Source organism: Nicotiana attenuata, unplaced genomic scaffold, assembly GCF_001879085.1.
Source record: "Nicotiana attenuata strain UT unplaced genomic scaffold, NIATTr2, whole genome shotgun sequence".
Lineage (NCBI taxonomy): Eukaryota > Viridiplantae > Streptophyta > Magnoliopsida > Solanales > Solanaceae > Nicotiana > Nicotiana attenuata.
The window spans coordinates 131,276-198,548 of record NW_017671581.1 but is presented as its reverse complement, the minus strand read 5'-3'; the positions used below and the strand labels follow the sequence as shown (position 1 = coordinate 198,548).

Genomic DNA, 67,273 nt, shown 5'->3' with positions numbered 1-67,273 from the left:
CCCTAATTGACTTTCTCAAGATCAATTGGGTATGATCATTTGTGCAAGCAATTGAGGTTCAAGTCGGGTATTACGATCTCTCGGTTTAACCCTTTAATTGGGGCTATCAATTCTCTTGAGTACGCCCCAATTCCTTGTTGGACTAATTCTAGAGACTTAGGCTCTCTTTCTCAAGAAGAGCCAAAATCAACAAAGCATAAACTAGTGTTTGCAACCACTAATTCAACAATAAAACCATAAATTAGTCCAAATATCAAACACCCATAGACATTCAAACCTTAAAACACAAGACCCATCAATTACCCACACTAGGGTTGAGCCACAACCCTAGCTGATGGGTCTAGCTACTCATGATAATAGAGAAAAACAAAGAAATAGATGAAGATAAACCCATAAAATTAAATTACTAATTAAAACATGAAGAATCAATGGTAAAACTATTGTAAAATTACTCCAAATGGCAAGAAAAGCCTATTCACGAGCGCAGCTCTGTTCTAGAATCTAACTTATGACCTAAAATGGGAAAAGAAACTATTTATACTAGACCTAAAATCTTGGACAAAAATACCCTTGCGGGGCCAGTGCGGACCGCACAAAATCGAGTGCGGCCGCACTAAGGCTTTCAGCTACAATTCTTGCTCTATGATCTTGGCCACCGCGGACCGCACAAAATGTACCGCGGCCGCGATGGCTCCTGTTGCTGTCCGCACAAAATGGAACGCGGACCGCATTGGCCCCTCCAATTTGATACTCTCGAAAGTTGAGCTCTGTGAACCGCACAGAATCGAGTGCGGACGCAGTGAAGTCAATGCGGACCGCACAGAATTGAGTGCAGCCGCGTTGCTTTTCTGTTTGAGATTGGTACTCTCTGAACTTCTCCTTTGCGGACCGCACAAAATGGTGTGCGGCCGCACTGGCCCTATTTGACTGAGCTTGGTCTTGTCTTGGTACTTGTGCAAGTTTCACTCCTTTTTAAGCTGGTTTTTGACACCTTGTCACCTTGATGATCAAACCTGCAATCAAGCACGACTTGTGAGCCTTTAGGACTATTTTGTACACATTTCTAATCAAAACTTACGGAAGAAGGAGTGTAAAATGCATCATAATCCCTAGTTATCAACTGCTAGTAGGTAACTCAACACTAAGAAAGAATCATTTACCTTTAGAAAAAGAAAGCTACTCAAAAGAAAGGATAAAGTTAACTATAGCTATCAAATAATTTTGTCGACGTAGATCCCAATAGCTTTACCAACTGTTTTAGATTCCTCGGCTACCTATCAAGGCCATAAACAATATTAGGTTAATATTAGCAGAATAAAAACTAAAAATATCAAAATTTAAACAAACACAAACTTAATTGAACAGAAAAGTAACAAAACTTGACACAAAAATAAAAGAAAAAAGAAATAAAACTATTAGCATAAATCGACAGCTAAACCAGTGAAACCGACGGCCGAATCAATAAAATTGACCGCCAAACGGTGAAATTGATGGCTTAAGTAGTGAATCGACAGCTAAAATCAGTGATGTAAACTGATCTTCGTCCAATACACACACATGCACGCCTAATATCAATCAAATCAATGGCTAAATCAGCAAAATCGAAATCTAAATCAGTGAAATTCACGACTAAAATCAGTGATTTAAACTGATATCCATCCAATACACACACATGCACGCCTTAAATCAGTGAAATCAACGGCATTTTGAAAGGAATTACATGAACGACTTGAAACCGGAGACGTATTGAAGCAAGTATTTATCAGAAAAGGGCTATTTATAGACGAATTCGAACACATTACCTTAAACGAGTTAAAATCTTATCTCCTTACATAAAAGCTAAAGGATTTGGGAGAATCATTAAAGGATATGACCTTAAACGATTTGGGGGAATCAGTATTTTTGAGAGAGAAAGAGAGAGAATGTGTATATATATATATATATAGAGAGAGAGAGAGAGAGAGAAGACCGTCTGTTTAGGGCTTTAGGAGTTCTTAATGTTTAGACTCTATTTTGCCTTGTTTAGACTCTATTCAAAACTAAAATAAAGTTTTTTAATATTAAATATTAGGGGAGGAGTTCTAAATATGTAGAGGAAAAAGAATTATTAAAAATTGGTCTAATTAGTGGCAGTTTTGAACCCTCTAATTTTTTTTAAAAAAAAACATTTTAACATATGCACTATTGGCGTCTGGAACGCCACCGTATAATGATATATATTGCGGCGGTTTTGATGAACCGCCGTTATCTAACCGCCGCAATAATTCCGGTTTTTTGTAGTGGGATTACGATCATCGTTTTTACTTACAGTTTAAGTATAGAATCCTGATCTGTTGAAGTAATAAAGAACTATGTGTTCTCTCTCGATCACTGAAAGCAGCTTCCATATAAGAAGCTAAACCAAATTAGGGTACATTGCCTTTATCTCTTTATCTTCACATCATTAACAAAGAATACATGATTCAAACTCTGACGTTGTGGTTTGAATTGTATGCTAAGATTTTGAACCTAGTGTAATAGTAGCAATTGCACCGACTAGCCATTTTCAGCTCAGTAATTAAAAAGTAGTCACTATCACATGTAAAATTTGAAACTCAACTATAATGAATATTTTTCAATGAACCTTTTGTGAATCTTATCTGTTTTAATAGCATAATTTTAGCTTATTAGTTCCTTGAATGCATGGCGTGGTGATTTTAAGGCCTAGAACACTATAGAATAGCTGAAACGAAATTAATTTTGGGCAGGTTGCTCATTTGATTGGTCGGTTAAAAATAATTAAATCTGCTAGTCAAATATATATTACACACACACACTAATATACAACATAACATATTTTATCGGTTATTATTTTTAGGAGCGGCTAAACTGTACAGTTTTTCCATATTTTCTATCTATCCAATTAAACAAATTTAAGATGTTGGGTCAATCAAGGCCCCAAGCGGGAGTTACATGGACTAACCAAAAAGGAAAGTAATGTTTCTTCTGAGTCCATATTAGATTTCCTATTGGACCGAATAAGGACCTTTTGAAGAAGATCAGATATGTTTTTTTTCTATTACCTTATGAGTGACCTCGTAATTTCTCTCTGTCTTTGACAAGAAGTTTTGACAACAAAACCCAAAAAAATCCTTTGCTTGTTTGATTTTACAAATGGAAGAAAATTCGGCCTCAAGCTGATTGTCTTAGCTGATCCAGAGATGCCTATGGACCAAATATCTCGATCTTGAACAAGAATTAAGAGAAAACTACCCTCTATAGCCCCTCAAAATTTTAATAGCCCATATTTTTACCCACTTACACAAAATGGCCTTTCGGTCCAATTTATTTGCAACTAGTAGCCATTATCTAGTTCCAATGCATTTGTCTTCCCAAGACAACATTTAGTCCTAGCCTTTTTATCTTTCTTTCATTCTATCCAATGCACACCTTTTTATCTTTGTTTCATTTTATCCAATGCACAGATTTTTCTTCTCATTACCACTTTCATTCCTATCCTCTTTCTTTCTCACATCTATCTTTCTCTGTCTTCGTCTTCCTTTTATCTTTCTTTGGTTATTTTTTTTTATTTTCCTTCCCTTCTCTATCTCCCATTCAGAATCTATATTTTTCTCTTTATTTTTTACTTCACATTGGAAAAATTTGTTTGAGTACCTAGAAAAATCACAAATTTTTTAATTCAATTCTTAGAAAGATTTACTCAATTACGATGCATGATACAAGAGTGACATCAAAAGTTGTGGGTTTTCTAGTCAAGCTTCTTCTACTTATTCTTCTTCGGTCATAATAGTATTTTGTGAGTGAAGAACTTTAACTGTGAGTATCGACGTTGGGTCTAGATTTAATGGGGTAGTTGGATGATACACATTGTATAACTTTTGATGTAAGTGTATATTGTATTTTTCAGTATATATTATAAAAATTATATATAAATTATTATAATGTATAAAAATTGTATATATACTATCACATTGTATAAATTTTGTATATAAAGCGTATCCTCTATATTTTAGTGTATCACTAATGTATCATTAGTGTATATTTATTGTATAGTGACAGTCTGTTTTGTATATATTTTGTATAGTGACAATATATTGTATATAAATTATATAGTGACAATCTATTTTGTATATTTTTGTATAGTGACAGTCTATTTAATATATTTTTTGTATAATGACCGTCTGTTTTTGTATATATTTTGTATAGTGATCTAATATGACCTATTGTTAATATCTAGGTTTACTTGACAATCAGTTAGCTAAAGGTATTCACTATATCTTTTACTTGACAAACAATAGGTCATATTAAATCATTTTCAGTATATTTTGTATCATTTGAAGCCCAAACTTCGTCTCCACACCCCCAAAACCCTCTTTAACAGATTCATGAAGGTCCAAGAGCAAAGCTACCCAGAATTCTAACTGGAGTTTATTTTGCAAATAAGCTGTATGAACACTCAGATATACCATTTTTTTTATTCACCTTTCATGAGACATATGACAGAAGTAAAAAAGTAGCTAAATGGAGATCATAATGTGATAGTGATGTGGATTCCAAACTTTACGGTCTGGTAAAGTAGAAATCACTTCAGACCAAGAAAAAAAAGAGTAGAAAGAACTATGCCTCTGTTTTCATTTGTGTGTAACATTAGCCTCTGTCCCTTAGGGTAAATCTGGTAAATTTGAAACCATAAATTAGCTTCGCCATTGCTTAAAAATGACACGGATAACCTATGAGGCAAAATCTTATAAGTGAAGCCAAATCTCTTGCCAAGTCTAAGTCTTTCTTCCGTCAATTTCTTAAAATTCGGAACAAAATTCTTCATTGCATCATCTCCAGGGCAAAATACCGCCGTCAACATTGTCTTCAAATGCTCACCAGGAAGTTAGGGTTTTGAGGAGGTGGTGGTTATGGTGTTGGGAGAAGATGAACGGATGGTGACAGCGGCAGAGAGAGTGGAGGAGGATGCCATAGAGATGGGGAAGAGTGGTAGTGGTCTTGGGCTAGCTTTTTAATTAGTTTTAGGCTATAAAATGCATATTACAATTTCGTGGCTAGTGGCTGATATTAATTTTTAACGGCTGGCCATAAATGAAGTTTGCTCAAGAATTAACTTAAATAGTCGTTCATCTAATATCTTAAATTAAAATATTCAGCTGATGTACGATTTATGTTTAACCCATATAATATGTACATAATCATATATAATTAGTGCGTAAATATGTATAGATGTTATAAAAACTAAACAGTGACTTGATCGGCTATTTGTATTAAAAAATCCAATTTTGAAGAAAAGCCCAAATACATGATGGACAAAAACTAAATTTCTGTAGTTGGGCTGCTGTCAGCCCAGGCAATGGTGCAATGCCAAGGCCTCGCTCAACAGACTACTTTCTGAGCTGAATTCTAGTCTTGTTATATTTTCTTTTGGGAAACTTACAAAAATGTCCCAAATAAATCTCAACTTACCAACCTCTAGCCATTAGTCATAAACTTACCAAAACTAGCCAACAAAAATTGAAACACCAAATAATAAGGTTCTTTCTTTCAAAGAATCACATGCAAAAATCACCTTCCATATTTTTAAGCGTGATTAGCAACATTAGATACAAGACGGAAAGGAAATTTCATGGACGGGGTAGCAAATAAGGTGATGAAATACAAAAATATATACAATATACCAAAAAACTAAACAAAAAAGGAACTTTTTCAGTGGGTATAGTTGAAATTCATTGAAAATATATAGATAAATCAATATACAAAATTTGAGGAAGATTGAAGGTGATTTGGACTGGTTTTGTATCAAAATTCGTAATTAAATCGAGTTCAAAAAAGTCTTCTGCGACACATGTATCAAACATGTATCACGCATGTATCTCACACACAGGTATACATGGATATACATGTGATACACAATTGATACAAATATGATACATATGTGATACACAAATGATACACAATGTGATACACATATCATTTTTTTTTTATTTTCAGTTTTTACGTCGAATTTTCAATTCAAACCACCTCAAAACTTCACCAAATCATCCCAAAATTGAGATTCAAGCTCCTTAAGTTGTGCCCAATCTATTATAATAACACCCACTCAAAACAAAGCAAAAATTTGATATTTTTTTGCTTCAAATAGCTACTTGGCTAATTTGGCTAATATTAGTAATATTTTATCAATTGGCCAATTTTTGTAATGAGCTACTTATAAATGGACATAGCTGGTAATTTCCCTTTTTGACTTAAACATTTATATTATCAGATTATTTAATTTCTTGATTTTGTACGTTTATACGCCCTCACGGAATAAACTTTGGTATCTAGAGGGTGTTATTGATGAGAAATTTAGTTTAATTGTGATATATGGTGTAGTTTGATGTATGCTCACAACAGAATTTAATGCAAGGATAAAAAGACGGACGTTCGTGCTGCAATAATCGTAAATTTAATGATTGCTACAAGTTCAAGTTCTAAGAATTTTGAACAAGAATTAAAAATAGTTACTCCAAAATGTAGTATCATGTGTTGATTCGTCATTAGTTAAGAAGTCATTCATTGAACTCAAAAATCCAGACAGATAACTATAAGAGAATAATCGGCTAAACAAGCTTTATAAGATCCAACCTAAGATAAGAATTAATCGTTGAACATAACTTGACTCCATTAAAGAAATATTCTGATTATTTTAATACAATATTTATTGAATGAAATAATGAGATAAAACCTAATCTGCTGATGGTTTACAATATCGATAAAATGTCTGATTTTGATCTTTTTGTTAGTGAAGGGATAAAAAATGCAACCCATTAAAAGTAGTCACAAAGTTACAAATAGATTATATGTGAATGCTGAAAAAGTTACTAAACATTTGGCGAAAACCATAATTAACAATGCTACTAGCTACAATGCTTATAGGAAATTTTCAAGGGCAATATCAGCTATGTTCATTTATAAGTAACTTATTATAAAATTACAAATTCATAAAATAATATAAATATTAGTTAAATATTATTAATATTAGCCAATTAGCTATTTGTAGCCAAAAAAAGTCAAATTTTTATTTTCTTTTGAGTGGGTGTTATTAGAATAAATTGGATGCATCTTAAGGAGCTTGAATCTAACTTTTGGGATGATTTTGTGGAGTTTTGAGGTGGTTTAAATTGAAAATTCGAAGTAGAAGATGAACGTGAAAAAAATAATGTGTATCACATATGTATCATATTTGTATCAAATATGTATCACATGTATATCAATGTATATTTGTGTGTGAGATACATGCGTGATATATGTGTCGCGGAAGAATTTTTTGAACTCGATTTTAACTGCGAATTTTGATTTCAAATCAGTCCAAATCACCTCCAATCTTTCTCAAATTTTATATATTGACTCATCTATGTGTTTTCGATGAATCTCAACCATGCCCATTGAAAAAGATCCTTTTTTTTGCTTAGATTTTTGGAATCTTATATATATATATATATATATATATATATATATTCGTCTTGCATCTAATGTTGTTAATCACGCTTAAAAATATGGAATGAGGTCTTTGTGTATAATTCTTGGAGAGAAAGAACCTTATTTATTTGAGTTTTTAATTTTTATATGTTCTTGTAGTTTTGATAAGTTTATAATTAATAGTTAGAGGTTGGTAAGTTGGGACTTATATGGGACATTTCTGTAAGTCCCCAATGTTTAATATTTGGAAGTGGTATTAGAGACATTGGATAGTGGGTCATTTGGTCGGCACTCTTTATGTTTTGTAATGCATATTAAGTATTTATAATAGGAAATTTTATATGCTATAGCTAAACAATGCACCCTATTTATTATAAACTAAAATACTTTAAATATATTATTATTTATAGCACTTTGTATATTTTATAGCAATGTACAAATATATACAACTTATCCCTCAACTTTTCCATCAATCCTCTCTCTTCTCCCTCAATTCTCTCTCCCTTTTCACTCTCTCTTTGACAAGGCCGCCGTCTTCTCCGGCGACTCACCGCCACAGCCAGATCTGTTCAGATTTCTGGCGACTCTGCTTCAGATTTTCAAAAGCTCAATCTGTAGCCATGGCCAGATCTGTTCTCCTACTCCCTCTTAGCTTCCACCATCGGGAGTGTACCATCTCCATCACACCTCCGGCACTTCGGAGAAAATAGATCCGAAATTTTCCGCCACAGATGAATTTACATCTAGCTCTGGTAGCTCAGTAAAGGGAATAGATCCGAAACTTTTCGATATTGATCCATGGCTAATGAGTACAGATACAAATACAATGATACAAATATTCTTCTTTGCTATTGAGTCACATACAATGATACAAATACATTGTATTCTATACAAATACACTCGAATACATTGTATTTTGTACAAAATATTATTTTTCACCTGTATTTATGTATTCCGAAGGTTATTTTTGGTGGTAGATCCCTGTGTTTCTTGAATTTTTTGTTGTTTGAATACAGCCGAATACAATATAAAATAGTTAAGAATGAATATGGGTTAATTAAATACAGTGTATACATCTGAATTAAATACAACGGTATACAAATTTTCTTGATTTTTTGTTGTTTGAATACAACTGAATTCAACAAACAACAACAACAACCCAGTTGAGTCTCACTTAGTGGGGTTTGGGGAGGGTAGAGTGTACGCAGACCTTACCCCTACCCCGGAGGGATAGAGAGACTGTTTCGGGGAGACCCTCAGCTCAGATACAATAGATTTGTAACAACAATAGAAACCAGAAAAATGGTATCAGCATCGTAAAAGACATCAAATAAATAGAAATCCAATAAAATAGAAAAGTCTAGCAGTCCAAGACAAAACACTATCAAGCTAGCCGGCACAACAAGGAGAAACGCTCGGCTACCGCCTAACCTACACCCTTAATGCTCGACCTCCACCTTCCTATCAAGGGCCATGTCCTCGAAAATTTGAAGCTACGCCATGTCCTGCCTGATCACCTCGCCCGAATACTTCTTAGGCCGCCCTCTACCTCTTCTCGTACATGCTAGAGCCATCCGCTCACACCTTCTCCTCTTCCGCACATGCCCGAACCATCTAAATCTCGCTTCCCGCATCTTGTCATCCAAGGGAGCCACGCCCACCCTCTCCCGAATATCCTCATTCCTAATCTTATCTATCCTAGTGTGTCTGCACATCCATCTTAACATCCTTATTTCTGCCACTTTCATCTTCTGGATATATGAAATCTTGAATGGCCAACACTCAGCCCATACAACATGGACGGTCTAACCACTGGTCTATAGAACTTACCTTTAAGTTTTGGTGGCACATTCATGTCACACAGGACTCCAGACGCTAACCTCTATTTCATCAACCCCACCCCAATACGGTGCGTGACTTCCCGTCAATCTCCCTGGATAATTTACCCTAGGTACTTGAAACTCTCTCTCTCCTAGGGATGACTTGTGAGTCAAGCCTCACTCCACGCCCGCTTCTCCCGACACGTCACTGAACTTACACTCCAAATATTCCACCTTGGTCCTACTCAACTTGATAACCTTTAGACTTCTAGGCTTGCCTCCATACCTCCAGTCTCTCGTTAATGCCGCCTCGCGTCTCATCAATCAAAATTATATTATCTGCGAACAGCATACACCATGGCACCTCCCCTTGAATATGGTGTGTCAGTTCGTTCATCGCCACGGCAAATAAGAACGAACTGAGCGCAGATCCTTGGTGTAACTTCATAACCACCGGAAAAGGCTCTGAGTCACCTCCCACAGTCCTAACCCGAGTCTTAGCTCCATCAATAATATCTTTTATCGCCTTAATATAAGCTATCGGCGCACTTTTTACCTCCAGGCATCTCCAAAGAACGTCCCTAGGGACCTTGTCATACGCCTTCTCTAGGTCAATAAACATCATGTGCAAATCCCTTTTCCTTTCTCTGTACTGTTCCACCGACCTCTTGATAAGGTGCATAGCTTCCGTAGTAGAACGATCCGGCATGAACCCGAACTAGTTCTCTGATATAGACACCGCCCTCCTTACCCTCCCTTCCACCACCCTCACCCAAACTTTCATGGTATGACTCAGTAACTTGATATCCCTATAGTTGTTACAATTCTGGATATCATCGTACTCCACCTTCACTCATCTAGCATCCTCTTTGTCCTGAAAATAACATTAAACAGCCCAGTCAGCCACTTCAAGCCTACTCTACCCACATACCTCCAAAATTCTATTGGGATCTCATCCGGTCAAGTCGCTTTGCCCCGACTCATCTTACGCATCGCTCCCACGACCTCCACAACCTTAACACGCCTGCAGTACCTAAAGTCTTGGAGACTCTCGGAGTGCCCCAATTCCCCTAACACGATGTTTCTGTCCCCCTCTTCATTTAGAAGCTTATGAAAGTACGACTGCCATCTTTGCTTAATCTGGGCCTTTTCTATCAATACACGACCTTCATCGTCTTTGATGCACCTAACTTGATCCAGGTCACGAGCCTTCCTCTCTCTCGCTCTGGCTAGCCGAAATAACTTCTTGTCCCTACCTTTGGCCCCCGGTTCCTCATACAGCCGACCAAACGCAGCAGGCTTAGCCTCCGTGACCGCTAATTTCGCCTCCCTCCTAACTTCCTTATATCTTTCTCTGTTCGCTCTCCTCTGCTCCTCGTCGGTGCTCTCCACTAACTTAAGGTTTGCCACTTTCTTTGCTTCCACTTTACCTCGGACCACATCATTCCACCACCAGTCATCTCGGTGCCCGCTAGAGTAGCCCTTCGATACCCCTAACTCCTTTCTCGCCACCTCCCTTATACAATCCGTCGCCGCCGCCCACATAACGTTAGCATCCCCACCACTCTTCCAGGCTCCCATAGCTGTTAACTGCCCCTCCAACTCATGCTGTCCTTAGTCAAAACTCCCCACTTGATCCTCGGTTGACCCCATACAAACCACTTCTTCCTCTTTATCAAGATACCGACGTCCATCACCAGGAGCCTATGTTATGTCGCGAGGTTCTCACTCGGGATCACCTTACAATCCTCGCACAACCCTTTATCACACCTCCCGAGGAGGAGATAATCAATCTGAGTCTTAGCCACCATACTCTAATCAAATGCTCCTCCCTCTTCGGAAAAATAGAGTTCACAATCACCAACTCAAAAGCTCTAGCGAAATCCCTCCTCCGTTCCTATCCCCAAAGCCGAAGCCATCGTGCACCTCGCCATAGTCACCAGCAGACGACCCAATATGACCATTGAAATCCCCTCCTATAAATAATTTCTCCGTAAGCAGAGTACCCCACACCACCTCATCCAACGCCTCCCAGAAAGCGGCTTTTAACCTCTTCGTCCAAACTTGCTAATGACATTCAGAGTGATCCCTCCAACTGCTAACTTAATCGCCATCAATCTGTCATCCACCCGCTTAACCTCTATCACTGACTCTCTGAGCTCCCTATCCACCAAAATACCCACTCCGTTCTTGCCCTTCACGCCTTCGGAGTACCACTTTAATACAACTGAATTCAATATAGTGAAATTGAATACAATGTAAAATATATTAGAACAAATACATCCAAATCAAATAAAGTGTGTACAAGAATTGATACACGCTGATTTATTGCGCTTTCCGTTATTAAATAGTTGTAATCCCTATTTTTTAGGCGTTACGTCACATTTATAAATGTAGATGTAATACATATTTTTAGGCGAATTAACTCATTGTATTTATAAATACAGTCGCGCGAATACATCAAATACAAGACGGTAGCAACTAAATTGTAGCTTCGACTAGTAAATATGGAGATTGTAGCTATAGCAAGTTAATAACTACTTAACTATAGTGGTTTCTAAAAATTCCTCTTTGTAATATTAACTCCCTATTACCACAAAAAAAAAAAAAAAAAGTCATACTCCATATACTCAATTACCATCGGAAAGAGATTCCAATAAATAGTTGACATTGATAGTAAGGCTCTTTATACAAATAGCCTGGCTTAATTCATTATTTACCTCTTTTAGCTGGTATACATAAATTATGCATGGCTATACACATTATGATACATATATTAATATTATATATCTCGTGGTTATTTATTTTTAAGTGGTTGAATGAGCGGCTACTTACAGGGTGAATGATTCATATTTAAGACTAAGGTAGAGAAAAGTTTGGTCGTTTAATAGTAAACTAAACATAATATCTTAAAAAAGATAATATACTTCATTCCAATCTGATTAGTCGGCTCAAATGTGATTCAAACGTTGTTTAATTACATTTTTAATAATAACCAATTATAACTATAGAACTATGCACCTTCGCCTTGATGATTTGATCAAAGTAGCATTGATAATTTATATTGTAATGAAAAACAATCAATTACTCGTTATGATGCGATTTGCCAAAGGTAGACGTTAAGATGATCACATAATCTAAGTATCCAAGTAAGAACAAAAAGCCATAATATTGAGCTCACTAGTCTTTGACACTTCAATGTTGATATTTTCCTCTTAAAAGTGTAATGCCTGTTTATTGAAATTTGTTATCCAGCTAAGAATTTAATTTTTTTCAAGCTCTTAAATTTAATTTCAAATAATATTCTTTTTACATTCAAGTACATATTCAACTAATATTATCAAATCCGAATTCGAACCTTAAAAAACTAGAAAACTCTTATATTAAAGAGACTTCCTTCAATATATAAGATAAGACGAGACACACGATGTAATCTGAATTAATCAAGTCAACATGTATTAAATTCTATATTGATCATGAAAAAACCTCATATTATTAAGTGCCTACTGAAATTCCGTATACTAATAAATAAAGAAACTCATTAAGTATTAATTACTTTCAATGACGTGGCTAAAGTCGGCCAACCCTAGTTCTAATTATGAGCTGCTTCTGGAACCTTCTACAGGTTTCTACACTCGTCGGTTCTTGTAGCTCTTTTCCGGACTAGTTTCTTCTCTTTCCCTTTCTCTTTCTAACAATTTCTGTTTCTTCTTAAAAAAAAACCACAATCTCACCTCATTGACCATTTAAAGATCCGTTTTTGTTCAGTATTTATTGAAGGAAAAAATCAAATAGGTCAAAGTGAAGAAAAGAAAAGTAGAGGAGATGGGGGTGGATTATTACAAAGTATTGGGTGTAGATAAGAACGCCACAGATGACGATTTGAAGAAAGCTTATAGAAAACTTGCTATGAAATGGCATCCTGATAAGAACCCCAATAACAAGAAAGCCGCTGAAGCTAAGTTCAAACAGATCTCTGAAGCCTATGATGTATGTTAATGTTTTCCCTTAAATCTTTGCATTTGACTTAAAAAGTTTCAACCTTTTTTACTTTAATAGTTTAATGGGTTCTCAATCTTTGATTCGTTTGTTGCTAGATTAAAGGTTCTAGTATTGCTAAAAGTTTAATTTTTTTAGAAAGGCACTGCAAATTAGAATCTTTTATAGGTGTTTGAGTTTCAATCTTTTTCCTTTATGGTTTAGTAGGTTCTTAATCTTTGATTCATATTTGCTAAATTAAAACTCCTAGAACTTTTAGTATTCATAATCTAGCAAAAAGTTGTAATTTTTTTAGGGAGGTAAACAAAAACTCGGCTAATTTGAATATTGTTTAGTTGTAAGGTGCTAGAAGAGAAGTTTGAAAAATCACTAGTGAAAGTAAACCGTTTTCCCCAAATAGGAAGTAGCCCGAAACAAATTGTTAAACCTTTTCGTCAGTTGAACCCCCTTTCCCACTACACTTGAAGTTTCTCTTATGTTTCGGGTTTCATCATTCTATAGATATTCAAAAAGGAAATTATTTTTACCCTGTTTACACATTATAATTTTTCAACAAAGCAGATTCAATTGAATTCCTTTCCAATAGGTGCCTGTGTGCCTGCTTTTCTTTTGCAGTAAGTATCTAGGACAGCGAATTTGTTCCGAATAATTAATCATTGGAGATTCTCTTTGATTGGTGTTGTTAGATGTTATTCGGTTGAGTGTTAAATTGATGACTTATGTTCTTCTGCATTAATGTTACTAGGTGCTTAGCGACTCCCAGAAAAGAGCTGTGTATGACCAGTATGGTGAAGACGGGTTGAAGGGTGGGGTGCCACCGCCAGGAGCAGGTGGGCCGGGTGGTGGTTCCCCCTTCTTCTCTACTGGGGAAGGCCCCCAGTCATTCAGATTTAATACTAGAAGTGCTGATGACATATTTGCTGAATTTTTCGGCTTTTCAAGTCCATTTGGAGGTGCTGGAGGTAGGGGACCAAGGTTTGGTGGTATGTTTGGCGATGATATGTTTGCATCCTTTGGTGAAGGAGGAGGCGGTGGTGGCGCATCAATGTATCAATCAGCTCCAAGGAAAGAGGCTCCCATACAGCAGAACTTGCCTTGTAATCTTGAGGATCTTTACAAGGGTACCACCAAGAAGATGAAAATTTCTAGAGAAGTTGCTGATGCGAGTGGGTAAGTAATGGTTCCATACAATCTGTTTGGCTGGTCTATGTTTATCAATCTTGCTGTTGAGCTTCAGCTTTCTACTTGCGATATTAAATGTGTAGTTAATAGTGGTGTTCCGTGTTCATACAGTCTGATTATCGTTTTGCTGTGTGTTTGCCCATCAACTTTTGAACTTATATTGTCTGCTTGTTATGTACTATTGGTTTTGCGATCATCTCGCAAAACGGTAGGATCTTATCCATTCTAGGTTTTAATGTCAATTACCTGGAATATAGTGAAAACGATAGTTATTACTCAATTAGCTGCAATACTAACGTCTCAGAAGCCTCCATCCCACTTAGTTCAGCTCACATAAAGAACTATCCTGTTGTATAATAGAAAGCCCTCTGCTAGGCAAATACTCTGAACGAGGATATCTGTCAAATGCCTGGATTTTATTCATCTAAATTTGGGATCTGGTTAGTGATCATTGCTAGTAGTTCCATTTACATTAGGATACACCAACTTATGGTTGATGTGACTTGGTAACCTGGAGTTTCTGGCTATCCATGTTTGGAAACTAAATAAACCACATCGCGTTGCAATGTGACCTTGTTATCTTTGAAGAGTTCTTGATCTCATCATCCTAATAAGAGAACCTTCTTTCTTATATATTGATCTCTGCTCTAGAGTCGTAGGAAGGTGATTCGGAGGTAGCTCTTTTGTTTCTCTTCTGCTGAGAAGCACTTGCTATCCCTCAATCTTTTAAATCTGGTTTTCTATAAATCTAAACTTACAATGTAAAATAACTTCTGCCCTTTGCGATTTTTTCTTCAAGTACTTCATTGGCCTGCGGTAACGATAGTTGTGTGATAGAAACTAGTGATAAAATAGTTGTGCAGTGCCTTTTACCTTTCCACTTCTTCAACTTGAAGTTGTTTGAGAAATAACCAAGGATATTGGATGGTGAAACTGTAATTTTTTATGTCATTTGGCAGTTTGTTACCACAAGGGGCTAAAATTTCCTAAATCCTAGTTAATAGCGTATTGTATCGGTTACCTATTTATGGTCAAGCTGATTAACTGTCTGTTATACCATCTTGTAACTATTTAGCTTGTTAAATCCTGCATAATTCAAAAAACAAAACAAAAAAGAAAAAGAGGTGAAAATTTTACATAATTTTGTCAAATTCTCCTAAATGACCTATGAAGCCTACTTTTTACCGTTCCTTAAGCCGAGGGTGGTTGCGTACACACTACCCTCCCCAGACCCCACGTATGGGATTAAGTTGGGTTTTTGTTGTTGTTGACCTATGAAGCCTACCTGTAGTGAATTTGCATTATAGGTGGAATAGGGACCTTCAAACTCCTTATGGAGCAGTAGTACAATATGAAGCTTCTGTAATTCCTTGTGAAAAAAGTGCAAGTCTAGCAACTCCAATTCTTGAGATTTTTAATGCGTCATCAAGTTCATGGATTTTCATGAGTACACTAGCTATTTGTAGTATCAGGATCTAGTTCTCAATTATTTTCCGTCGGGCCTTTTTAAGATTTTTTTTGCCAGACGTGTTAGATTATTTATATTGTGTTTAGTGGGTATCCATTTGCCTGCTGAACTTCTTTTGTGTACTTTTGTTGCTGTGCAGCAAGAGAATGCAGGTGGAGGAGATTCTAACAATCAATATTAAACCTGGTTGGAAAAAAGGTACAAAAATCACCTTCCAAGAAAAAGGGAACGAGCAGCCTGGTGTTATACCAGCTGATCTTGTCTTCATAATAGATGAGAAACCTCATAGAATTTTCTCACGCGACGGCAACGACTTGATTGTCACACAAAAGATCTCTCTGGTTGAAGCATTGACTGGTTGTATAGTCCAACTCACTACTCTAGATGGAAGGAACCTAACCATTCCCGTCAACAATGTTATTCAACCAAATTATGAACATGTTGTCCCGGGCGAAGGTATGCCGCTTCCAAAAGACCCGACAAAGAAAGGAAATCTGAGAATCAAATTTGACATCAAGTTCCCTGTTCGTCTGACTACGACCCAGAAAGCTGGGATCAAGGAGCTATTGGGTTCTTGAGCTTTATGCAAGCTTAGTGCTGGTTTGTTGTGATGTGTACATATTTTCATAGAACCATTTTAAAGTTATGGAATGGGGTGTTGGTTTTAGGCTTATAGGAAAGATGCCACCTTAGCGAAGTAGATTTTTGCGAAATATTTTGCTTTGTATCTTAAGGGTGTTGTTCAGTGGTACCATTCAACAATAGCAACGCCATTTTTGTTCGTCGAATAAGATTAAAAATTTGCATGGCAGATTTACTAGTGTCATCTTGCTTGTCCGTTCTGAAATAATAGCTAGTAAAGAAATATGGTGTTGTGGTAAAAGGACTCATAGAATTTGCGCCTTACCTGCTTCTCTCTCTCTCTCTCTTAGCTTCTGTGAAAATTTAGTTGGTATTTATTGTATGCTATAGTAGGCTACGTTTTGAGGGGATCTTATGTCACACACTTGCCGAATCGAACAGAATAAAGTTCCTTCTTTTGAGGTTGTGAGAAGCATCTAATAACTGTATTTTGGGAGAATCGTTTGTTGAATGTGTAGCCGACGGCTACACACTCAACAACCCATGATTTAGTAGTGGTTAGAGTAGAGCATGTCTGCAAGGACCTAATTGTGCTTATAATGTGCCTCCTGAAGTTGAGGTCTATAGTTTGAGTATGTACTGGTTTATGGAAACAGTTAACTCAAAGGACATCCATTGTAGAATTCTATAGTAGTAGTGTTTAGTTATTTAAATGGGGCTATTCTTGGGGTTTCCTGTAACTGTGGATGAAGGTGGGAATTTTTCAAATAGACTGTTGGTTTTTGATCTAAGTGATGAGAAACCAAGTGAAATCTAGTTCATGTTTGTCCTTTGGACTTGTCTGTGGATCGGATTTCTGTGATTTGGCACGAAAAGGGTCGCCATTCTGATGAATCGTGTGATACGTGTGTTGTTTGGGTTATGAACGAGTATGGTAAATTGGAGTCCTGGACGGAGAAATTTGTTGTGGTTTTGAAGAGTGGGATTTCACATGCTATTGGGTTCAGGGGAAATGAGGAATTTCTGGTAGAGAGGTGGGTTGGAGATCTTCTATCATATGATCCTGAGAGCAAGGAATTTAAGGATCTTGGTATCCATGGTAGGAAAGATTCCTTCTTCTTGAGCAAAGTATGTTGAGAGTCTAGTGTTGCTTGACGCAAGCAGTGCCAGTGGGGCTACAGCTGATGCCTCTGAGGAAACTGGAGTTTTAGAATAATCATGCAATGAGATGGGGAGCTGTTGCGAAGCTGTTATTCGAGTGCCATTCTCGCAACAGCTAGTCTTTGTGATTAGCCTTATATTCTGGTCTCATTGTGTTTGGCTTGCTATAAAGCTCAAATCCTGGTGATACTATTTTGAAAACTTATGCAGTATAGTTTGTTAGGGATTTAATCATTTATATATCGACTTATAGTAGCATTATAGTATGACTATGGCATCCTTGCCTTGTTAACCTATCTTGTACTGAACTTGTAATCAGTTCCATTTGCAATTCTGAAACTGTTTAATATTTTGCTCCATTTTCTGGTTTTTTAGATAGGAGTATTATTTTTGTTGTGAAGTTACTTTTGTTTTACCATATATATAAGAGTAGCTTTTCCTTGGCTTCTCAGACATAACATTTAGACCAGCACTATCTCACTTAATCTAGCTTCTAGCCATTTAATCTCAGTTCCTAGATTGCTTTCCTTTCTTGTGCTTGATCAGGTTGCCACTCGGGTACTGCTAGAATGAATGTGTAGTTTTTGTTGCACTTAAGTGCAATGTTTATGAATTATTATGACATTGATACTGCAATTGAAATTGCTTTATCCTGTTTGTGCTGAAAAATGCATGCTGTTCTTTAGTTAGTATGCGTCCTGTTACTGTCCCCGAGTTTACTTCCTTGATGGATTTGGCACTTGTTTGAAGCGGGATTAGAATTTCTAGTCTGAATGGAAAGATCATTTATCATCAGTTTGAGTTTTTATTGCAAGAGGTAGGCATACCATACTAGTTCAAAGTTCAAACTCACTGGTCCAGCTGCAAGCAATTCAACCACCATTTTGGTATTGAAGTATTGGTTTTCAACCGAGATGCACTCCAGTGATCCAAACTGCACTTGATGGTAGCTTTATGATGATTTCTCAAATTAATAATGAAAAGGTTTAACTGGATTATTTCATCATCCACCAGAACACATACATTTTGCACCCTTTATATATCATTTCATCATCTGTTTAACCAGAATTGCATCTGCAGTTGGCAGTGGTAGCATTTTGGTAACATTTAGGTCCAGAGTGAAAGTCATATTGATACTTAACATTGGAAAGGCATAGTATGTAGAAAAGAACAGCATTGTTCAAGCGAGAGTTTCACTGCCCGGCCACACTTTGGAACGTGCACGTTCAAAAAATTGACCCCCTAGTTCTCCTTCCCAGCATCGTATATTATTTGGTCAGATCAGTAGCTTCAACGAAAATGAACTGCAAATGAGACAAACATATGGACGGCATTGCCACATTACATTACACGCGATGTGATACATATGTTGGTGTAAGAGGAACTACTGTACTATTTTCAAGTTACATGCTGACTATTAACAGTTAGAATAGAACTAGTGATGCTTTCACAACAACATTGTGGATACTTTACGAGCGCGTTCCTGTAGCTCCCAACAAACAGCGCTGATCGAAGACCTGCATTGAATTATCCATGGACCTTCCTCTCTTTCGCGCTCATTAGGAGAAATGAAACCAAAATGCCTGTGGGTTTAACTTAGCTAGTGACTATTGTAGTGTTCATGAACTATTCTCAATCACTATACTCAGATGATGATTCTGAATCTTTATTTGGGTTTTCAACAAGTTCTGCATCCATAAATCTATTCCCTTCTTCCTCAGACTCGGCATCAAAGTATCTTTGGACATTTTCGTCAGCCAATCCCTCTTCCTCATCCTCTTCATCACGGTCATCCTCATAATCATCAACATCATCTCCATCGGCAGGTTCAATATAATGTTCCCCAACACTGTATTTAACAATGTTTGATGCATGATCAGTTTTATCCCTTAAAACACCATAGTTATCAGCAATTAAATCTTCATAATCATCAGCAGTTGCTTGACCATTATCATCTTCAGATCCTGATGTTCCAGGATCGCTGTCATTATCAGGTGCCTCAAATTGAGCTGCTGCTGTTTCTTCATCTTCTTTCCATTTTTGCTGAATGGGGATGGTCACTTTTTCTATAGCAGCATTTTCAACGTTCTTGACTGGCTTTTGCCTATTACGAACAGAGCGACGACCTCTTTTACGTCGTGCTTTGCCACGGTCTCGACTTTGCCAGGCTGGGAGGTGGTCAAATCTGCCACTGTTCTTTGTAGAAGTTCTTTGAGCAGATTCAGATTTGGATGCACTAAGTTTCCTCTGAGATCTGCCTCCACCGACACGACTATGAGCTCCTCCTCTTACATGATTACGACCCTGTCCTGAATTAACATGTCTGCCTCCCACCTTAACTGAGAAATCTGGTTCTAGATTTTCATATTCAAGAGGAGCTTCAGCAGATATAATTCCCGCAACTCTCTTCATATCAGCATAATTTGTTTTAAGCGTCTGAGGCATATAGGGAAAGATTCAACGTGTAAATGAAATCAACAGGCAGAAGCTTAAAAAATTAAGAGATGCAATGCTCTAAAGCAGAAAAGGAACCATCAGCTCATTGATTTGAAGCATGCAAGCTAGGAGTCCTAAATTGTTATTTAGTGCCAAAACAAAGTGGGTCCTTTAAAAAGCGGAATCAGATGCTAAAGCAAACCTTTTAAAAGAAATTTGGAAGCCAAAACCAGTAAAGCATTGACCATAATTAGGATACATTTGGTGTTATTTTGAAACATTATCATGTAATTCAAATGAGGGGAAGTCCTCCACATAGCCAAACCTTTTAAAAGAAATTTGGAAGCCAAAACCAGTAAAGCATTGACCATAATTAGGATACATTTGGTGTTATTTTGAAACATTATCATGTAATTCAAATGAGGGGAATGTTTCATCAACTGTATTCTGGCGTTAGGTTGAAATTTAAGTGTGAGAAATGATGGAGGCGTGCACGAGAAATGAAATCCTTATAAAAAATTACACATGCATTTAAGTGCAAACATCCCTGAAATCTGATAAGCAGCTAACTTTTAGGTCAGAACAACAGAAAGAGATGCTTACAATGGAATTTGCAGATTCTCTCTCTTTTAGAGAATCAGCTTTCTGTTGCTGCGTATAACAGAGGGAGGAATCAAGTTCCATAAGCCTTAGTGCAACAGCAGCTGTCGTGTGAGGAACCCAAGGTAACACCGCCATCCTGTCCAGATTGGAGTTGCTAACAGCACCCAACAACTCAGTTGTAGTTTCATAATCTAACATTAAATACTCCCTTTTGATTGCACCTTCCAACAACGTCAGAATCTAAGAGATACAAACAGGAAAAGGTGGTTAACAACATTGCATTCAGATTTAGAGAATACGGTAAATGTGCTAGAAGAACCCAACGATAGAAAGGAAAAGACAACTAAGGTCACATAGGGTGTGCTTTTCATTGTTGATGCTTAAGCAGTGAGTCCCAGTAATTATTATGTCTTTGTAAGTATTCTCTCTTTTTTGATGAAGAGATCTCTGCATATTTTGGTAAGTTACAATTCAAGTTGATAAGAATGATCAGCAAGTCCTATGTGTCAAAAACAGAAATTATCGACAAATAGAGGACCTGAAGTAGGTCACCAGCTGCTGAAGCAATATGCAACTTCAAACCCCAGGATCTTCGATATACCTCTGACCAAACAGGCTCAAGAGCTTCAGGAGGAATGCAGGCCTATAAAGCATATCACCTTCCGTTAAATCAAAAGCGCATACTGATGAAGTCACAAGTAATATGTTTGTTCAGAAGTCAATATGGGAGAGCGCAACCAGATCTGATAGTAGAAAAGAGTATGTTACCTCCATCGAAGCTAACTGTGCTCTTAGCAATCTAATTCGAAGAGGAGGTGCTGAGTCTGAGATAAGAGGCCGAAATAGATCCTCCAATTTGTCTTTGCATTGAGCTACATGCTCCATAAAACATGAAGTCTTTGCTAGACTGAATGTCGTATGACAACAATGACAGTGGTTATCTTCCAAGAAGTACGTGTCATGGCAATTATTACAAATACTGATCAACTTTTCACATCTAATCTTTCCATACTTCCTTGCACATAAAAACTGGGTATTAACACAATCTTCCCACATCCACTTCTCTAGATGTGCATATCTACTCAAGGCATCAGAATTCTCCATTTTGTTCCTTCCAATCCCAATAAGAAAGGAAGTTGAAGGTTCTGGTGTTTCGCAGTTTGAGATGCAGATTGTGCTTTTAGGGCTACCAGTTTTTGAACAACAATCATTGCTAGGTACTGTTTCAGAAGTATCCGCTTTGACGGGATTTGCAACTTTAGCTTCAGTGCACAAATACCTCCTAGAAGTTTCCTTGAAAGTTGCTTCAATATTTTGAAGCATTGAATGCAAATGAGATTCTCTAATTCCACGTACATCCAAAGAAGCCATTAAAGCATTGAAATCCTACACGTAGAAGAAATAGATTTTCATAAATAAATATTTAAGAGCCTTGATCATGAGCCTATAGTATGTTTGGGAGCACAAACAAATGAACGTGGAGACCAATATGTTAATTCATTAGCTTAAGAAATATAACCTAACAAATTTAGAAAAGGGACACATAATCCAAAAAATCCAACTGTGAAATACAAGGGAGGAATGGAATAGTGGTAAGGACCCTCCACCACAAACATAAGGGATTGTGGTCCAAACCACCAGAAGAGCGATGAGTGAAAAGGCCACTGTTGGCTCCTGGACAGAGGCTTTTGGGATTATTTTACCATATAAACACGGCAAAAAGCAGTATGTCTATTGATAATCAACAATTCCACATAAATCTAGATGAGGTATTGAGATAAAATTAGCCCCCCAAAATAAATAACGGTAACCAATGCGCCCACAAAAGCTGCTGATACAGAAGGTAATATTGTACTACCTTTTCAGAATCAATTAGTCTCCATCTACCATCACGTAGCTCAACAAAAATCCTGCCAGAGCCTGGATCATTTCGAGAGGGTGATGTGATAAACTGCCAGTACCGGTTACGTCTGCGATCTTGACCAAGGGGCAGAGACCGATAAACAAATGTCTCTTCCGCCCTATGGCCGATATAAGCTTTCAGCTGGGAACGCGACTTTTCAGCAACATATGCAAAATGCTGGAACTGCGAGTTATCCTGGTCTCCATAAATCTCTTGCATTGGGCAAGCCTTTTCTACAGCAACATTACTAGAATTATTGGATTCATCTGGCAATTTATGCATGGCTTCCTGCTGAAGTGAACGTATGGCTGCTACCTCATTGTGGCCATCAACAGCAAGAAGAGGACTTTGCCTGGCCTCCCTGGAAGTAACTGAGCAAAACTGTTCAGCATTGTTGCTAACAGATGGATATTGGACCTTCAGTAAAAACTCCTCTTTGAAACGACGTTTATCGAGCTGCGCCTCAGCCCAAATCTGCTTCTTCAATGCAGATGCAGCTTCCAGTCGCTCCTGAAAAGATTTCACACTAAGTTCACTAATAGGAAAATTGACAAGGAAAGCATCCAACACACCATTATCAACAAACCTCTAATACAAGGCGAATAGAATTCCCCTCATTTGCAACACCAATCAAGGCAACAAGGGCATCAAGGCGCTCTTCAACGGTTAAATCAGAATACTCCCCTTCTGTAAGCCCTTGAACCCATTTCTGACCAGCGTTGCTTTCATCAATCACTGCATCTTCTTGATTGAGATTACTTGAATCAGCACCAATTGCGGCTGATTGACTACCAGAAGTTCCTATGGGTTTTAACTCTCCGAAACTTTCTGAATGCATTATTCCGGTTGAATTCTGCAGACTAACATCTCCTGGTGTTTGTGTCAAGTCAAAACGTAAAATTTCTGATACATCTTCAGTAGAATTCGTTCCATCAGTTCTGTCGGTTTTATGGGATTGAGGAGTCTCCACGAATTTTAACTCGGAGACTAAATCATCAACCTCAGGATCATCAGCAGCATCACTTTCAGATTCATCATCCCTTTCAACCTCTTTCTCCACATCCTCTGCTTCTTCTCCATTCACACACTCATTTTTAAACACTCGAATTTTTTCCCTAGCAGCAGAAAGAATGGCATCAGCATCAGCAGGATCTTTCCTGTAAGGATCACGTAAACAATATGTTGAAGGAGCTGTTCTCTCGAAAAGCTTTGTATCTCTCGATAATGCAGCAGAAATAGATGCTTCAGGTGTCTTGCTGGTTGTCAGATCCCGAAGACCAGATTTCTTCAACCAAAAAAAGAAAAATATAGTCAGCTAAAAGAGCAGCAGGAAACAGCATCACATGATCAACAGATGATCTATATCTTTCAACAGCTTCCAGATAATAAGGATCACCAAAAATACCTGAATCTTTTCAGCAACTTCGAGGATATTAAGACCCTTACTTCCCTCGAGGGAAAGAATATGAAACGCTGCAAATTTGACTGTCCCAGGTGTCAATCGATGCCTAGATCTCCGCGGATTAGAAAAACCCCTCTCTTGCAATTTGGCAACTGCTTTCTCAGCTGCAACTCCACTCCGTAAATTGGAAATGATATCTGCTCCATCATTACCCTGTAGTTGCAACCAAATTGGAGGTGACATGATAAAAGAACCCACATTAACTAAAAAAGGAATGGTACCACATTACTTATGAGCTAATAAGTTAGATTCAATCCAGTCTTAATCTTTAGAGACAAAACAAACTGGGCATCTGAAGTACCTAATATACTCCCATCTGCCTAAGCCTTGACAGGCATAGTTACCCCCGTACCTGTATTGGCGGGGGGTAGCAGGTACCTGATGGAATAGTCGAGGCGTGCACAAGCTGGCCCAAACACCACTCTTCTTAAAGAGAAAAAGAGTACCTAGTATACTAGTGTATTAAATGCTTTTCTTCCATGATCAATAGTAGTAAGATAAATAGGAAAAATCTCTTGCAAAACACTAAATTAACCAAAAACATACATATATATATATATATATATATATTTTTTTTTTTTATTGGTTGGGGGGGGGGGGGGGGCTTAGCGCAGTGGTTATAAGTTGATGTGTGACCAGGTCACGGGTTCAAGCCGCGAAAACAGGCTCTCGCAGAAATGCAAGGTAAGGCTAGTGTTGTCAAAGGCGCGCTTAAGCCCTAAAGCGAGGCTCAAAGCATGTTGAGCGCTTTAGTGTCTCATCAAGGCTCTAAGGCATACTTTTCCTTGCCAATGAGTGTAATCATGAAAACGCGACACTAAACAATTGATATTTCACTTTATCGTCATTTTTTTGTCCATATATTTGTTATTCATGCTTATAATTATTGGTCTTGGACTACATATACATATTTTTACTTTTTCTTCATTTTCGCCTTTTTTCATTAAAGCCTACGCTATATTTGCGCTTTGCGCTTAAAGCCCCAATGGACCTTAGAGTTTTTTTGCACTTTTCGCGTTTGTTAACACTAAGTAAGGCTGCATACATAAGACCCAATGTTGTCCACCCTTCTATGGACCGCCGCGAATAGCAGGAGCTTAGTGCACTGAGCTGCCTTTTTATTTTTATTTTTTTGGGATAAGTAACCCCAAAAGACACATTCAAAATCAACACATCAGTCTGCTAGATTGCTTAAAGGGAATAACATTACGAATTAAATTTTCAAGGAATTGTACGAACAAAAGCAAGCAGTTAAATGGGAAAATGATCAAGGTCGTCTTCCCCCTTTAAGACCAAGCAAACATGCTCAAACAGGTTTTAAGCAAACACGTGTCCTTCCACATTGAATATGCAAAAAGTTTATTGAAACAAGCCCATCAACAACCTTTTAACCTAGCTACCAGTGCAAGCCAGTATTTTGCAAGCGACTGGCATTTAATTAAGCTTAACTTGACAAGTCAATTTCTTATGGAGGAGAACAAGAGGAAAAGGAAAGGAAAATCATACCTCATTTTCATCACGTGGATATGCTGGTCCAACACTTTGTTTTTTAAGCTTCGGCCCAAAACCAGCACACAGTGCAAATTGCCGCAGTATTTCAGGCCATGTCAGGGCATTCAAGTGGCTCTGCCAACTTCTTATGTCAAACCCCCATGCATATGCCTGTTACAAAGTACATCACTAAAACATTTCACAATGAGTGGGGAAAAAAACCACATCACATTGCTAACCAGACTAGCATCAAAGACCAATAACATATAAAAATCTACCCCTTCAACAATCTCAGGATGCCCGCCTCCAGGATTCGCTCCACTGTTTGGGTTTGCTCCTACTGCACTGGCAGGTGTTCTAGCAACATCTTCAATATCTTTTATTATCAATTTGAGAAGAGCAATATGTATCTCCGCGAGCAGCCTTGGATCCTGAAAGTAGTGTGCCCTAACGTTTTATATATGCAATTACCCTGGAAAATTCAAAATTGTAAATCCAAATAAAGAAATGAGGAACTTACAAAATCGTGAAATGCTTGTACAAACTCATCCAGAGTGAATGGCCAGAGACGAAGAACATCAGAAAAAGTAATTAAGAATCTCCAAACCTGGTGAGGAAGGGGAAAAAGAAATCCTTAAAATATAATTATAAAAAAAAATTCTTAGAAAGTGTCCCTATTCGTAACTCCAAGCAACCCAGATGCATAGAGGGCTCAGTTCACCATGAAATCTGGTTAAGAAATAACCCCGTAGGAGTTACATGGTTTTCATTCACTCCAGTCTAAATACAAGATTTTACTATTGATAGGCAGGATTCAATGAGTAGCAACAGTGATGGCCATGAAACACAAGGGTTACCTATGGGAGCCAATATATTCATAGTAAGCTATGTTAGTACCCTCTGCCTTCCAAAATGTTATCAGCCTTTACAATGTAGACATGTTAGGACGGACTTACTTTTTAATTACTTGGAGATCTTGGTAAAATTACGATTGAAAAGCTTGAACCATATCGGAAGAGACCATAGTACACAATGACCTTTTTTTCCTTTTTTGTAAAGGTGGTGTTGCAGCCAACTTTCACATTGACAAATTCACTAGGTGCCAACTACCTCCCATCAACACACATACCAGATAACTCCGCCAATGATGGTATAGACAAATGGGAAAAATTCACCAGGTCAACACTGCTGGTATCCAAACCTTGATTCTTAATATTATTACTCCGTCTCTTCGACCACTGCGCCACCCTCTTTGGGTCTAATGATGTATTCTATCATCGACATTTAATCCAAAACCAATGGTATTTTCCTGTTCCTGAATGGTTTTGAGTCGACCGAGATTGCGGAGTTTGCCACTACCAGAGAGGGGTATCATTTTGGGAAAACCCCAACCTCAAAAATCTAGTAAATTAAAATAAAGCAAGGACCTTCCATGCTCGTGGAAAATAAACCCGTTGAAGGAGGATCCTACAAAATGTTTAAATAAAAGTTGAATCGTAGAATATCATGTCTTTTATACAAATAGACAACACCAGAATCGTCCAAACAAGAGCTCCACCTCCTCAAAATTAAATACATAAAATGAACTGTGTGTTTTAAACAAGAAGAAGGTAGCAAATGGTCTCACCATTAAAATATTACCCACGTCCTCCTCAGAGCATATCCATGGCTCAACTCCAAATGGCTTTCTCAAGCAGACACTCTTTGGTGGAAATTCAATGAGCATATCTGAAGCATAAATTAATTTTGCATCAAAAGTTAGGAGCAACATATTGGTCATTTCTACTTCTCAAATATTCCTTCAAAATATGAAATAATGGAAAAAGAAAAAGGAACTGTGTTGTTCCCTTGGCTCATAGGTTTCAACTAAAGAGTGCTCATTTGAATGCAAACAGGCCATTCAGTACATAATATGTCATTGAGCATGTCAATCAACTGTATCTGATAAGAGCATGATACTACTCATGCTCAAAAAGACCATCCACTCCCGCTAACTATACAATAAAAAAGAAATACAGAATTAAAGAAGAGAGAGAGAGATCTGTTTCTATTGAAAGACATCATTAGACACAAACATGCTGTGATCCGCAGGGAAAAGCATGAAAGCACTGTCAGAAACAAAACAAAACAAATCATATATAACATGGAAATTAAAGATTCACTTTTCTAAATGAGGAGAAGAAAAGCACAGTACTTCTTGACACTCATATGTTGGACATGCCAGGATGCACTATTCCGGACGCTAATTTTAACAGAACTTTCAGTCTTTCACAAGTTTAAGAATTCTTTTTTTCAAGTTAAAGAATAAATTCAATTACTTTTAACTTCGAATGTGATGTTTTCTATATCCAACTAACTACTACAAATAATATTCTTTCCCCCCTTATATATTAGACAAGTCAAAGTAACATCTCAAACTATGCACCTAATCAAATAGTGTCACATGTAATGGGATGGTGAAAGTAGTATTCAGTAGTAAAGCCAAAAGCATTCTTTTCATGAAATAGCAGCACATAAAGGGCAACCCAGTGCACTAAGCTCCCGTTACGCACACAGTCCGGGGAAAGGCTGAACCACATTGGATCTATTGCATGCTGCCTTACCTTGCATTGCTGCAAGAGGCTGTTTACCAAGCTTATTTTTCAAGTCTAGCAAGTAAATTTCTGAGCAATATACAAGAACAAACTTTTACTGCATGTTAAGTATATGATCTGGGAACTACCTCTAAATGCTTCAAGGTTTTGTAGATTTTCACTGTCTAGTGACAAAATTGAGGGCAAACCCTTCTTTGAGGCTGCTAGCTCCATCAATTCCAGGCGCTCATCATCAATTAATTCCGTTGATTCTTTCGCAATTCTTCGGGCCGTAGCCCTTACATTAGCCGCTTTAAGCCTTGCAACCTCTTTCTCTCGGCGCATTTCTTCTTTAAGCCTCATTTTCTCTGCCTACAGAAGGTAAGGGAGGAAAATGAACTCCGTCTCCTGCCTAAAGCTATAGAAGTGACATATCTCTGATAAAGAAATTTCAAAATTACTTACTTTTATAGACTCTTTCTGCAAAAACTTCTCTCTTCGTTCCATTTCACGCTTTTGCTCACGCTGGTATCTCTCTTCTTCCCGCAGCTTTTCGCGGAGCAGTCTTTCTTCCTCTTTCCGCCTTTCCCTGTCCTGTCTCTCCATATCTTTCCTTATTTGCTCTTCTCTCTGAGGATAAACAATAAATAAGATTTCGAGTATTTAGACCACCTACTACATTATGATTCTGTCGCAGAGATTAAGGCCTTGATCTCAATTTTTAGCATTCATTGTCTACTACCTAGAACTGTCGCGGACTCAAATGGAAGGTTGGATTTTAAGTAATCAGGGAGCTAGGGAAAAGAAGCTATGCAAAACATGTGCTTTTTTGGCTATTATGGAGAGAGAGAAGTAGGAGATATTTTCTAAAGAATTGAATATCCGTGGCCAAGGTCATGAATTCTCTTTTGTTTCATTGTATATCTGGTTTAAACAAAACATACCTACTGGTATAGATAGTTGGCTAGTCTTATGGGATGCTTATATACTGAACCTAGATAGTTTGTAGAGTTAGCATAATATTGGTGTAGCAATCATGAATTTTTTATTTATCAAAAGAATAAATAAGATATCAAGTAAATAACACTTCTATCGCTGCTCTCAACCATACAACATTTTGTGATGAATAGGAGAGAGAGAGAGAGAGAGACCTTTCTCCGCAGCATGTCTTGCTTCTCAAGCTCTTTCCGTATCCTTTTTTCATGGGCCTCCACTTCCCTCGCAATTCTCGCCTCTTCGCTCTGCAGGATATATGTGAACTATGAGGCCAAAACCTAAAAACAGGCCCGATAAACAGCTCTCTTACCACAGAGACTGCTTGAGTGATAAAGTATGTTCAAGAAGCAGGAGAATTCATCCTTGTTACAGCAAAGCCTCATGCAAGGAATTCTGTCTACCTTTCTATTGAAAATTTTAAAAGATGATGACAAAATTTTCATATGTAAAGTACAATATGTTTTTTATAAGGTAAAATTTTATTGGAACCGTACCAAGCTGGTGCAAAAGGAAATGGAACTCATAGAAAGACCAAACAGAAAAGCTGCAACTATTTCCTTCCTAACAACTCTAAAAAAATCCATGTATTGGTCCAGACTAACAGATTGATAAGGTAAAATATGTTTTTATACACACTTCTATACAAATTTTAGAAGAAGAGTAGGTATCTGTTGAAACCTTTCGCTTTCTCTCCAACCGTTCCTCATCATGGATGACTCTCGCCATAAACGGACTCTCCAATGCCGTCATTGGCTGACCACCATAATTAGCCTCCACTTCTATGTTCACAAGAGATCTTTGTGGAACAGCATCAGCCTCTGCAGAAGCTGGAGATATGTGACCCTGCTTCCCTTGAGGCAGAAGATTTAAAGTCGGGATCTGACCAGGAATACTATATCCAGAGGCCACTTGCTCACTCCCATGCATAAATGACCTCCCAGTTGATAACATGGTTCTGCTGCTCTGAACTTCAATTGAACTATAATAAGGAGATGGTACAGATTGTTCATAGGCATTGCTTCTAATTGATGGTTGCTCTGGAAGAAACTGGTATTCGTGCAAAGTCCTTGTAGTACCCTGGCATGATTCTGAATTGTTAATTCTCCTCAAGTACTGTAGGAGTTAATCCTACATCTACATGTCATGAAGAGTCCTTCTGATCTAATCAGAAAATGCTATACCTCACAAACATATAAAAACATCTTTTCCTTTTTCATTAATCTAGCTCCAAAGTTTATTTATTTTGGAACAAATATAATTGCATGCATTTTATGTGCCTTGACAAGCCCTCAACTATGATATGTTCTTCTTTCCTTCATCAGTTTGTGACTGTTTCAACCCTTTGAATAAAAAATGAACCAAACTTGTGCAAATTAATCATCTAAATTTATGAAAACAAAAGCAACGAAAGGAAGACAAGAAAAGAAATGCAAAAAAGAGTTTAAGTTAACACTACATAACCGTGTGTCCACAATCAGAGAGATGGCTAATGTCTGGCACAACTCTCATGTCTGTATTTGTGCTACTTGGCAATATTGCTATTCAACAAATCAAGCAAGTCTAGAAGTTTGATCAGATTTGCAAAAAGAAAAAAGTTAAAATAATAAAAGAACAACAACATTACAGAGGCTAAAGAAACCCATCCACATCCTGGGGTACTGTTGAGATCTTTCTAAGACCAAGCTACACTATAATTTATTCTTCAATTAATAGTAGATAAATGGTATCAGGCATCAGCTTCTACTAAGAAAACAATTTTTTATGTAGTAATAATTTATCAATGTAGTGCAACAACAGCAACAACAACGACCCAGTAAAATCCCACAAAATGGGGTCTGGGTAGGGTAGTGTGTACGCAGACCTTACCCCTACCCCGATGGGGCCGAGAGGCGGTTTCCGATAGACCCTCGGCTCAGGAAGACGGAAGTAAAACAAGAAGAGACAATTCATCAATAACGTCAGCAGAAACCATAGAAATAGTAATAGAAGCATAAAAACCATAAAATAGATGGCATGCAATAACAATACCCAGTAATTAAGGCTCGGGGCTATGATAAACAGAAAGGATAGTGTGGACTCAACATTAACCCCTAACCATCTAAGATCAACCCTATCAAACCTACCTCACCCTGGTATGAATGTAGTGCAAGTGGTATAAAAGTAGAACCTAAAGGAATATATAGTTCTCTATAAACACCACCAATTATCTAAAGCTAATAGGAACCTCGGCGAAGATTTCTACTAAAAAGTTATTCTAATCATCTTCCATGCTTTTTAGCTGATAAAAGCACCAAACAATACTTTGTATGCCTTCACTCTTCATACAAATGTCACATTTCATCGCGCCTCTAATCAGACTTATTAATTGTTTCATGAAAAAAATTTGCTGACCTTGATTGAATTAACATCTGGTTTCTCATAGATTTGGGCTTCAAAAGGTCTCCCAACTGGCTTGTGCTGCATAGCTGCCACTGTTTCATGCAAAAAAGAAAGCATTCATCAACTCTGAACATGCCTTCATAATATTAGGGGCTACATATGTAAGCATATACAACTGAGCAAAATAACCAACAGAAATGAAAACCCAGGAAAATTGACTATAACTCATTCTTTACGCTTTCTGAACTAGCAGAAATGCAATAGACATGAGAGACTGAGGAGACAGATATATTGACAAATTTTGATATACCATACATGGCAATACAATTTCACCCCTCAAAGGAAATCACATATCCTTTAAGTTTGTCAGTGTTCATCCAATTGAGGCTGCAATTAATTCCCTCAAGGCTAGGCCATGAAAAGCAGTCAGCATCTCTCCTTTTTTTGGGGGTTTTTGAAAAAGTAATATGAAAATAGGCAGTTATACAGGTAGATCAACAGTAAATTTTTCAAAAGAAAAAAAAGAGTATATTCCTGCTAATCCTCATATAAATCCAACATATAAGACACTAAGGGGCCGTTTGGTTTGTGAACAAGTTATACTGGAATTAAACAATGAGAGGATTATTTAGTGGATATATTTTTATTTGTAGATATTGGGTTTATTGGACTAAAAATAGGATATAAGGGTATAATATAAAACAATGTGTTTAGTTAAACTAGATAAACTTGGATAAACTTTTAACTCCAATTTAACCTTAGCTTGTTGAAAAAACTATGGGAAAATTGCTGTGAAGAAGGGCAAATGTGTCATTTTGTTATTTTATGCCACGATTAGTATAGGATTGTTATCCCATTAGAGTGTCATATAAAAATAACGCCACAATTATAGTATAAAAAATCCTGGGATCACTAATTCCAGAATCAACAATTCAACCAAACCTGGGTTAAAATAATACCCCATTTGATCCCAGGATTAATTTCCTTATCCTTGTAATCAAATGACTCCTAATTGTTCCTGCTGATTCATGTGCACAAGGTGTCTTTTCTCAAGACTAGTTTGCCATTAGCACTTCTCACCACCAAAAGTTAAAACAGCTCGCACTATTTTAGATAAAAGGTAAATGGATATGTTACTAAGGACCAAGAACTGGAAAGTCTTTGAAATTAACTATACATGTTTTTTCCAAATAGATTAAAAATAAACTTTCATCATGCTTTAAGTAATCAACCGGGCATAGTTCCAGCAGCAAGGTTGAGGCCAGAAAAGCAATTAAATCTCCCCCATTTGTCTAATTTACCATTTTCCTAGCGGATGGTTCACATTTGGTTTTTTGGAGTCGCCTGACCAGGGCTGAGGGAGCTTTGTAATGGCTTGTCTAGAGCCCGCCAACAAGACCCAAGCCTCCTTTGGACTTACTGTTGATGATAATAAAGCTCTAATTTCTTCTTTTGAAGTTTCTAATTGAATTACTTGGTCGTAAGAAGGTGGCATGGAAAGGGGAGAGAAATAGCATTGCCTGGTTCTTTTTTGTTTCCATATCTCAGCAAGTAAGTGATTTGTAATATAAATATTTTATAATTTTTCATAAAAATTTATTCTCATTGTTTCGCTCAAAACTATTTATGCAGTTTCATAATTAATTAGGAACACTTCGGAGAGACACGCTGCTGCTCTATACTGTAAGGAATACAACATTTGGCCTTCACATCATGCCTCTTAGTGGCTTAACATAAATGAAACTGGGAAATTTTCTTTTTAAACGCGACGTCACTTAACATGACTACACTTGCAATAAGATTAACAGATCTAATAGTCACATGCCAAGATGCAAAAGCCTCCTACTAATCACGCTTGTTTTACGTTGAAGACCTTTAGAAAATATTTTCTTTGATCAAGTAAAAAATAATTTTATTAGTAATTCGAGAACTCCTGATACAAGATGTATATAAAAAACGTAGAGTATGAGAAAATTATATGATTCTCTACCAAAGACACCTAATCTTCTAAGGAATCTGAGCAAATCGGAACCTAATGGGTGCACCAAAAAGATAATTAAACCAGGATCCTCAAATGTGCAAAATCAAGCTACAAAGAAGCTCTTTTTTTTATTTTTTATGACGGTAGTGTCTCGACCAACTTGCGCACCTCGACTATTCCACCAGATACCCGCTAACTCACACTATCATAGGTACCGGATAACTTTGCACATCAAAGCTCAAAGATCAGGAAGATGGGAAGAAATCATTCTTGCCTCCGTTAGGTTTTTGAACCTGAGACAGATCCTCCCACTTCATTGATCACTATTTTCTCTATCCATACTGTCCACATAAGTGCTAGCGGAGCAATATCCCAAGCCCAGCATCTTCTCTTCCCCATCCTATAAAGGCCCAGCTAAAAAGTGCAACCTTCACAGTACCCAGCTTGGTCCATAGTATCAGAATCATCTTAAAGTCTCCCACCATAGACGATTTTCTTTGTGGTCCAGGGATCCAAACTGATAGAAGAGAGAAACTCAATTTCTCTCAAGCTATCAGCTCAAAGTAGAAACTCTTTACTGAGAATCATCTACTGCTCCCTAACACCCATCTCCAAGAATCTAGCTCCATACTGGGAAGATCTGTTTATAGAGCATTTCAAGCAGACTTTGAAACCCTGCTATCTCCCAGTCATGAAGGCTCCTTCTAATATTAAGATCCCAAGTTACGCTCCCCTTTTAATACTTTAGCCAAAGAAAAACTGATAAGTTAATATGCATGTTCAGAAGTATAAATGTTTGCTCATTGTTAACAAACCATTTGAGTTACATTAAGGTTAAAATAAAACAGAGAACAAAGTTTAATTACTTGTATCAGCAAAGAGGAACTACTTGGAGATGGGCCAATATGTAAAACTGTAGCACTCAATTTTAACACAATGGTGCAGAAATCTCAGCATCTGGAGTCTCAGGCTCTCAGCTTATTAGCGTACATCCATATTAGAGTGACCCTTTTATTCCAATTAGTATATTAGAGATATCTTCATTGAAATTTAAAGATGACACTTCTACTCGGATAAATTTGTACTCATTCACTTCTCACTTTCCAAGCTTCCTAAAAGTGACTCACTCAAAAAAAGTAGGTTGCCACCACTTGTATCACTTCCTATAAATTCAAAGTAATTACACCAAAACATTGCGCAGCTAGGAATAGCACACACTTGTTAATTTTCTGCAAAGTTTTGTTTATGGTTAGTATTGCCGAGTAGAAGCCCTATGCCATCAACATATCAAAGGAGGTGCAAGTAAATAGGAAGACTTGAGCACCGCCTGACTGTCTTCAGTCGACAGAACAGGATCAGAAACATCAAAAAGCACCTTGATAGGCAACATAGTACGAATTTGAGGAGTAGAGGTCCAATGCCAGAAACATAGCAAAGCAGATGGAAGTAAATTAACCCATACGAGTATTACTAACTATCACAGTTGAAGAATAAGATCATAGATATCACTAAACACTTTTGATAGGCATACTCAATAGTCATCAAACTTCGCATACATTGCAAGGCTACAGTTCTTATAAGAGAAAGACAATGACTAAGCATGGGAAGTAAATATACCGATTGGTGCACCAAATGCACCAGGTGGTAAGGGATCAAATTCCATTCCGAGGATAGGCCCGTCTTCCCTTAACGGCTGCCCCAACTGTGCCTCCACAAATGCGATTGCCCGAAGCTCGGATATGGCCTGAGGTGGCTCATAATATCTCTTCAAAGCTTGCATTTCAGTTCTAAACCTAGGAACTGCAGTTCCGGGTCGATGAGCAACTCGCTGCTGATGGTGCTGTTGTTGCAGCTGCAAGTCCACGAGACCAAGCGGACTTACTCTTGAACCAGAACCAAAAGCATGTTCCTTCCCAATTTCACCACTCACTGCCATTTCATCAACCATTGCTACAGGTGAAGCTTCCTTCTTCTGCCGCTTCACTGGCGTAGTCGCTTTCCTGTCCTTCAGCCTCCTATGACAGAACCACATCTGCAGTTGCCTATCTGAGAGCCCTAATTTTACTGATAACTCTGCTCTCAATGCTTCTGAAGGATAAGTTTCAACTACACAAAAAAAAATTAAATTTCAAGTCCATCAAATAAACAGCCTAAAACTCCAAATGCAACAAGAAAACAGCATTAATACCAAACCAATAAACAATTAAAACCCAAAATAGGGAAGATCAATAAAAAGGAAAGACTGAAAAGAGAAAGATAACAGACCAGCATAAGTGTTCTCAAGAATCTCTAACTGAGAAGCTGTTTTCATTTTGCGCTTAACCTTAGGCTCCCCCCCTTCTGGAAGCTTCTTTTTCTCAACATCAGAACTTCCACTGCCTCCACCAGTAGCAGTAGCAGCAGCAGCAGCACTACTATCAAGCTCCATTCCAACAACAAAGATCAAATTTCTAACTTCTTTCCAAATAAATTACACCTCCAATGATCAAAATGAAACTAAAAAATAGCAGCAGCCAGCATTTGGGGCACATCAAAATCTCATCTTTTTAACTTCTCTCTCTAAATTAGGGTTAGAGCAGATAGATAGAAAGAGAAAAGAGGATTTGGGGGTGTTGCTTTTGGTATTGACGAAAAGACAGAAAATTAAACACACCCACAAAGTTTATTACTCACAACTGAACGCATTATCTATTCTCTCTCTCTTGCCCCCAAAAAGTAAAAAAGACTCTGATTGAGATGTGTGGTGAGATTTGAGGAATATCGATAATAAATAACTCGCCTCTCTTGAATTGATATTATTATTATTATTGCCAACAGCAGTTGTACTCGTACTACTAGTAGTACTAATACAAACTAGTATGAGTAGATAGAAAGAAACAAATGAAATTAAAGAAGAATGATGAACACATAAACACCCACCCATCAAAAATCTTTTCTTTCCTTGAAAATTGTTACACTCACATGCAAATATGAAATGAATATTTGACTCTGTCATTCTCTGTGTGACTGATGTAAAAGAGATTAGACAGACAAAAAGAAAATGAAAAAGAGAAAGAAAAAAAAAGGGAATTTCTTGGTATAAAATTCTTGTGGTATAAATATATGGGATGACTTTGAGGGTTAGTATTGTCAGATGCTTTGAAATCCAACGCTTTGATTCACAAATGGGTTTGTGCATTTGTGCTTTCGGAGTTTTCTTCCTTTCTCTCTCTCTACAACACTTTCTCTTTCTCTCTTCATATATAAATATAAAAGACCGACCGGTTTTTTCCTCTCATTTTGTTCGTTACTTTTGTACTTATCTGGTCGAGGATTTCAGGTATAAGCGAGTCGCCTTGTTGAGAGTATTACACACACGCTATTGTTGCCGTTGGATGGGAAGTAGAAAAGTATCTGAGAGCGCGTGCGTCAATATAAAGACAGAGTCGAAAGCGAGATGAGTTCAGTTTCTTCCCCGCATTATGATGTGGGCTCCAGCTAATGGGACTGTTTGCATTTTTATCGTTAATTTTACGGCGTGTTAGTGGGAAAATGATTTATCTTAATCTTTGGTTGAGCATGGTTTGATTAATGGTATCCGATTAATGATTATCGAGTAATTTATCGACTAAACCAAATAGAATTTATTTTGAAGAATCATTCAATCAATACTAAAATTTTAATACCATTTAAGATCTAACAGTATTTTTTGAATTGAAGAGTCTTCTTCCAAGTTCCAATCTAGTCATATTCAAGATTACTCATACACTTATCAATCAATCAAACTTTCGGTAACATTCATTCTTCACAAAAAATCCAGATTGTAAAACCAAAAATTCAGAAAATCAGACTTTAATTTGTTAGATGCATGCAAAAAAGGACATAAAACCAGAAAATCTAGCTATTACGGATAAAACCAGCGAACAATGCAACAAATTACTTTCAATAGTACTTCATATACATAGGAGTAAAAGTATAAATATAAAAATTCTTAACGGGTTAACGGTTTACCCTATAAGAAAATTGAATAATCCGCCCCAAATCGCTAAGCAGTTAATTATAAAATCTCAATCCGTTCACCATTCATTATCCCGATAATTCAATATCAATAAGCTAATAAGCCATCGGTTCGATTCCATTAACGATTTCGATTCGATTTGAACAGCCCTAGATCTAACTAATATATGTAACATTGAGTTTGAGCCAATTATGGACCAAAATAAATGAAATTATATATCTCACAACTCGGACCTGTCTAACTGTTTTACAAAAATTAAAATGTTTATAAGATTGTTTTGCAAGAAATTAAAATATGTGTCACCATACGTTTTGGCATGTAATGAAAAATTTACAAGTATGTAAGATTATGCAAACACGTGTGAACAGTGGAAGAAGAATTAAAAGGAATTATGAGATGAATAGTTTTAAAAAAAAATGAGAAACATAAAATATTTTTATGCTGGGGAGACAGTAAAATGTGAAACACAGAGTGTGCTGCAAATGACTCCAACAGCAGCGGAGAATGTCTAAAGGTTCTCATGTGTTTCTTCGGATAGAAAGGATGTAAGCAATTTTGCTTACTTTACGCCTATGTTCCTATCTCCCGAAGGTAAAAAAGTTATTTTCGATAGACCTTCATATTAGAAGAATCTAGAAGCTAAGAAGAGAGAATTAAAGATGAAGAAATGAAATCTTATTAACATTCTGTTCTTCAATGTACAGCAGTGTATATTTATACACTGTAGCCTCTAACTGTCTCAACTAACCGACTCAATACACAAGGTCACGTGACTCACGTGACTTCAATACTCCCCCTCAAGCTGGAGGGTGGTACACATCTAACACTCCTAGCTTGGATAACAGGTAATGGTGTTGAGCTGGACCCAGCCCTTTTGTAAAATGATCAGCTAGTTGATGTTTGCTTCCCAAATATTCTGGTTGAATCAGTCCTTTCTTGATCTTCTCCCTAATGAAATGGCAGTCAATCTCGATATGTTTCGTTCTCTCATGATATGTTGGATTAGCTGCAATTTGCGTTGCTGCTTTACTGCCACTGAACAATTTTACTGGTGTTGATATGTCAACACTCAATTCTTTCAACAGACCTTCTAGCCAAACTACTTCAGCTACAACTGCTGCCATACTTCTGTATTCAGCTTCAGCTGAACTTCTGCTTATGGTGTGTTGTTTCTTGGACTTCCAGGATATCAAAGACTCCCCTATCTTGATTGCATAGCCTGATACTGATCTCCTCGTATTTGGACAAGCAGCCCAGTCTGAATCACAGAAGGCTGCTAGCTTTTCTATATCAGTTCCCCTTTTTAAGAGTACACCTTGTCCAGGTGACCTCTTAATGTACCTTACCATTCTCAAAGCTGCATTCCAATGTGACAATTTTGGATTTTGCATGAATTGGCTCAGTACTTGCACTGCAAAACTGATATCTGGTCTGGTGATAGTCAAATATAGTAGCTTGCCCACTAATTTTTGATAACTTCCAGCATCTGTCAACTTCTCATCATCATATTTCCCAGCATGAGTATCATACTCAACAGATGTGAGTTTAAGGTTGACCTCTAGTGGTGTAGTAACAGGTTTGGACCCACTCAAGCCAATGTCTTCAAGCAATTCTAAAGCATATTTTCTCTGACTAAGCAGAATCCCAACTTAGACCTTAAAACTTTAATCCCCAGGAAGAATCTCAACCTTCCTAGGTCCTTCACTTTAAACCTATTATGAAGGGTGTCTTTTGCTTCTTCATTCATCTTCTTGTTTCTCCCTGTGATGAGAATATCATCTACATACACTAAGATTATGACTATATCATCTCCATGTCTCTTTGTGAATAGAGAGTGATCATAAGAACTCTGCTTATGGCCTGCTTCTACTAAGGCATCGGTGAGCTTGATGTTCCACTGTCGTGAAGCCTGTTTTAAGCCATAAAGTGATTTAAGTAACTTGCATACCTTATGATCCCCCTGTCTGTGAAAACCTTGAGGCAAATCCATGTACACTTCTTCAAACAAATCTCCTTGTAAGAAAGCATTATTGACATCCATTTGTGAAAGATCCCAATATCTTGAGGCTACAATAGCTATCACTGTTCTCACTGTTACCATCTTTGCAACTGGTGAGAACGTTTCATAATAGTCCAAACATTCTTGTTGTGTGCACCCTTTAGCCACTAACCTAGCCTTGTACTTGTCTATTTCTCCATAGCTTTGTACTTGACTTTATATACCTATTTAGATCCCACAGCTTGTTTGCCTACTGGGAGATCAACAATTTCCCATGTGTGGTTGTCCTCCAAGGCAGTTATTTCCTGCCTCATGGCTTCTATCCACTTCTCATCTTGAGAGGCCTCCTTAAAGCTTCTTGGTTCTGCAACAGTTGAGATAAGACCAATGTAGGATTTATGGGAGTCGGGAAGATGATCATAAGATATATGAGCATTAATAGGGTACTGACAGAAGGCTGAAGTTTTCTTCCAGTAACATAGTCTTTCAGCCATGTAGGAGGCTTAGAGACTCTACTAGGTTTACCCCTGTTTGGTTCTTGGCTATCACATTGATCCCCTGCAGCTAACTCTTCAAGTTGTTCACCTGCATTCAGGTCAACAGCCTGCTCATCTGCATCTTGTTCATTTGTGACCATCTGTTGTTGGTTCATCTCAGCTAGTATGCTAGAATCTGGGACGTTATCAGTGCTATTGGGACTGATATTTGCCTCAGAGTTGGCCAGGTCTTTCTCTACATCTGTTGTATTCTCCAAATCTTCCTCTACATCTGCTGTATTCTCCAAATGTGCTCCTTTTGAAGAAGTGTCAGACATAATATCTTGGTCATCATCTGAGTTGGTAATATGAGGCCTTGCTTCTGGTGTAGGAATTGAATCCAGCAGGAATGGATCACCATCTTCATTGTCTCCATGGTTCCTTTCCTTGAAAGGAAAAATAGTTTCCCTGAAGAAAACATTTCTGCTTATCAAGAAAGACTTAGACTCCAGGTCATACAACCTGTACCCCTTTTGTGTTTCTGAATATCCCATAAACACTGTTCTCTTAGCCCTTGCAGCAAATTTATCTTCTCTTGGTAAAACATTGGCATAACACAAACACCCAAACCCCGTCAAATGTTCCAATTTTGGTGCTCTGCCATGAAGCATTTTATAAGGTGACTTTCCTTTGAGGACTGTAATTGGGAGCTTATTAATTAGGTAAACTGCAGTTCTAATACATTCTCCCCAAAATCTAATTGGAACTGAACTCTGAATTGTTAGGGCTCTTGCAACCTCCAAGATATGTCTATGTTCCTTTGCACAATACCATTTTGTTGTGGAGTGTATGGGCAACTACTTTGATGGATTATTCCAAGATCAGAAAATAAAGCACCGCATTTAAAATTGAAGAATTCTGTATCATTGTCAGATCTCAGTACTTTAATATTCATACCAAACTGGTTCCTCATCACTGAAAAGAATTTAGTCAACACAACTATCACTTCACATTTAGACTGAATCAAACATACCCATGTATATCTACTATAGTCATTAACAATTGTGACAAAGTAATATTTTCTATCATATGTAGGCTGCTTATAAGGGCCCCAAACATCTAGGTGTACAAGCTCAAAACTACAGTCCGTTTTACTTGTGCTGTCTGGGAATGTTGTCCTGTGTTGCTTTGCCATTGGACATATTTGACACTCCTACTGAGCATGCTCATCTGCCAAACCTTTCAAGATGGGAATGTGCTGCATTTTCTGCATGTCCTAACCTTGAATGCCATACTTTGGTGTTACAGTTTTCTTTTATCACTGCTGCTGTTGCTACTGTTTTTATTGCTTCTCTAAGGATATAAAGACAATCTGTTTCTCTACCAATCCCCATCACCTTGCCACTGTAAAGACCCTGTAAAAGACAAAAGTCAGGGAAAATTTAACAGTGCAAACAAGGTCCTTGGTCAGTTTTGACATTGAAAGTAGATTGAACTTGAAGTCTGGCACATGCAGAACATCTTTTATTCTCTGTCCCTCTAGGATTATTACACTTTCTATATCTGTTATTTGTGGCTTGTTTCCAGTTGGCACTTGTACTTTTCTACCTATCTGACTTCCTAGCTTATTGATATCAACTAGCTAGTTTCTCCTTGTAGGGTGTGACATGATGAGAGGCCCCTGAGTCAATGATCCATTCAAAAAGGCAATCACTCGATAACATGGAAACGATACCTGCCATGTTGACCTTGCAATCAACAGCTGAAGATTTGTTTAGCAAGTCTACAAGTTGCTTATACTTCTCCTCTGTAAAATAATGGCCTTGAGACTAGTCTTAAGTAGAACTGTGTCCCTCAGCAGAACTATTTCCTTCAACTGTTGTATTATTTGCATAATTCTTGAAGCCACCAGCACCCTTCTCATGCATTGGCTTTTTTTTGCTTTTGAAATCAGGTGGATATCCCACAATTCTATAGCAATTCTCCTTTTGATGCCCTTTATATCCACAGTGTTCACAGACTACACCAAACCTTTTGCCTTTCATCACTTGTCCCCTGCCAGCTAACATGGTCAATGGCTCCTTATTCATGTCCATTACACCAAGAGCCCTTTGGCTTTCTTCTTGAATCACTAAGGCATATGCCTCATTTATTGATAACACATGGGTTTTAAACAAAATTTGACTGCGAACATGAGCATAAGTCTCATTTAATCCTACTAGAAATTGTACCAAATGCTGCTGATAAAATATTTCGAAAAATGGTTCTGATTCCTTACAATTACATCCTTTACCTGGTATTAAAGTGTCTTGTTGATCCCATAAATCTTTCATTTTAGTAAAGTATGTGGTAACAGCATCACTACCTTGAGTTAGGGTTCCGATTTGAGTCCAAAGGTGATAGAATCTAGTCAAATTAGATTTTCCAAACCTTTCCTTGAACTCAGCCCAGACCTTCGCTGCATATGATGCGTAGACGATGCTCGGCAACAACCGCTGCGACACACATCTCCCAATCCACGAGAGAACCACAACATTACATTGCTCCCACAGATCTGTTAATTCTCTTTTATATAAACTCTTCACACATGTTCCTTCTACAAAACCTAGCTTGTTCTTTCCCAATAAAGCCAAACTCATCGATCTACTCTACAATCTGTAATTTTCAGGACATATTAGCTTGATATCTATTAGACTGCTCCAGGCATATCGGATGGTTGAAGATAGAGTGAATGACGATGGTTAATTTGAGCTGTTGAGGTGTCTCCCATGGCGGACTAGCTGGTTGAAGAAGAAAAAGTAGATTCAGAGCCCTAATCGCTGCTCTGATACCATGTTAGAAGAACTAGAAGCTAAGAAGAGAGAATCAAGGTTGAAGAAATGAAATATCCTTAACATATTTGTTCTTCAATGTACAGTAGTGTGTATTTATACACTGTAGCCTCTAACTGTCTCAACTAACCGACTCAATACAAAGATCACACGACTCACGTGACTTCAATAGGGTGTTTTTAGCAAAAAGTTTTTCTCCTCTCACAAAATTTCAAGAAAGAAAAATAGAACTAAAAAATACATTTTTACGAAATCTTTTTGCACAAACTTATTTTTTTTTATCAAAAGATTACTCAAAACACATCCAGATGTTGTCCAAACGACTTAAGATATAATAACTAGAAAATTCCTAAGTATTATATTCTAATAATTAACTTTTTGTAATTTTCTCGAGAACAAGTTGTCACTAGGTTTGTAGGGATAAGGATTAAAGGTCCCTGTTAATTAGATATTTATTTAGCTTCATGTACGAAATAAACGTTAATTATTCATAATCGAACGATAAAAAATTACATGAAAATATGACGTATATTAGGAATTCATTGAATTGACATATCGGATTGATAATTTTCCTTTTTTTCGACTTAAATATAGATGTTGATTGAGAGTAAATGCGTACCCTTTGTCCCCAAAAGAAACTTAGGTGATAATTGTTGTGTTGTCCCAATTTTGATGATATAGCGCGGGCAACAATCCACCTGTTATGTTTAATACAGTAATTTCAAAAGAGAAGTAATATCGAATCTTGGTGCTTCGTAAATCTCAATAGCAATTGGTTATCAAAAGCACTAAATTTGTTATACGTCAGAGCTTTAGTGGTTAAATGATTCAATTAAATCTATATGTCACCGATTTAAACAGTAAATGCAATGCACATTACTAGTAAAATAAAGGAGGAAAGCTTTTCTAAAAAGGAGAAAAGGAGACATGAGTTGATGTTGGAAAAGCAAAAAGATTGATAGAGAGGGATAAAGTAGTGACTTTGGCTTGACTTGGTTTGGATTTTGGAGGTTCCAATAAAATTTTTGAAAATTCATTGTAAATTGAAAAGAAAACAAAAGAGTGGTGGGCCAATCCATACAGAGACAAAAGCTGTAAAGGGTAGGGGCAGATTTTTATACAACTTGAGCACCACCATTTCACCCTAATTACAGTTTGAAGCATAAAGTTGAACATAGATTTACATTATCGACGACGTGTTGAGGCACCTACTGTATTGGGTTTGGACTATATATGTATAGTTAATATATATATGTACATTAAGTTTTTATTTATTGTTGTCACTAATTAGTGGATAAAAGTATATCAAAAATTATAACAACTTAAAATTCTAAATCCGCTTTTGTTGACATGGTTGGATTCTTTTTCTGATGCAATATGCGACTTAGATTACGGAAATTGGGCTCCATTTATGCCATCAAAGAACTCCTTAATTATGTAGATTGGCACTTTACCAAACAGGTAAGACCATTTCTGTCCACAGTAAAAGGGAAGCTGACAAATAAAGGATTGCAGGGTGGGTAGAATAATGCATCCTTGCACCTTTCTACTTTTTGTAAATTATTTTTTAAATTTCTTTTAAAAAAAATTGGAAATCAATCAGATTGAAAGGTAAATAAAGAGGTAAATGATGAATATAAATTTCGAAAGTACTTTGTCTATTTCAATTTTCATGTTCAGCTAAGGTTTAAAACGTTTAGTGAGTGGGGAGTAGGGAAGCAGGAAGAACAAATCATGAGTCAAAAGTTAAAAAGAATTTCAAGTACATGCTTTCTCATCATATATTCTTTTTCTACCTGCTACCTACCAGCATAACAAGCACAATCTTAACACTCAAACTTTTTCCTTTTGTTTTTTTGGTTATAGTAGGTCACGGATATTGGTGGACGGACCATAAGTTTGATTGGAAAATATTAAGTTAATTTGTAGTTGAGACCAGATGTCTAGGTGAATATTATCTTCCCCTTTTGAGTAATATTCTCTGTGTGAAAGTAAATTATAGGGACAAGAAGAGAATCCTATAAACTTGACAATTTATGGGAATAAACAAAAGGATCAATATAGTAAAATGATAAATCACACACGTGCAACCATCAAAAGCTTTAAGTTTATTGATACCGATAGGAGTTTCTTTTACACAATAGATGTAGATATAAAAATTCTGGAAAAAAGAAAAAAACCACATAAGCATAGGGATATTGCATACATTGGAGTTTGGACTACAACATTCATAAGGCCTAAATCCAGCACTTGCGATGACTAAGGCCCAAACACTGATAGTTGGTCGGATGTAAATATCTGAATACCACCAACCCTAGCTTAGTCTACTCTGCAGCTCACATGCTACATTCATCCCACATCGCAAGAAGTAATCAGTTATTAGCACTTTATAATGCTCCTTCGCCCAAACAATGTGCACGACCTTACTTGAACAGGATCTGTTCTATAGGCTCGTACCACTGTATCCTTGAGTTCTAAGGAGACAGAAAACCAAGTCTGGTTGATGAACTATGGCTATGAGTCCAGAGCTGTGATTAACAGCTTCCTATGGTTCCTAGTGACCATGGAGCCGTAGAGGATCGTTCTCAGCTTTGTTCGCAGGCCTGGGATGGCCTCATAGCTTTCTGACAGACTACTTACCTTTTTTGCTTTAAACAAAGAATATCAAATGGCCACCTCTTTTATCGTCTGCAAATTTGAAAAGCATGAACTGGGAATTTGTAGCACTGACTCTTTCATTGCCTTGTTTGGAAATTGGGAAGAGTTACTCTATAAATCAATTTTGAACATGTTAGAATTCTAGGAGTCGTATGAACATGGATGAAAAAAGCTAAGGAACCAAAAAATAGGGTAAAGAAGCTATTATCCTTGGTTATGTTCCACAGTTATGCTATTCCTTCAATCCTCAACCAAACAAAAGAAGTGAAGAATTACTGAGCAAAAAGTTAAACCATTCACACCCATCAAAACGAACAAAATAAATTTGGATTCAGTTTTCACGATCGCCCTTTCGCTTAAGACCCCTACCAGGAAGTACGTCTCCTAATGGGTAAAACTTCAATGACTCCAACTAGGACGTGTGTCTCCAAATGTATTGGGCTATTTGGAAAGCAAGTTTACGAGATAATTTTATCCATGGTCATTGAACTTTTGTTTTGTTACCCAAAAGTCACTTTTCTTTTTTTGTTACGTAAAAATCATTCAACTTTGTGTTCATTACACAAAAGTCACTTTTCTTTCTTTTGTTACACAAAAATCATTTTACTTTGCTCTATTTATCACAAAAGTCATATTTTTACTTGAAAAGTCTATTATGCCCTTGATATTATATAAACCTTCATATTTATATAATGCCTTCTATATTATATACTATATAATATATTTTTAACTAGGTATTTTATTTATAAATAAAATAACTTAATATTATTTTATTTATTATTTTTATATATATTCGTATATTTAATTTCTTCTTAACTTTAATTTTCAAGATATATTAGTAGCGTTATAAAACAATTTTTTTTCAGCAATTCTTTTTTTTTGAATTTAATTGACCAATCAAAGTTGGTCGGTAATTTCCGACCAACTTTGGTCGGTATGCCCTTACAACCTTCAAAATAACGACCACACGTTAATGGTCGCGTTTTGGACGATTATTTGCCATTACCGACCAACTTTGGTCGATTTTTTTGGATGTTTTTTCCCGAATTTCTAGTAATGTAATTTTCCAAATAACCAATTGCCCAGGTAAATCTCCAAGAAAATATCCCCAACTAAATTCGCATGTAGTACCTAGGGATTTTCCTTCAGATTAACATATGATTTTTTCGCTCATTTTCTTTGTTTGTTTACCTGCGAATTTTCTCACGAAAATGTACTTGCCGATTTATTTCTCTACTAATATATATTAAATTTACTGACAAATTTAATAACGCTACTAATATATTTTGAAAATTAACGTTAAGAAAAAATTAAGATTAACGAATATATTATAAAAATAAAAAATAAAATAATATTAAGTTATTTTATTTATATATAAAATACATAGTTAAAAATATATTATATAGTATATAATATAGTAGGTATTATATAAATATGAAGGTTTATATAATATCAAGGGCATAATAGACTTTTCAAGTAAAAATGTGACTTTTGTGATAACTAGAGCAAAGTAAAATGATTTTTGTTTAACAAAAGAAAGAAAAATGACTTTTGTGTAATGAACACAAAGTTGAATGGATTTTAGGTAACAAAAAATAGAAAAGTGACTTTTAGGTAACAAACACAAAAGTTCAATGACTATGGATAAAATTATCTTCAAGTTTACACTTTCGGGATAGTACTCTCAGGATCCAATCAACACAATAGGATTTACGTAACTAAACCAATTGTAACGCAAACCCAAAAATGGTTCAAAGTAAGTTCAAAGCGCAACTATATAAACCAAAAATATACAAGCTCATTAACAAGAGATGATTATCTTCTATTTCTTCAAGGAGAAACCTATCTTTTGACTTAAGATCGGTTACTTTTTAAATGAACTCTCTAATAGATTCGAATTCAATCTAATCCCCTCATCCGCCATGGACAATGCAAAAGAAATTTCACAATTTACCATAAGGTGAAAAAGAGAAACAATAAATTATGCTTGTCTTTACTCTTTTATCTTTAATTATTAATTTGTGAACATATTAGCCCCTCTATTTACAAAAGGATTAACTTAAGGCCAAATACGTAAGCGGACCCTTAAAGTTGCCACGATTTTTCATTTTAACATCTATCTATCTATCTATCTATCTATCTATAAAAGAGAGCAATAGAAAAGTAAGGTGGCACCTCTCTAGCACATGGCCCACATAGCTTTAGCACTTGAATACCATTTTCATTTATATCTTTGTTGTCTTTTATTTGCTTTAAATTTTAAATTTCACTTTCATAACTCATACCACCTTAACTTCTACTCTTAATAATATTCATAACTCCCATGCTTTTTATATTCATAACCCTCAAATATGTAATTGCAAAGATTAAGATATCTTACGCTTTTGGTATTCATCTATTTTTTACTATATAAATTCATAACTTTATTTCATGAGACCCCCACCCAAGGTTACCCTTTTTATTCTTTATCTGAAATAGTGATGCCGTCATATTTACTGCAGTATTGGATTATGTTTTAGTTTGGTTCGAGGAAGAAATTCTTGAATATTTATCGGTTTGGGGAGGAGTGTCGACAAGAGCTCGAAAAAATATGCACTGATTTTGCGTTTCTTTTTCCTTCTATTTCTTATGACTAAGGTCCCAAGGTGTATATTTTTCTTCTCTATTTCTTTTTTCGTGTGTTCTTTTTCGTTTGTTTTCTATGAACTTCTAATTATCATAAGTCTGTATTTTTGTTTAGTCTCAAATTAGTCCCTTATGAGTTAAACTTTGTTGGAAGTTTACTAACTATTAACAATAACAACTTATTGTGTAAAGGGAACAAATTTTAAACATTGAAATAGGCCCTTCATGTGCATGTTTGTTTCTTCTAGAAATTATTTTTTGCTTCACTGTTACTTGTGATTTTATAATGTAAGTAGTGAATTATCTTCAATTTTATTCGTAGGATTGGGTTGTGTATTATATGTACGACAAAATAAAATATCTCTTTTGCTAATAGGATACAAATAATCATAACAGGTACCTTGAAGTGCTTGAATGTAATGACCCGACAGGTCGTTTTAAGTATCTGCAATTCGCTCAGTATTTTGAGGGCTCGAGTATCTCCGCATGATGTATTATGACTTGCGTAAATCGTCGGTATTGGTTTTCAAGTTATCCGGAATCAATTTGGAAGAATGAACTTCAAGAATTAAGTTCTAAGTTGGAAGAATTGACCAAGTTTGACTTTTTAGCATTTGATTCCGAAATGGAGTTTCAGCTGTTCCGTTAGCTCCGTTAGGTGATTTTGGACTTAGGAGCGCGTCCGGATTGTAATGTGGAGATCCGTAGTAGAATTTGTCTTGAAATGGCAAAAGTTGGATTTTTGGAAATTTGACCGGGAGTGGACTTTCTGATATCGGAGTCGGATTTCAATTCCGGAAGTTGGAGAAGGTCCATAATGTCAAATATGACGTGTGTGCAAAATTTTGGGTCAATTGGACGTGATTTGATAGATTTCGGCATCGGTCGTGAAAGTTTGCAGTTTCAAGTTCATTAATTCTTGGATTGAGGTGTGATTCATCATTTCGATATTATTATATGTGTTTTGAGGCCTCGAGTAAGTCCGTGTTGTGTTATTGGACTTGTTGGTATATTTGGACATGGTCCTGAGTAGAGGTGGGCATAGTTTGAGCAAACCCAAAATCCAAACCGAAATCCAAATCTTTTGGATTTTTGGTTTGGATTTTCGGATTACAGATTGGATTTTAGATTTAATTTTTTAAAATTTTGGATTTCGGATTGGATATTGGATTTGGTACTTCAAATTTTTGGATATCCGAAAATCCGAAATTTCTATACTGTATATTTAGTCGATTATTTCTATGCCAGTAGTAATAAGTTCGATACCCTACCCATTAGATATTATTTCATATATCACTATTAATTACATAGTTAATGTCAGAATATTTTCTATTTGGATATGGTTTTACTATTGCTACTTCTTATCAGGCGTATTAATGTCTTTGTTGCATTTCTTTAATAATAATTTCATTACTTGAATACTTTATTTGGATGATTGCGGTGAGAATGAGGAACTTTTCAGGCAATTTAACATGAGTACTTCATTTGGATATTCATTTTTGTAAAAAGAAGAAACAACTCAACTTATAAGCTCAAAATCGAAAATTCAAAATATCCAAACCGATTAACCGAAATCGCACTTAAAAAATCCGATCCAATTCGAACTTATTTGGATTGGATTTGGATGGTCATTTCTTCAATCCAAAAACTAAAAATCCAAACCAAAATTTTAAATTCAATCCGAACTGTCCAAACGCCCACCCCTAGTCCCGAGGGGCTCGAGCATGTTTCAAATTGATTTCGGTCCATTTTCCTTCACTGTTGCATTGCTGATCTGCAGAATTTTGGGGCTTCTGGTTTCCTTAATCGCGATCGCGGAGTACAGATCGCGATCGCGTATTGTTGTTGGGTGGCTGAGTAGGATCTGTTCATCGCGTTCGCGAGTCAGTAGCTGCTTTTGCGTAGTGGGAAGGAAGGCTTGAGGATGTCAAGCATTTGTTCTTTGTGATCGCGGTATGTTATGTGCGATCGCGTAGCTCCAGGGGTTTTGTTAACTGCGTTCGCGTCTGTGCTGCTGCGTTCGCGTAAGAGGAATTTCAGATGGTGAGCAATTGTTCTATGTGAACGCGTGGAATTGTCCGCATTCGTGAAGTGTAAATCCTGGGCAGATTATAAAGTACTCTATTTCGAGAGTTTCAGCCATTTTTACATTTGTGGAGCTATGGAGCTCGGATTAAGGTGACTCTTGAAGCAATTTTCAGCTTATGAGTTNTTTGTTGTGAAGTGTTTTTGATGGATTATTCCAAGATCAGAAAATAAAGCACGGCATTTAAAATTGAAGAATTCTCGTATCATTGTCAGATCTCAGTACTTTAATATTCATACCAAACTGGTTCCTCATCACTGAAAAGAATTTAGTCAACACAACTATCACTTCACATTTAGACTGAATCAAACATACCCATGTATATCTACTATAGTCATCAACAATTGTGACAAAGTAATATTTTCTATCATATGTAGGCTACTTATAAGGACCCCAAACATCTAGGTGTACAAGCTCAAACTACCATCTGTTTTACTTGTGCTGTCTGGAAATGTTGTCCTGTGTTGCTTTGCCATTGGTCCATATTTGACACTCCTGCTGAGCATGTTCATCTGCCAAACCTTTCAAGATGGGAATGTGCTGCATTGTCTTCATCGAGGGATGTCCTAACCTTGAATGCCGTAATTTTGTATTATAGTTTCCTTTCATCACTGCTGTTGTTGCTACTAGTTTTATTGATTCTCTAAGGATATAAAGACCATCTGTTTCTCTACCAATCCCCATCACCTTGCCACTGTAAAAGACCCTGTAAAAGATAGAAGTCAGGGAAAAATTTAACAGTGCAAACAAGGTCCTTGGTCAGTTTTGACACTGAATGTAGGTTGAACTTGAAGTCTGGCACATGTAGAACATCTTTTATTCTCTGTCCCTCTAGGATTATTGCACTTCCTATATCTGTTATTTGTAATTTGTTTCCAGTTGGCACCTGTACTTTTCTACCTATCGACTTCCTAGCTTATTGATATCAACTAGTTTCTCCTTGCAGGATGTGATATGATGAGAGGCCCCTGAGTTAATGATCCATTCAAAAGGACAATCACTCGATAACATGGAAACAATACCTGCCATATTGACTTTGCAATCAGTAGCTGAAGATTTGTTTAGCAAGTTTACAAGCTACTTATACTTCTCCTCTGTAAAATAATGGCCTTGAGACTGGTCTTCAGTAGAACTGTGTCCCTCAGCAGAATTATTTCCTTCAACTGTTGTATTATTTGCATAAGTCTTGAGGCCACCAGCACCTTTCTCATGCATTGGCTTTCTCTTGCTTTTGAAATCAGGTGGACATCCCACAATTTTGTAGCAATTCTCCTTTTGATGCCCTTTATACCCACAATGCTCACAGACTACACCAAACTTTTTGCCTTTCATCACTTGTCCCCTGCCAGCTAACATGGTCAATGACTCCTTATTCATGTCCATTACACCAAGAGCCCTTTGGCTTTCTTCTTGAATCACTAAGGCATATGCCTCATTTACTGATAACACATGGGTTTTTTAACAAAATTTTACTGCGAACATGAGCATAAGTCTCATTTAATCCTACTAGAAATTGTACCAGACGCTGCTGATAAAACATTTCGAAAAATGGTTTTGATTCCTTACAATTACATCCTTTACTTGGTATTAAAGTGTCCTGTTCATCCCAAAAATCTTTCATTTTAGTAAAATATGTGGTAACAAAATCAGTACCTTGAGTTAGGGTTCTGATCTGAATCCAAAGGTGATAGAATCTAGTCAAATTCCAAACCTTTCTTTGAACTCAGCCCAGACCTTCGCTGCATTTGATGCGTAAACAGTGCTTGGCAGCAGCTGCTGCGACACACATCTCCCAATCCACGAGAGAACCATAACATTACATTGCTCCCACAGATCTGCTAATTCTCTTTTGTATAAACTCTTTACAGATGTTCCTTCTACAAAACCTATCTTGTTCTTTCCCAATAAAGCCAAACGCATCGATCTACTCCACAATCCGTAATTTTCAGGACCTGTTAGCTTGATATCTATTAGAACTGCTCCAGGCGTATCGGATGGTTGAAGATAGAGCGGATGACGATGGTCAATTTGAGGTGTTGAGCTGTCTCCCATGGCAGACTAGCTGGTTGAAGAAGAAGAGGAGAAGCAGATTCAGAGCCCTAATCGCTGCTCTGATACCATGTTAGAAGAATCTAGAAGCTAAGAAGAGAGAATCAAAGACGAAGAAGTGAAATCTTATTAACATTCTGTTCTTCAATGTACAACAGTGTATATTTATACATTGTAGCCTCTAACTGTCTCAACTAACCGACTCAATACACAAGGTCACGTGAGTTACGTGACTTCAATACTTCAGTTCAAGTAAAACATAATCCCGATATATTTATGAAAAGAGATACAAATAATGGACGGTAGCGCAAGGCAAAAATTCGTAAAATTGTTGTTTGACTGTCTTTTTTTTTCGGTATTAATTGACAGTAATTTTTAATAGAATTTAGATAATTGGAAATCCAAAAGAAAGAAAACGAGATAGTTTCCACACAATTACAAAGGTACTACAAATTTTCCGTTCAACTCTATTCTCAACTTGTTTGAACATGAAGTGTAGGTTAGGGTGAACTACTTTCAATGTAAAGAAAACCTTTTCAAATGTTTGGTAAATATATTTAATAGTACTTTCAGTTTTATAGTTTGTGTCTAAAAGTACATCTGAAACTTCCTAAGCTGATTTTTATTTTCTTTTTGTGGTACAACATTACAGTAATATATACTTAAATTTTCACGTGGAGTCCAGTTTTTTGTCACCTAATAAATTTGTAACCTTTTTTAAAAAAAATTAACTAATACACAGTTTTTTAATAATTTCGTATACATATAATTTTCTCCTCTTCTTTGCTATTGTTTTCTTCTTCTTTGTGCTCAGAGTTTCTTTTTTATTTCAAATTTGAGCTCACTTGTAGTAGATTGACATTCAATCGTGTATTGGATCGTCTAAAGTTGCATTGAAGAGATTGAAGTACTTCAAATCCAAGCGGGTACACTTTGCAAAATTTTATTCAATGCCGGTATAACTTCAATGGTTGCCCCAAAAGTGAGTATATATGAAAATGCCTCAGTGAATACTTCTACATAATTTTTAATAAAGTAATTTGTTTTTTTTTTTCTGTCTGGAAAAGTGATTCCAGAGATAGTAGCACTCCGTAGTATTGTATGAAGCAGACAAAACCCATATTTGTAGCGTAAAGGGCCGCCCTAGACTTACATTCAAATTAATAGGGGAAATTACCTAGCTATACTATAATAGAAACTTATTTACCACTTTTCTTTAGGTTTTATAAAAATTATATTTTCTATCTATATTTACTATTTATATACAGAACCATAATAAAGAGAGCATCCTTAAAACTAGGATGTAACTGATACGGCCCTTCCGTCTCCCCTCTCCCCCACGTCAGCCCCCCTCCCCCTCTCACTCTCATGTTTTCAGTTATACAAAATCCCTAAAATCATGTTTTCATTCCATTTTCAAAAAGATTTTGAAATATTTCTCTCTTTCATACAAATTAACCCAAATCCCATACTCTTCACACAAATTCATCGACATCATCTCTAATATTGCAGTAGCAAAGAGTTCTCCATTGACAACCATTAAAAAGCTTTAAATTCAACATATGAGTTTTACGAATTTTTGATTTGTTTGGATTGGGTGCTCTTGAAAACGGTTAAGAATATAACTTGGAGTTGTTATCTCAATTTTGAAGGAGATTGGTTAAGTTTAGAGTTATTTTTAAGTAAAATTTCATATTGAAACTCGAAGAAGAAAAGTTTCTGAATTGTATCATGATTGTATGATAATTGTATCATAACTGTATCGGATTTGTTTCATAATTGTATCACAATTATATCAAAGTTTGTATTTGACTTGTATCTGATATATCAATACCTAAAATAATACCTCATACAATACCAATGCAATTATAATACAATACTGTATCAGAATTTAAGTTTAGAGTTGTGATTGAAACTTGAAGAAGATGAAGAAGATCGGAATTGTATCATGATTGTATTTGTATCATAATTGTTGTAGAAATTGTATCACAAATGTATGATAATTGTATATGGTGATGGGCAATTCTAAGTTTGTGACCAATTTCACATTTGGATTGTGTATGAGCCATCATACTATTAGTAATAAGTTTGCTATACTATTAATCTCCAGCGCGTCGTTCAGTAGTTTGAGGCCATGAGTAACTTCATTTCAGGTATTAAGACTTGTACGCATGGTTGGAATTGAATTTCGGGAAGTTCGGAGTTGATTTGGAAAGAGAATTCTCATTTCGGAAGCTTTAAGTTGAAAGAATCGACTAAGATTGGATTTTTGAGTAAACGACCTCGGAATCGGGATTCGAAGGTTCCAGGTTCGTATGATGATTGCGGACTTGGGCGTATGTCCGGATCGGGTTTTGGAAGACCCGAGAACGTTTCGGCACCTAATGTGGAAGTTAGCATTTTGGAGGAATTTCATAAGTTGGGGTTGAAGTGAATTTCAGTGTTATCAATGTCCGTTTGGGATTCCGAGTTTGGGGATAGCTCCGTATGGTGATTCTGGTATTGGGAGCGCGATCAGAAGTGAATTCGGAGGTGCGTGGGTCATTTTGGAGTCATTTGGCTAAAGATAGAAATTTGAAGGTTTTTGAGAAGTTTGACCGGGAGTGGACTTTTTGATATCGGGGTCAGATTCCGATTTCGGAAGTTGGAGTAGGTCCGTAAGGTCGAATATGACTTGTGTGCAAAATTTGGGGTTAATCGGACGTGATTTGATAGGTTTAAACATCGAAAGTAGAAGTTTGAAATTTTAAAGTTCATAAAGCTCAAATTGGGGTGTGATTCGTGATTTTAGCGTTGTTTGATGCGATTTGAGGCCTCGAGCAAGTCCGTAATGTATTTTGGGACTGGTTGGTGTGATTGGACGGGGTCCCGGGGGCCTCGGGTGTGTTTCGGGTCGAATTTGGATAAAAAGTTGTCGCTGATTGCTGTTGTCTGGTTTCCTTCTTCGCGAATGCGAAGGAAGTCCCGCGTTCGCGAAGAGGAGTTAATGGGGCTGCTGAGTTTGGCCTTCGCAAACTATATGCTTATGTGTTGAGGTTCCGTGTAGAGATGGTGTTATGTGAGCAGTAGGGTTCTTTAATTTCAGAACATATATCGCACCTCAGTTGTTCTTGAGTTTGTTAGCTTATGGCGCTATACGTCCCCTCAGGGATGGTATTATGCACTTAGTGTGCTTGTGACCGATATTCGGTATGTTGTTGTAATGAGCAATTTAGCTCGATGTGTATCTCCTTATGTGAATTTTATGTGTAGATCGGGTGGCACGCCGCCATGGGTATGTTGTTTGGATCGGGTTGCACGCCGCAACAGTGTAATGATAATTATGGTCCCTTATATTCTATTCTGTGTGTTTTGTTTCCCCATTTTCTGAGGAAAGTTCATATTAGTTGCGTGATTTGAGTAGTCCCTTCCAGAGTTTATTTTCCTTATGTATCGCTTTCGAGTTGGTAGCCTATTGGCACGTTGCGGCATCATGTGAGACTTCTAGTCATGTCAGGGGTGACTTGTTGCTTGAGCAGTTCGTACTGGGTGAGACAAGGTTGTTGGATCTAGGATCAGTTCAATCGGATTGTATGAAGTATATTAAAGAGCAAAGATCATTATCTGGTTCAGAATGAGGTAACGTCCTTGTCAGGAGTGTAGCCTCAATTATTTGTTGACCCGACAGTTGGTTATGAATCTTTACATGTCTCTTCCGTCGTGGCAGTATTGAAAGAGTTGGAACAAGACTTAAATGTATCATGAGGTGCATTATGAGCATCAGATTGGGGGAAAGTCGGCTATTATGGTCAGGGAATGTTATTATGGTCCTGTGAATGACGTGGTGCATAGTGTGAATTCAGCAAAGGTATGTAATCATGTATCGGTGCATCATGTGGTGATTGATACGGTGTTCATATGTTGAAAGCAGGCCTGGCTGAGAATTTCGGATGTTGAAACTGAGCTCTAAGGCTCATTTGTTTGAATAAAAGAGAATATCTTCGGATTTGCTCGAGCTAATGTGATCAACTGAGTCGTGGTAGCACGGGTAGGTGCACAAGGTGTTTAACTGTGGTTTTAGACAACTCCAGTGCAGTTCTTAGCATGTTCGAGGACGAACGTATGTTTAAGTGAGAGAGAATGTAACGACCCGACCGGTCGTTTTGAGCTCCAGCGCATCGTTCAGCAGTTTGAGGCCATGAGCAGCTTCATTTTAGCTATTAAGACTTGTACGCATGGTCGGAATTAAATTCCGGGAAGTTCGGAGTTGATTTGGAAAGAGAATTCTCATTTCGGAAGCTTTAAGTTGAAAGAATCGACTAAGATTGGATTTTTGAGTAAACGACCTCGAAATCGGGATTCGAAGGTTCCAGTAGGTTCATATGATGATTTCGGACTTAGGGGTATGTCCGGATCGAGTTTTGGAAGACCCGGGAACGTTTCGGCACCTAATGTGGAAATTAGCATTTTGGAGGAATTTCATAAGTTTGGGTTGAAGTAAATTTCAGTGTTATCAATGTCCGTTTGGGATTCCGAGTCTGGGAATAGCTCCGTATGGTGATTCTAGTATTGGGAACGCGATCGAAAGTGAATTCGGAGGTGCGTGGGTCATTTTGGAGTCATTTGGCTAAAGATAGAATTTTGAAGGTTTTGAGAAGTTTGATCGGGAGTGGACTTTTTGATATCGGGTTCGGATTCCGATTTCGGAAGTTGGATTAGGTCCGTAAGGTGGAATATGACTTGTGTGCAAAAGTTGAGGTCAATCGGACGTGATTTGATAGGTTTAAACATCGAAAGTAGAAGTTTGAAATTTTCAAGTTCATACAGCTCGAATTGGGGTGTGACTCGTGATTTTAGCGTTGTTTGATGCGATTTGAGGTCTCGAGCAAGTCCGTAATGTGTTTTGGGACTGGTTGGTGTGATTGGACGGGGTCCCAGGGCCTCGGGTGTGTTTCGGGTCGAATTTGGATAAAAAGCTGCTGCTGATTGCTGGTGTCTGGTTTCTTTCTTCGCGAGGAAGTCCCGCGTTCGCGAAGAGGAGTTGATGGGGCTGTTGAGTTTGGCCTTCGCGAGCGCAAGGCAGTAGTTGGTTAAGCCTTCATGAACGCGGTCAAGGTTACGCGAACGCGAAGAAGGTAAGGGAGAGCTGAGCTCAAGGCCATTTGGCCTACGCGAACGCGTAGACGATAACACGAACGTGATGGGTCTGGGCAGCTGGCTTCTGCGAACGCGATCAGCGGGTCGCGAACGCGGAGAAGGATTTCTGGGCGTGAGATTTCTGAGCTTCGCGAATGCGAGGGTTGTTCCGCGTTCGCGATGAAGGGTCGCCTGGGCAGTGTTCTTTTAAAATCAGAGTTTTGGCTCATTTTCACTTCATTTCTTCCATGGGAGCCGATTTTGGAGCAGCTTTGGAGTGCCATTTTCATCACCAAACATGAGGTAAGTGATTTCTACTAGTTTTGACTAAATACAAGGTTTATATAAGGATTTAGACAAGGAAATTTGTAGAAATTTGGCATTTTGAGGAAAACCTAGAAATTGGTATTCTTGGATTTTTTTGACCACGATTTTGGGCATGAAATTATATAGTTGAGTTCGAGGTTATGGGTAAACTTTATCTTCGAAAAAATTTCGGAATCCGGGCACGTGGGCTTGAGGGCAATTTTGTCAACTGAACGATCGGGGTTAGGAATTGTTATAAATTGGATTGTAATGAGTAAGGGATCATATATTAATGAGTTTACATAATTATTGACTAGTTTTGGAGCGTTGTGCATCAATTTGAGTCTTCGGAAGGGCGTGGAATGCCGGTTATGGAATTTCGGAGCGAGGTGAGTCTCCTTTCTAACCTTGTAAGAGGGAATTGTCTCCATAGGTGAATTAATTGAACATATGTGCTGCTATTTGTGGGGGCTACGTAAGCACGAGGTGACGAGAGTCCGTGCGTAGCTACTATTATGCCTATATCCGGGTAGTCTAAGACCCAAAAACATGCTTACTTGTAATAATTGTAACTATATTGATGGTTTAATTTGCTTAAATCATATCGAAGTGGCAAATGATTTTCTAAAAGAGTTAAACTTCATTTTCTTGACTTGTAAAAGAGAAATGTACACCTCCTTGAACAATTGTTTCCTAGATGAAGTCTTGATCGACCGTTTGAATATGTGTTTCTATGTGTACCTGCGTCGCATGTATGATTCGCGAGCGGGGTGATTGTTTATTTGTGTTTGACCGCGTTGCATGTATGATTCGCGAGTGGGGTAATAGATGCATCTATGGTTCGCGCCATTCGACCCTCTGGCAGTGCACATTTTAAATATTGTTGGATCGGGTCGTACGACCTCGGCATGAGTTGCGCATGCTTGTATTGCTTGCCTTGAAATTCATTGAAGTTGATATTGTCCCTCCCTGACTTGAGAATAAATATATAATTGATGAAAACGAAATTTGGAAATTCCCCTTTGAATAAAGGAATTGATTACTTGTTTCATTCTGTTGAGTTACGACCATGCTTCATAAAAATCCTGGATTTTATTATATTAATTGTGTATCATTATTGGACCACTAGTAAGTGTCGAAGTCGACCTCTCGTCTCTACATCTTTGAGATTAGGCGGGATACTTACTGAGTACACGTTGTTTGCGTACTCATGCTACACTTGCTGTGCATTTTTGTTGCACAGGCACACGTGATTCTAGTTGCTTACTGGGCGTAGCAGCATGGATGATGCGGAGACTAGGTGAGCTGCATTTCTCGAGGCGACTCGCAGCTAGTATAGTCTCTTTCAGCGTATTGTATTTTACTTCCTGTCCAATTTGTATTCCGGACAGTTATTGTATTATACCTTGTTTTTCCTAGAAATTGCTCATGCACTTGTGACACCGGGTTCTGGGATGATTATGGGCTTATTCAGTATTTAGGAATTGTTAAAGACACCATTATTATTTCAGCAAATTTCATTATGTATTATTTAATGTATAAAAGAAAAGTGATTTCAATATATACTAAAATGGGAATTTAATTAACTTCTTGGTGTTGGCTTGGCTGACAGTGGTGTCCGGCGCCATCACGACCCTTAGTGGATTTTGGGTCGTGACACGATTTTTGAATTGTTGAAGAAACTTTTTAGCAACTGATTTTTTTTTGTCATCGCATGACATTCTTTGCCGTGTGTATAGATTTTTAACTGCAAAGAAAAATGTTTCTTTTTGGTTTTGGAAAGCAATTTTGTGTTATTGGATTTGTTAGATTAGGTATCACTTTCCTAACATTATTAGGATAATACGAACATTGAATATGTTGTATGGCATTATATCTCGTATTTGAAGGTTCCAACCAATATCATTCAACAACTGAAGCAAAATTACTAGCTTCTTGTTGAAGACGTACAACTATCAAAGATAGAGAGAAGAGGAGATCTGCATATTGAAAAAATTAGGACGCATGAAATTAGGAGAAGTGTGGAAAAAAAGGATATAATTGAATCTCTTAATTGAAGGCATTAATAATGGGATGGGAGATTTTTAAGGGAGGAATGTATACAATTTGTAAGAAAAACCTAGATACTTTTTAAAAACTACAAAACCTAGAGAAAATAAAATAATAAGTTCCTATCATAGTATATATAGGAAAAATAATCCCAAATTGGGCTTGAAGTTCGTTAATGGGCAGAATGTATTGAATCAATTTGAACTCCCCGACAATACAAATCTATCACATTGGGCCTAGTTGATGGGCATATTATCATTAAGGGACTTACACAAATGTCCCAAATAAAACTTAACTTACCAACCTCTAGCCATTAGTCATAGACTTACCAAAACTAGCCAATAAAAATTGAAAAACCAAATAATAGGGTTCTTTTTGTCAAAGAATCACATGCAAAAATCACCTTTCATATTTTAAGCGTGATTAGCAACATTAGATACAAGACAGAAAGGAAATTTCATGGACGGGGTAGCAAATAAGGTGATGAAATACAAAAATCTATACAATATTCCAAAAATCTAATCAAAAAAGGAACTTTTCAATGGGTATAGTTGAAATTCATTGAAAATATATAGATAAGTCAATATACAAAATTTGAGGAAGATTGGAGGCGATTTGGACTGGTTTTGTATCAAAATTCGTAATTAAATCAAGTTCAAAAAAGTCTTCTGCGCACATGTATCACGCATGTATCTCACACACAGATATACGTGGATATACATGTGATACACAATAGATACAAACATGATACATTTATGATACACAAATGATACACAGTGTGATACACATATCATTTTTTTTCTGTTCAGCTTTTACTTCGAATTTTCAATTCAAACCACCTCAAAACTTCACCAAATCATCCCAAAACTGAGATTTAAGCTCCTTAATTTGTGCCCAATATATTCTAATAACACCCACTCAAAACAAAGCAAAACTTTGATATTTTTTTGCTACAGATAGCTAATTGGCTAATTTGGCTAATATTAGTAATATTTTATCAATTGGCCAATTTTTGTAATGAGCTACTTATAAATGGACATAGCTGGTAATTTCCCTATCATTAAATTAGCTCTTGGTTTCATTGCCCAGTGGACAATGTGATGAAATGATGAGATTGAGAAAGGGACGGGTCGATCATATTTGAGCGAGTTAAAAAGAATTTAGTCGGTAATTACATTATGAATCAATTCATCCAAAAATTGTTTAAATGAAACGTTTATGATTTAAGCCGCTCAAATTAACCCAGGGTATTCAAAGTTTCTCCATTTTATTTTGAGCATGAGTTACTTTAGAGGAATTGCGTCATTTGACACTAGAAGCCTCTTAAAAGTTACTTATCTTGCAAATTGACATCACAAAAGTTTCACTAAAATATATATTTTTCCTCCTTTGCGCATTCACGTTTGATGCAAAGAAAATTTTAAATCTTCCTAATTTCTTTCTTCCTTATAATCCAAACCCCCCAAAAAGAACAATTATGTTCATCCCTCTCCTCTCTCTCTCACTTCCAAGTTCGAATAAAGATAAATATTTTAAATGGAGCCAGTCTTCTTTAGTAGGCTTTCAGTCTTCTTTTAGAAGGTAAAATGGGGCAAGTATTCCTACACTTGTCCTGTTTCTTGTGATAATCATAGACCATGTTGCGAATATAAATTCAAGACATGATTTCCAAAGAAATTCTTTCTGATGTATTTTTCTTAATGCTTTGTATAGGTATATATACAACTAGGACCTAGAAAAAGAATATTCCTATTTGTACATTTGCTTGAATCCTATTTGCTACTCTATAACAAAATAACTACCTACAAAGATAAATACAAAGAATATATACAGCTAAATACTAGATAAGGAGTCCCAGGTGTCCTGCTAGAACCTTCTTGTGTGTTTCCAAATAGACCCTTATGATTTAATCCATCATAACCATGATGAAAGGTGGAGATGAACCAAATCTAAACGATATACTCTATCATCGTTATGTCCAAAGCAACCACTTTATGGCTGAGACTTCAGTTTTGTGTTCTCTTTACTCTTCTTCTCTATTTCATCGTCTTTGACATGTCTGTATCTCTGCAAATCATCTCCATCTTCTAATATATTTGAAAGCCTCATGCCAACACCCCTCCCTCAAGTTGGAGGGTGGTGAAACTACCCCCAACTTGCCCAAAATAAGTCGACGGTTAGGGCGTGAAAGAGGTTTTCTGCAATCTGAATAATTGAAGGTATGAAGGACAAGGAGATAAGCTCGGCGAGGTACTGTTGATGCACAAAGTGGCAATCAAGATCCACGTGATTTGTACGTTCATGAAAAATCGGGTTCTTGGCGATATGGGTTGCCGACTGACTATCGGAGTGAAGAGGAACTGGAAGTGAAGGTGAAATAGGCAAATCTTCAAGAAGATGAACAAGCCACATAATTTCTGCCACTACCCGACGCATCGACTTGTACTCTGCTTCAGCCGATGAAAGCGACACCAAAAACTGCTTATTTGATTTCCAAGAGACCGGGGATCCACCCAAAGTGATAAAGTAGCCACTAATTGATTTACACGATTCAGGGCAGTTCCCCCAGTCTGAATCACAAAAAGCAAGAAGCTTGAAAGAGGGCTTGGCAGAAAGGAAAATCCCCATGCTTAGGTTTGTGAGTACATATCTGAGACATCAAAGGGCAGCATCAAAGTATGGTTTGTGAGGAGATTGCATGTATTGGCTTAAGTATTGCACCAGAAAAGAAAGATCAGGGGCGCGTGTGTGTGAGGAAGTTTAACATGCCGATAAATTTTCTGTAAATTACGGGATCTGGTAGCAATACACCATCATACCCGGAGTTCGCAGCAAGGATCAAGAAGAGATGGAGCAGGTTTCAAATCCATACAACCAAATTCGGATAACAAATCCAAGGTAAACTTCGGTTGACTTAGAATAATGCCCTATGGTTCTCTGATAATTTCCATGCCTAAAAAAATAATGAGCATGCCCCAAATCTTTAATTTTGAACTCGAAATCAAGAAAACCTCTAAGTGAATCTAGTTCCTCGGGATCATTTCCGGTAAGTAATATGTCATCTGCATAGACTACAAGAATGGAAACTTTTCCATCTGAAATTTTGAAAAATAGCGAGTAGTCATCGAGAGAGTGAGAATAACCCTTGAAGTTTAAGGCAGCTGTAAGCCTAGCGTACCACTGCCTTGAGGCCTGCCTTAAACCATATAAAGACTTCCTTGGTCTGCATAAATGATTAGGAGTAGGAGGTGTCATCCCTGATGGAAATTTCATATAAACCCCCTCCTGTAAATCTCCATAGAGGAAGGCATTATTCACATCCAGCTGTGAATGACCAATTTTTCTTGACTGCAATGGCTAAAAAACACCTAGCGGTAGTCATTTTAACAACAGGGAAAAAAGTCTCTGTAAAATCAATACTCTCCCTTTGTGTATCACCTCTGATAGCAAGTCGAGCTTTGAACCTTTCAACTGAAGCGTCGTACTTATACTTCACCATGTAAACCCATTTACATGGCAATGCCTTCTTATCCTTAGGCAATTTCACAACTTCCCACGTCTTGTTAGATTCTAAAGCAGCAACTTCTTAAGACATTGCTTCCTGCCAGCGTAGGTGTAAGGAAGCTTAGGAAAATGTGGTAGGTTCAGACACATAAGAAATGGAATTTAAAAGAGATTGATTAGAGCCAGATACAACAGAAAATGGTAGAACAGTAGGAGAGACAGGAGAACCAAAGCAATGGGGAGTGAGTTCAGTTAAAAAAATAGTGTTACAAATATAGTCTGAGAGATAGTTAGGAAGATGATGTTCTCTAGTGGATCTTCTTAGTGCAGGTTCAGAAGAGATAATAGGAAGATTAAGATGAATAGGTGAAATAGAATGTGATAAGGTCCTTGACGGAAGTTGAGGTGAAGAAGAGTTTAACAATGATGGGAGAGGTGACTGATACTCGGAAGGGGTGGAAAAAAAATCTTCTGATAAGAACTGAGGTAGTTGGTGAGTTAGGAGAAGTAGTCTGATGAGGTGTAACAGGAGTATGTTGATTAGAGGACAGAAGAGGATCAGACACATGAAATGAAGATTTAGTAGGAAAAATATGAGTAGGATAAGAACAGGGAGTAAAAGTGAAAACTTTCTCATGAAACACCACATCCCTAGAGATGAAGATCTCTCTAGTTTGTAGGTTAAGTACTTTGTATCCTTTCTTCCCAAAGGGATACCCCACACACACAAATTTTACTGATCTAGGCTCCAATTTTGATCTGTCTTTAGGCAAGGTTGAAGCATAACAAAGACAACCAAAATTCCTTAGAGTGTCATAAGAAGGAGGTTTTCCATAAAGTAATTCATAAGGGGTCTTCATTTTTCAGAAGTTTAGTGGAAAATCTATTTATCAAGTAGGTTGCAGTTAACAGACATTCACCCCAAAATTGAATTGGTAAGTTAGATTGATCTAAAAGGGCTCAACATGTTTCGAGCAAATGCTTATGTTTCCTCTCCACAACTCCATTTTGTTGTGGAGTGTAAACACAACTTGTTTGGTGTATAATACCTTGGGAAGTAAGAAACTGAGATGTGTGTTGAATGCTACCCAATTCTAATGCTTTATCTGTTCTGATGACTTTTATTTTTCATTGAAACTGTCTCTCTATCATGACAATGAATTGTTTAAGTATAGTGAAAGCATTAGAATTGGTACTGAGAAGAAAAGTCCAAGTCCCCCCCCTGCTATAATCATCTATTATGGTGAGAAAATATCTGAAGTCATCATGTATTTGTGTTTTGTAAGGACCCCAAGTGTCCACATGAATAATATCAAATACGTGCTTAGAAGATATAGAGCTAGAAGGAAATGGTAATTTAGCTTGCCTAGCTTTAGCACAAACATCAAAAGTAAGAGATCGCAAGGTAAATTGGACTGAGATATAGAGAAAATATATTTCATATTAGAAACAAGCATGTGTCCCAATCTATTGTGGCAAAGGCTCACATCAGTAGTGACAACTCCTAAGAACAAACTAGAATTTGAAAACTCATTGCTGACAATCTTCTTAGAATCAGAAAATCCTATCACTATGACTGGTTGCAGCTCTTGGCTTGACTTGGAGTGGTCTGATTGTGTGCAAAAAAAAAAGTCATTGCCTTACTTTACCAAGCACCACTGGCATCTTCATTGAAGGGGCCTGCAATATAGCACCAAGAGAAGTAAAAGATAAGATTGAATTAAATTGTTTGCACAACTTGTGAACAGATAACAAATTGAATTTGAAACTAGTGACAAATAAGACATGCTGAAGAGTAAAGCCTGGTATTATAGTGACACAACCTGCTTGTCTTACTAAAACTTTAAGAGAATTAGGTAATTATACAAAAAGAGGTTTAGGAATAGTCTTAACATTAAATAAGAGACTCAGATCTGAGGTCATATGCTCTGAGGCTCCAGAGTCTACTATCCAGGAAACAGAGTTCAAAGATAAAACGAGAGAAGTAGGAGTTAGAATAGAGATAGGAATACCAGTACAATTGGCAGCAGCAATGTCTTCATTAACCTGCTCATTCTGAGTGCCAACTTTGACATGTTGTAGAAGCTGATAGAGGGTGTGGAACTGGTCCTGGGTCATAGGTTTGTCTTCTGCATTCATGGGTTATCCTCCATTGTCATCTGTGGTCAAGACCGCATTGCTCTTGGGTCCGGCAGGGAACCTTTTGTTCTTGGTAAACTTGAAATCTGCTGGAAAACCAATAAGCCTATAGCAATTCTCCACATTGTGGTTTTGTTTCTTGCAGTATGAACAGATTTGATTATTCCTCTTAGCATCTGAATATACTTTCTTAACAGAAGCAAACCTCTAACCACCATACTGTTGTTTTGCAGCTAAGAAAGCACCTTCTCCAGGGTGTTGAGAGATCTGAACCTCCCTCTGCTTCTCATCTCTAATGAGAAGAGAATAAGCATGATTAACTGAAGGCAAGGGGAAAAGCATGAGCAGGCTGCTCCTAGGACCAGAGTAGACTTCATTCAGTCCCATAAGGAACTGAATGACCTTCCATCCTGATGAGACTTGTGGGTATTTATTTTCCCTCCACAAGTACAATCACAAGAATAATGTTGAACAGCATCAAGGCTATCTAACTCATCCCAAAGCCTTTTGAGCTTTGTGTTGTAACCAGCAATATCCAAATTGCCTTGAGTTACTCATTGATTTCCTTCTGAAGGTGATAGAACTGTGGTCCATTGCTTTGTCCAAACCTCTCTTAGATCCATCAATAAATCTCACTTTGTTCTTGGCTGAGAAAGCGATAAGCATTCCCCTTTTCCATCCCCCATAGCCTTTACCATCAAATACAAATTTCACCAGTAGCATCCCAAGTGAGTCTGAAGGGTGGAGGAAAAAGGGGTGTGAAGAGTCAATAGAAGATTGCTCCATCTGAGACAACAACATCAGCAACATGTGAAGTGCTAGAAGTAGAAATGGATTTGTCACCCATTAAAGATATAAAGAGTGCCTAAGAAAGATTGTGAAAAAAAAAGAAGAAAGCTTGAAAGAAGATTGGATGAAAAAGTGAAGAATCGTCCCCTAAGCTTCTGATACCATGTTGCGAATATAAATTCAAGACATGATTTCCAGAGAAATTCTTTCTGATGTATTTTCATAATGCTTTGTATAGGTATATATACAGCTAGGACCTAGAAAAAGAATATTCGTATTTGTACATTTGCTTGAATCCTATTTGCTACTCTATAACAAACTAACTACCTACAAAGATAAATACAAAGAATATATACAGCTAAATACTAGATAAGGAGTCCCAGGTGTCCGGCTAGAACCTTCTTGTGTGTTGCCAAATGGAACCTCACGATTTAATCCATCATAACCATGATGAAAGGTGGAGATGAACCAAATCTAAAAGATATACTCTATCATCGTAATCTCCAAAGCAACCACTTTATGTCTAAGACTTCAGTTTTGTGTTCCCTTTACTCTTTTTCTCTATTTCATCGTCTTCGACAAGTCTGTATCTCTGCAAATCATCTCCATCTTCTAATATATTTGAAAGCCTCTTGCTATGTCACGATCCTAAACCCAGACCCGGTCGTGATGGCGCCTCTCATGAAGACAAGGCCAGCCGACACAAACCCCAAGTTTAGTTAACAGATATAATGATTCATAATCAAGTCATTAATAATGACAAATCCCAAAATAAAGCAAAATATATCAACTGCGGAAACAAAACACAGTCCGACATCGGGGTATCACAAGTCACTAGCATCTACTAAGGTCCCAACACAACTAAGAATCTAAAATGTACTAGATACAGTATAAGGAAGACAATAGGGAGAAAAGCAGTGCTGTGAACGTCGGGCAACTACCTTGCTAACTCCACTGACTCTGCCACTGCGCAATCAACACCCGCTACCGGGTTCGACTACCTGAATCTGCACACAAGGTGCAGGGTGTAATGTGAGTACGCCAACTCAGTAAGTAATAAAAGTAAATGAAAGCTGAGCAGTAAGAAAATACGTAAGCCACGTCATAACGCTACAGCAAATACAGTACATTTCCAAAACAGTACAGAAAT

The 67,273-nt window shown here is 37.2% G+C and overlaps 2 protein-coding genes across 2 annotated transcripts; one reads left to right on the top strand and one right to left on the bottom strand.

The window, feature by feature from the left end:
* Positions 1-12,867: 12,867 nt before the first annotated feature.
* On the top strand, positions 12,868-16,816 carry LOC109209100 (dnaJ homolog subfamily B member 1-like). The gene is made up of 3 exons (XM_019372281.1): positions 12,868-13,274; positions 14,029-14,453; positions 16,073-16,816. The coding sequence occupies exons 1-3, from the start codon at positions 13,110-13,112 to the stop codon at positions 16,509-16,511; spliced, it is 1,029 nt and encodes a 342-aa protein (XP_019227826.1). The 5' UTR covers positions 12,868-13,109; the 3' UTR covers positions 16,512-16,816.
* Positions 16,817-18,976: 2,160 nt separating this feature from the next.
* LOC109209099 (homeobox-DDT domain protein RLT2-like) lies at positions 18,977-36,711 on the bottom strand. The gene is made up of 18 exons (XM_019372280.1): positions 35,766-36,711; positions 35,118-35,606; positions 31,532-31,611; positions 29,819-30,217; positions 29,296-29,385; positions 28,610-28,774; positions 28,294-28,516; positions 27,199-27,299; positions 26,092-26,178; positions 25,850-26,002; positions 25,587-25,742; positions 24,024-24,233; positions 23,205-23,903; positions 22,574-23,128; positions 21,484-22,101; positions 21,254-21,358; positions 20,716-20,955; positions 18,977-20,112 (listed from the first exon to the last, which is right to left on the bottom strand). The coding sequence occupies exons 1-18, from the start codon at positions 35,926-35,928 to the stop codon at positions 19,309-19,311; spliced, it is 5,337 nt and encodes a 1,778-aa protein (XP_019227825.1). The 5' UTR covers positions 35,929-36,711; the 3' UTR covers positions 18,977-19,308.
* Between the last annotated feature and the right edge of the window lie 30,562 nt (positions 36,712-67,273).

Coding starts and splice junctions, on each gene's coding strand:
- LOC109209100 (XM_019372281.1), top strand. CDS start 13,110: ATGGGGGTGGATTATTACAAAGTATTGGGTGTAGATAAGAACGCCACA. Junction 13,275..14,028: donor AGATCTCTGAAGCCTATGAT/GTATGTTAATGT, acceptor TAATGTTACTAG/GTGCTTAGCGACTCCCAGAA. Junction 14,454..16,072: donor GAAGTTGCTGATGCGAGTGG/GTAAGTAATGGT, acceptor GTTGCTGTGCAG/CAAGAGAATGCAGGTGGAGG.
- LOC109209099 (XM_019372280.1), bottom strand. CDS start 35,928: ATGGAGCTTGATAGTAGTGCTGCTGCTGCTGCTACTGCTACTGGTGGA. Junction 30,218..31,531: donor CAGATGTTAATTCAATCAAG/GTCAGCAAATTT, acceptor GAATCATGCCAG/GGTACTACAAGGACTTTGCA. Junction 21,359..21,483: donor CACAGTTAGCTTCGATGGAG/GTAACATACTCT, acceptor TATGCTTTATAG/GCCTGCATTCCTCCTGAAGC.